At 38.3% G+C, this 71021-nt stretch overlaps 6 protein-coding genes across 12 annotated transcripts; 4 read left to right on the plus strand and 2 right to left on the minus strand.

Annotated features, from left to right (window-relative positions):
- Nucleotides 1–2271: 2271 nt before the first annotated feature.
- LOC108127132 (uncharacterized) lies at nt 2272–5328 on the minus strand. 2 transcript variants are annotated; one of them, XM_017243989.3, is made up of 4 exons: nt 5022–5328; nt 4860–4962; nt 3133–4093; nt 2272–2745 (listed from the first exon to the last, which is right to left on the minus strand). In XM_017243989.3, the coding sequence occupies exons 1-4, from the start codon at nt 5201–5203 to the stop codon at nt 2390–2392; spliced, it is 1602 nt and encodes a 533-aa protein (XP_017099478.2). In that variant the 5' UTR covers nt 5204–5328; the 3' UTR covers nt 2272–2389. The 2 variants fall into 2 exon arrangements, with proteins under 2 accessions (XP_017099478.2, XP_017099477.2); XM_017243988.3 differs by having other exon boundaries at nt 2272–2765.
- Nucleotides 5329–9728: 4400 nt separating this feature from the next.
- Nucleotides 9729–16267, minus strand: LOC108127094 (seminal metalloprotease 1). 2 transcript variants are annotated; one of them, XM_070277232.1, is made up of 3 exons: nt 16157–16267; nt 10382–10563; nt 9729–10312 (listed from the first exon to the last, which is right to left on the minus strand). In XM_070277232.1, exons 1-3 carry the CDS (start codon nt 16261–16263, stop codon nt 9765–9767), a joined length of 837 nt encoding a protein of 278 aa, XP_070133333.1. In that variant the 5' UTR covers nt 16264–16267; the 3' UTR covers nt 9729–9764. The 2 variants fall into 2 exon arrangements, with proteins under 2 accessions (XP_070133333.1, XP_017099421.2); XM_017243932.3 differs by lacking the exon at nt 16157–16267 and having other exon boundaries at nt 10382–10601.
- A 359-nt stretch (nt 16268–16626) lies between these two features.
- Nucleotides 16627–23880, plus strand: Or35a (Odorant receptor 35a). Of its 5 annotated transcripts, XM_070277227.1 has the most exons (5): nt 16627–17508; nt 17618–17717; nt 17771–17949; nt 22886–23123; nt 23192–23880. In XM_070277227.1, the coding sequence occupies exons 1-5, from the start codon at nt 16627–16629 to the stop codon at nt 23746–23748; spliced, it is 1956 nt and encodes a 651-aa protein (XP_070133328.1). In that variant the 3' UTR covers nt 23749–23880. The 5 variants fall into 5 exon arrangements, with proteins under 5 accessions (XP_070133328.1, XP_070133332.1, XP_070133330.1 ...); XM_070277231.1 differs by lacking the exon at nt 23192–23880 and having other exon boundaries at nt 22947–23085; XM_070277229.1 differs by lacking the exons at nt 22886–23123; nt 23192–23880 and adding an exon at nt 21670–21871.
- A 451-nt stretch (nt 23881–24331) lies between these two features.
- LOC108127090 (seminal metalloprotease 1) lies at nt 24332–25322 on the plus strand. Its single transcript, XM_017243928.3, has 2 exons — nt 24332–24557; nt 24619–25322. The coding sequence occupies exons 1-2, from the start codon at nt 24341–24343 to the stop codon at nt 25164–25166; spliced, it is 765 nt and encodes a 254-aa protein (XP_017099417.1). The 5' UTR covers nt 24332–24340; the 3' UTR covers nt 25167–25322.
- A 2772-nt stretch (nt 25323–28094) lies between these two features.
- On the plus strand, nt 28095–33118 carry Semp1 (Seminal metalloprotease-1). Its single transcript, XM_017243938.3, has 2 exons — nt 28095–28319; nt 28377–33118. Exons 1-2 carry the CDS (start codon nt 28118–28120, stop codon nt 28928–28930), a joined length of 756 nt encoding a protein of 251 aa, XP_017099427.2. The 5' UTR covers nt 28095–28117; the 3' UTR covers nt 28931–33118.
- Nucleotides 33119–45902: 12784 nt separating this feature from the next.
- LOC108127091 (seminal metalloprotease 1) lies at nt 45903–46920 on the plus strand. The gene has a single exon (XM_017243929.3). It carries the CDS (start codon nt 45959–45961, stop codon nt 46739–46741), a length of 783 nt encoding a protein of 260 aa, XP_017099418.2. The 5' UTR covers nt 45903–45958; the 3' UTR covers nt 46742–46920.
- The last annotated feature ends 24101 nt before the right edge of the window (nt 46921–71021 follow it).

Consider the following 71021-nt stretch of genomic DNA (forward strand, 5'->3'; position numbering starts at 1 on the left):
GTTTTCAAAGAAAACATGTTCGTTTGATCAAGACCATGTGGCCATTTTCCAATCAGTTTTCTTTGTAGCGGCTTGCTCCGAAATTATACCTCATTTTTCCCAATGCCATAGATTAAGTGCGTCCCCAACCAAGCCCCAAAGTCCGGGCTATCACCCTTCGCCGAGGGCAGGTAACCTTCGGCACCTTTTAAGCCGCCCGGCTAGTCCTTCAATGCCTCAAAAATCCCATTTCCCACCCCATCCCAGGGGAATCTGTTGCTTTGTTATCTTGCTCCTCTTTCATTGCATTTTATTCACTCGATGGGGAGTTGCTTCTTTCCGCAAAGGATTTTGCCAGCTGCATTTTTGGTCCTAACCCGGATGAGGAGATGGTTTGATTTCGGTTTGCTGCTCTTGCCACCACCAGCTTCGTCGTGGATTATGCAGAAAGTTTTTCATTAATGTTGGATTTAGATATTTTTTCACGTTCTGTAACGGTTGCTTTCTTCCTTCGTTCTCCCCCTGGTAAGCTGGTGAGCATTTTTTCGCACAGTTTCCCCGGGTTTTCCCCGCTTTTGCTCAGCTTGAATTCCCCCGGAGCAGAGCTCTGCTTTTTTCCTGTGTTTGGTTGTTGACAACGCAAGTTTGGTCCCAGGATACGTTAACTTTTGTGCACCGCAGCGTCGAGCATCGGGATCGCAGAGCAGTGCAATGAAACTTGACACCGCAAAGCACAGATAGGTTGGAATAGATAGATATATGGACAACCAGAAAACACTTAACAACAGGTCTTGTTGGCCGCAGGACGAATCTGCCTTACGAAAAGAGGCAAATTAAGGAGAGGAAATTAGGGAAGCGCCTCCAAACAGCTTTAAATCTTTCAAATGTGTTGCAATAACACATCACTTGATGTGTTTTTCGTATGCATGACTGTGTCTGTATGAGACAACGGAGATTAATTAGGACGGTTGCTTTGTTTTTCCAGAAATTTTTATGAGAAAGAAAGTTTTTCACATTTTATTATAGTTGACATTTATGACATTTTGTGGCAAATTCAAACATTAGTGTTAATGAAGTCTCCATAGATTTTGCCCAGTGCATGACTGCGTTTATATTTTTTGTAACAGCATGCGTTTTTTTGTCATTGCAATATAACTCGAACTTTTCTTCTTTCTTTGTATATACAAACATACATACGAACATTTATGTATATTTATCCTATTCTCGTATCTGGTTGGTTGCGGCGCACTATGGGGCTAACTACTTTTTGTGGCCTTAAATAATGCCAGTAAATTGAAATATATATTACACTGAGTTTATATCTAACTAAAGGGACCTAAAACGGTAGTATAGAAAAATAGGCGTGTCAGCGCCCGCGCCGCCCACAAAACCTGAATGTTTTGCACGTTTTTGAAGCTAGACCTTTCAAAGAATACACCCAATAACAGAAACAAACCGATCAATTCCTTCAATAGACATAAAAAAAAACGTACTACACGTACCACTAATTCGACTGTATATAAAATATTTCAAATTTAAATCCTTTTAGTTCACAATTAAATTTGTTAAAAAACGCCATAAATTTGCTTGTCATCCATGCGTTATTTTTTCGTAATAACAGTGGCATGATAACTTTTTTAATATGAACCATTGAAGCTGAATGCCGTGATTAGACCCTTATTTTAAGGACTTTGAAAAAATGACTTTTGGCCACAAAAAGTGGTCCAAGGTTTCTATGGGCCACGAACCCATAGTGCGGCAGTTGTTTCTTTGGAGACAGTTTTGCTGCGTTGCAGTGCAAATTGTTGGGTTTTGCTTTGCTTTTTTTCTTTTATATTCTTACTGGATTTTTTCTGCGGTTATATTTTCGTTTGTGTTTTTCGATTTGTCGGAAGACATCCTGGGGCGTGGGGCGTTTGCCTGGGTCCTTAGCCAGAAGACCCCACTCTTTTTCCGCGTTTCAGCATTTATTTGAGTGTGTAAACTTTTGCTACTTGAATTTTTTGGTGATTTTCCTGTGGCAGTTTCACAGTTGGTCCTGCGCAACTTTGATAGTTTTGTCAAAAGTTTTTATTGCGATTTGTTGCAGCTCCAAGTCCAAGTCTTGTAAAAATAATGCTCATCCAAAAAGCAAAAAGGCTGGAATTCCCCAATATATATTTTTGTGTGAGAAGTTTCGTAGAACATGGGGCCTTGAGCTTGCCACAATGTCCTTCTACTATTTAAAGCATTTTAAGTGGTGATATGTAAAATGGAGAAAACTACTTCAACCAGTATTCATGATTGAAGAAATTATTTCTAATACAGAGTTTATTAAAAAAGAGGTATATACGGGAAGAGCAATATCTAAGATTATTTATTAAATAGTGGGAATAGTATTATCCCGTGAGGCATCTCCCATCACTTGTTATCACAATTCTCGATGACCACAACGTCGCCGTAATTCGGAGGGGGAGTCTCTGGCCTGGGCGCTCTGGCCGTTGTATTCGGGGCCGTGGGGTGACGACTTGGCTCCCGATCGCGACTGCTGAACAGGTTGCTCCGGCTCAGGCGCCGGATGAGGGTGGCTGTATTTTGATTGATGGTCCGGACGTACTGGCTCCGAGCCGGGCGGCCAAAAAGCCGGGACACAAAGTTGTCCTGTGGTCCGTAGGGTTGCCGAACCAGCGTGCGCGAAGGAATTTGGCTTCGTGTTCGCTGGGGGTTGGAACGTCTCGGATGGCGTGTTCTTTGTGGTGTCCAGGTGTGAATAGTTGGTAGGCTTTCCTGTGAGATGTCCAATGGAGCTTTAACAAAACAGCAATAAAATTAACGAAAATAGCTAAACAGCGAAAAAAACGAAAATCTAAGATAACGTTTTGAAGGTGACATTTTAAAAAATATGAATTTAAAATTTAAAGCCAAATTTAGTTTTTAACTTATGTATGTTTAACTGTCTAGAAGGATTTCGAGTTTAAGAAAGCCGACAGATAAATTAGTTCCTGCATATATCTATATTTGAAAAATATAACCATAAGAACCATTAAATATTAAGGTACACCCAATGTTTATGAAATGTGATAAGCCAAAGGATTATGAAAAAGTCAAATCTATTTTGCTTTTGGATGTGTAATTGGCTAGAAACGTTTTTAAATATATTCAAAACAAACTCACCAGAATCTTCGCCGACCACTTCCTGGCGAGTTTTTTTCTTTCGCATCTCACAGCAGCTTTTGAGGCAGAGGGCAAAGGTAATAATGAATATGATCATGCAAGCCCCTGTGGCTCCTCCCACCACAAAGGCCAACTTGAGGTCGTCCTCGTCGTAGGTGTGGGAAGGGATAATTTCGTCGTTGAACTGTGAACCTCCTCCGGCAAGGAGCTCGTGACTAACTCGCTCCAGGCAGGTTTTGTACCTCATGCAGAGCTTTTCTCGGCTTCCTTCGCAGACGTCGTTCAAAGACGCCGCTTCGCCGTCGACCTGTTCACTGCTGTCCTCCTCGCTGGAGTCCAGCTCCCGCCAGATGGCCACCACGGATTGAGGTTCTGGGGAGGAGGAGTCCGAGTGCTGTTGCAGGCGCTCCGATTTTCGGACCGGGGAGAACAGGGTTCCCACATCCTCCGACTGACTGGAAACCACCTCTTCCTTCTGTTCACAAGAACTCAAAAATATCTCCACCCCACGCTGCCGTAGACTGGCGGCCACCTTAATGAGTGCCCGGTCGCAGTTTAAGGGGTTCTCTTCCACATTCAGCGAAGCCAAATACCGCGGGGCGTGGAAATCCGTTGCACTCAAGGTCAGCAGCATGTTTTGAGCCAAATCCAGCTGCCGCAGTTGTGGCAATGCACTGAGGAGCTCATTGCCCAGCTGGCTGACCTGCGAGTTTCGCAGATTCAGAGAGCGCAGGGAGGGGCTCCTTAGCAGAGGTCCACTCCCCAGGCTAGCCAGCTTGTTTCCCTCCAGGTTTAGTTGGACTAGCTGGGTATTGGACTCCAGAAGGTGCTCGTCCACCTGCTCCAAGCGGTTGTAGGACAAGTCCAAGTGACGGAGCCGACGGAGCTCGGAAAAAGCGTCCGCATACAAGGTGTGAATGGAATTGTGGGCCAACGTTAAATTGAGCAGGTGGATGTTCGACTGTACAGAAGAAGAAAATGGTTTATATAAATGTGTCTATTAGATTGGGAAATATCTGAATTTAGTTGATTAAAATATTTGTTGTTTGTAGCCATTAATGCAAATAATACCTGGAGTACGATTTTCCTTTTTATAGTCACACACAATTTTATTTATCCATGATCAGTGGCTTCCTTAACCAGATAAACTAACTATACATTTACTTATTCCGATTTAACTTCTATATTTCCAAAATGTTTTCTGAATATTTGTCTTTTCTTTTCGTAATCGTAGTCTTTTGGTTTAATTGCAAATTAAAAATTAATATTATTAAAATAAAACTAAAAAGGTCATAATTGATGTTTCCGACTATATCAATCACGGTAATCTTTTTTGGCAGATAACGGCCACCCTAATGGTTGATTGAACTAACCTTACAAAAAATTGATATTTGTGTTACTTTACTACATATTTTCGTACATACATACTTTTTCGTTTGAAACAAGACATTATATTTTTAAATTTTGTTTTTGTTGAATACTTTGTTTCTTTAATTATTTTCCATCTAAACTTTTGCAGAAATTTTTTTTTTTAAACACGATTTTATAATTATTTAATTTTATTGATGCGGATCTTACTAATTAACAATATTTCACAAGAATAAGGTATAAAAATATACCCAAAAAAATATTTATATTAAAAGGCTTTAAAAACGCACCAATGATGTACTTTCGAGTGTAGGTTACAAACATTGTCTTGGCAACCACTCACCCACTTATCGACTTACTTGGAACGAGTCATCCTCTATGCTGGTTATATCATTATAGCTCAAGTCCAAAAGCTCCACAGACTTGGGCATTTCTATATTGGGGCTTATCAGTCGCTTCGCACTGCACAAATAATTCACAAAACTATTAAACTTTCTAGTCAAATGTTTGTCAATACTAGCCTGCAAATTGCTCTATTTCGCTGGAGATGAAAGTCACAGTGGCAAACTTTGGGGCAGAGGGTAAGGGACTGCGTCTTGCTCCTGCAAACTTGAAGGACGACGCACAGGATGAGGCCCACGTAGAGCAAGATCTGTTTGATGCCCAGCCACATCTTGGGTTTTATAACGCATTGCAGTGCCATAGGAAAAATCACTTTCTTTAGCTGGAAAGGGTTCAACTAAAGTGTTTTTCCATATTTGTAGATTTTGTGTGTCTCTTTGTGTTGTTTTTGAAATTCCTGCTTATTGTGGACTGGTCTAGCGCCTGGAAAACGACCCTCAACATTCCCGCCATGACTAACGATGCACTACCTTCCCCTGGTAGGGAATATTGGTCTAGTAAAGAAATTGCTTTTATATACTAGTAACTGAACTATTCTCACGTCTTAAATGCCCGATTTGGTTACCTGTTTTCCAGTATGATAAGATAGCTGATTTCCCTCTTATCTAATCAGCCGAACTGGCTTTAATCGTTTTTAATGGAAGGGAGTCGGTGTCAGGTTTGAGTGTTCACTTGTTTGAAAAACGATATTGAGAACTGATCTTGCCATAAATATAAATAGGTCATTCCATCTTAGTTTCGGTAATTTTAGAGCAAGTATGATTTTTTAAGCGAATTAATAATAAAACAGTAAATCTTTTAAGCCGATAGCTGAACAAAGACGGAAAAAGCATTTAAAACGCATGTAAAGCATTTAAAACGGGGCAATAATTCTAACCCTCTAAGCTGCATTATAAAAAAAAAATGTTGTGTAAATTTTGTTAAATCCTAAGTCGTAAAAAACCTAGAGACGTAGAGCACAAGTATATAAGGTTATAAGGTTATATTGTAGGTTACAAGGTTATATTGTAATGTAAGTAACATAGAAAGGAATCATCTCCAACTCCATAAAGTTCATTTTTCTAGCAGAGATATGTCGCGGTTGAAACGATCCGCGTGCGGATATAGCGTCCGCGTGCACCATACACAGCAGGATAAGTACAAATTTTCAGTGTGCGTTTGATCTGAAGGAGTGATATTCTAAATCCTGAGTGATATTATTGTTTTCCTTATTCCATTATTCCTTATTACTTATACATTGCAAAAGTTTATCAGTGTGTGAGATATTTGCTTAAAACCAAATGGATTTTCATTTACTAAATTGGTTTCAGGGGTACATTGAAGTCTTCTGACAAGATATTTTACTTTATTATCTTCTCAATCCGACAATCCATTCAAAAGTTATTCAACAAGAATATTGTGAATAACTTTTGAAGGGGTTTGTGCGTTTTAGAGCCCAATTTGATAAGAGACCAAAAGCCAAATTATTTTTTTTTTAAATTTTGATAATACTACAACGATTTGTTGTACCTTGGAGATATTCCTTGAGATGTCGCCACTTTAATCCGCTAACTCCGCTAGCTTCTAACTTCCTGCAGCCAACTGTGTACAGCAGTGATACGTTGCGCTACATATATGTATGTAAATTAAAAAAATTGTATATAGTATGTATACAAAAATAATATAAAAGAATATTTGACATGTGCAAGAAACATTAAAAAAAAATACAAACACGTTCCGTGTAAAAAAAATATTCACTGTTTAGTTGTATATACCTGTACTTTTTGTTAGCCTCAAACCATGAATCGTTGGTACAAATCTATGCAAGACAAATAAAATGCAACGTCGTGCATAGAAGTTGAAATTGAGTAATATTTTCACTTAGGGACTTAATAATTTAGGAAAATAAATTTTCCGATTCTAATTTGCCGATTTGAAATGAAAAATTTATTTTTATCCATTCGCGTTGCTTGGTTTGTTTAAATTTTTTGAAAGGCTGACCAGACTAAAATACCTAATTTTACACGGCTCTCTACTAAAATCAAATTACAAAACATATGTATGTGTCGTATAACTCTTTCGGGACGGAGTTTTATTTAAAACCCAAGATAGTTGTGGCAAAGAATTTTCTTATTATCAAAAAACTGCATACTTAAAAATCCTTAAATCGTCCGTTTATCCTGGGATATATAATCCCCATACGTATTTTTGGTGGGGCATATTATCCCAATATGTATTTTCGGTGGGACACATTATCCCAATATGTATTTTTGATGGGACATATGTATTTGTATAGTGTTGTATTACCCCAATAAAATTTAGTTTTCTTTTCGACACCTGAAATGTTGATTGAGATTGATGTTGAGCCCAAAAAATTCTGTATAACTTACAATTTATTAGTGACTAACGCTTACTAAATATATTTTATATTATTTTTACTATTTTTCTCACAGAGTAGCCGCAAATAGTTTGCACTTTAATGCTTACACATGCGTTTTTCCAAATTTTGGGTGCAAATTGGCAAAATTTAACAGTTACATTGTAAACAAGAAAGGAAAGCTAACTTCGGGCGGAGCCGAAGTTTATATACCCTTGCAGTTAAAACCGGATATATATCGCAAACATCGGATATAGTTGGTCGATCCTTATGATTACATTATAATAAAACCAATTTACTAAAATACAAAATCTAAAAAAAGTCGCAAACTTCTATCTTCAAAAATACGAAAGTTGATATTTCTACCAAGTACCATTTCCGATCGTTCAGTTATATGGCAGCTATAGGATATAGTCGGCCGATCCTTATGAAATTTGGCATGTCGTGATAATTTGCCAAAAATAGCTCTCGTGTCAAATTTGAACTCTCTAACTCTAAAAACACCAAAGTTATACCATTTCCGATCAATCAGTTATATGGCAGCTATAGGATATAGTTGGCCGATCCGGGCCGTTCCGACTTATATACTGCGTGCAAAGGAAAGAAGGGTGTGTGCAAAGTTTCAAGACGATAGCTTCAAAACTGAGAGACTAGTTCGCGTAGAAACGGACAGACAGACGGACAGACGGACAGACGGACATGCTCAAATCAACTCAGGAGGTGATCCTGATCAAGAATATATATACTTTATAGGGTCGGAGATGTCTCCTTCACTGCGTTGCACACTTTTGGACAAAATTATAATACCCTCTGCAAGGGTATAAAAAGACACTTAAAGCTGCATTTGGGCAGACAACCCATAAATATAGACAACCCATTTCATACAACGAAAATGGACCCAAAAATTTCTTGTGACAGGCCCCAGCAGGCCCCAGAGCGAAATCTTACTATCTTTCTTACGCTCACCGTTCGTTCATCTTACCCTCATATTCTCATTGAATGATTTCGGTTTCTCAGGTCGTGAAAGGAGCGCGATGAAGAAGGTTGGCCTGCGCTTGCAAGCGCTTGGATTGATCTTTGTATGTATGCGTGTCACCGATTCACATACACGGATGTATGCGTGCGTGCGATTTCGTTTCGAAGCCAGCGCACAAAATTTTGATTTTTCTAACTTTTCAGGCTTGCTACCCTAACGAAATTCGCGTATTCGTTATTGGGTGAAATGACGAAAGAAATTATATTAAATTTGTAATATTTCACATACATTTTAAATTTATTTAGGAATAAGATTAGGTAGAAATGTTTTGTATATACATACAAATTTTTACGAATCATTAAAAGTCAATACACTGAGAAAGGAACAGGGTATATTTCAGTCGACATCACTTAAAACACCGATTGCTTTTAGGTTTTTGTTGTTTTGCATGTGAATTGTGCTTGCACCCTATTCACCCTACGGATGAATGCTTTTTAGGGGACCGGACAGCAAAAAAATATATTAAAAAATGTTGGTAAAAATCATGGTATACATAAACCATTTTCCATATAGACGGGTTAAAATCTTGAACCTGTGGATTACGAAGACTATAAGAGATATAATTATCCGATTTGGCTCTTTGACTCGTAAGGTATTTGCGCAGATCATGTTTGTGTCGCCGCTCCCAAAACGGAAATCATGTTATAGGGCCAGTTAATTTTTTGGAAATGTATTTTTAGAGGAGTTATAGACTTTTAAGTCTGCTTTTCTTCTGAATTGGTTGAAGGAACGTTGGGGTTATAGGAGGGCTTCGGTTGTTTATTTACCAAGCGCAAAAGTACGGAATACAAATTTTTTTCTGAGAATGCATACCTTTAAAGTTTAAAATTTAAAGGTTAGTTTAAGTTTGACTGAAAAAGATGAGTACCGGGTATAATATTGTCGACTATAGCGGTCCTTTCTTGTTATACCCTTGCAAAGGGCATTATAATTTTGGTAAAAAGTGTGCAACGCAGTGAAGGAGACATCTCCGATTTGACAAAATAATATTTTTGACAAAATAATAAGTACGACATCCCAAATTTCTTAAGGATCTGCCGACTATATCCTATAGCTGCCATATACTGAACAATCGAAAATGACCCAACTTTCGTGACCCAAGTTGGAACTTCGTACAGATTCTTTTTTTGGTCAGTCGATACAACTACCAAATTTCATAACAATCAGCCGACTACATCTTACAGCTGCCATATAACTGAACGATCGGAAATGGTATTTGGTAAAAATACCAGCTGTGATATTTTTTAAGATAGAAGCTTGGAACTTTTTTTAGATTTTGTATTGTAATAAACGTGTTATATTATGATATTCTCATAAGGATCGGCCAACTATATCCAATGTTTGGGATATATATCCGGTTTTAACTGCAAGGGTATATTAACTTCGGCCCGAAGTTAGCTTATCTTTCTTGTTTATTTTGGATAAAGTTTCAAATAATGTGACACAAAATCAAATTTTTATTGCATTAATTTATATTTGAACGGGACACTTGTACATGGTATTAAGCCTGTTAACGTCGGTCTCGGTCATAATCAGGCGCTGACCCATCAGGGGTTGTCCCTCTGGCTTAAGGGCCACAATGGTGGGCTCCCCGTTAATCGAAAAGGCCATGGAGCTGTAGTGCAGAATACTGCCATAGTCGTAGACCTGATCAAAGTCTTCCACCTCGGAGGCCTCATACTTGACAAAGTTTTTTTCATGCCCTTCCGAAATATTCTCCTCTACGATCTTTACGTATTCGTCTCGATTTGGGGAGCACTGTTGGTGATGGAAGCCCAGAGTGTGGAGCAGTTCGTGTTGAATAGTGCCCAACTTAAAACACCCCAAGTCCAGTTTATTGGGCTTCAGCTTAACCGTTCTTATGCCTGGCTGATAGCCCACTTTGGAACTACATCCTGTGAAGGAAGGTATCACAGTAACGTAGTTTTCGTCCTCTTCGGTGGCAGGTTGGAAACGAATGCATGATGTTCGCTGAATTATTTCCATGGCGAGCTCAATGTAAGCTACTTGCGGAGCATCTGTTATTTAAAAATTATTAAAAATTACAAAAAAATTAGAAATGGTACGATAAAGATGATGAAACACACCAAATTCTTCTGAAATAGTATAAGGAACTGTAGCGTTTGGCCAGCGTCGCGTCTCAGAAATCTCTCCGTTCCGGGTGAAGTCCACCTCCATATCGCCCTGGAAGTATCCTGCCGTCAATTCGGGATCAGTTTCCTCATAACTACCTTTAAAGGGAGCCGCAAGAACTGGAAAAAGACAGAGACTGCCCAGCAGAACCACGTTAATCCACGCTGCTATCATGTTCAACTAAATTAAAAATAAAGTCCGTCTAATATATAGGCTATTATCGCCAAACGCGGCTCCTTAATCCTCTACTTGTGATTGATTGCTATTAATCATAAATTGGCGATAAGCATTGGCGGACCTGTTTTATGACATTAGTACCAAATAAGCTAATCTATGTAAATTTAATGACAGGTAATAACCACTAAAAAGACTCACAAGACATTTGCCAAGAAAAATTTATATTTTACAAGTGTCTAAAGATTGAAAAGACTTATGCTTGTAGTAGTGGGACTCGGTCTCGGTGATAATCAGGCTGACTTTTAGAGTTTAGACTCCTATAACACCCACGCAGTTCAAATTTGTTTCAAATTCTTTCACGCCTCCTTCCGCCCCCACAAATCGCATATTTCTGTAGCGTAAGTACAGGAAGGTTTTATACATGGTTTGGGATTTTCGAAAAGTTTAGGGGTATATTGTAGTCGTGTGAATGTGTTTAACATAGAGAAAAAATCATTTCCGATCACATAAAGTGTATATATTCTTGGTCAGCATCAGCCGAGTCGATATAGCCATGTCTGTCCGTCTGTACGTCCGTCCATTTGTCTATCTGTGGATATCAGTGGATCTCAACGAGTGATGAACGCGTGGATCTTAGAGACTATACCATAAGAAATAGAGCTGTAGAATTTAGCATGGAGACTCCTACAATGCCTACGCAGATCAAGCTTGTTTAAAATGTTTGCCACGCCCTTGCCCGCTCCCACAAATTGCGAATTGCTGTAGCGCCAGTACAGGATGGCTCTTTGAAAAATGTTTGACGTCAAACTATTTCTTTAGATAATATACATATACATATATGAAAAACTAATTTTATCCAAATCGGCCGATATTTAGAGAAGATGTACCTACATACATATATACATATACCCCTTTTCCCATACAAACAGGATCAAATTTTGAACGCGTCTCTAAGACTATAAAAGATGAAACTACCAGATTTATAACTTGGAGTCGTATGGTATCCGCGCAGATCAAGTTTGTGTCAAAATTTTTCCACGCCCACTCCCGACCCCAAAACAGAAATCTATCTCATTGTAGCGCCAGTTAGTTATTGTGTTTTGAAAATGTTCCGATGCCAAGCTGTTTCAATGGCTAATCAGCACTTACCAATCAAAATTCAGTCAAATCGGATTTTTAGAGGAGTTATAGACTTTTAAGTCAGCTTCCCTATTGAATGGGTAGTATGGCCGTATGTTGGTAGTATGGCCGTGCCCTCAAGTTTGTTAAAAGTTTGTTAAAGTTAAAGTTTGCTAAGAATCCATACCTTTAAAGTTTAAAGGTTAAAGTGTGGGTGAAAGAGATGAGCACCGGGTCGAATATAGTCGGGAAACTCGAATTGGTGGCCGAACTAAATGCGATATTAACAATATATACCCGATCTTAACTGCAAGGGTATATAAATACGGACCGTGCATAGCACAGCGTTTCTTTCTTGTTAATCTTTATCTTATTCTATATGTTTTGAATTTTAATCTATACGTTTACTATGTCTTTGTCTTATTAGACCTTTATCCATTGAAAAGTCTCTCATTGAAAAGTCACCATAGAATATTTTTCTTCTGACAACTTTCGTTTTTTGACTTTATTGGGATCTGTAACTTTCAATTTCAACATGTTTCAAAATATATTCATCAAGCACTTGTTCAACTCAAATTCATTTATTGAGGCTTAAGCACAAACGTATCCTTAAATAATGAAGCTCGAGACTACTTAGCTCTACAGCTTGCACTTCCGTGTGGTTACAGTTTCAGGACCCAGTTTCGATGTACAGGCTGGATGCCCAGTTGTCCACTTGCCTGGAAACTACATCATGGGCCCCTACTTTCCGTCTTGACCAGCTTACCACTTCGCTTCCGCATTTGGTTTGTTGGCTTTAATTTATGGCACTGGCCCAGACGACTCAGAGCTTCAGACTGAGACTCTTAATGGAGCTGCGAAATTTGCGGAGGCTTCTGTCAGTCACACGGGGCGTGGCTGGTGGTCATCTCATCAGCTTTTTTCCCGGATTGAAACTTTCCACATTTTCACCCTTCCATCGAACGATCGCCATAATGTTAAGCAGAAAGGAAAACTTTCCTGCACACACACTTGCACAGATCTTTTCGCCGGGATTTTTCACTTTTCAGCCAGATAGCTGCTGGACCGTCGGAAATAGTTAACTTGTATATGCATTTCAAATCGGAAAGTTTCGCATTCAAACTTTATTAAAATTACGATGGCCGATGGCCGTCTAATTGTGCCAGTTAGATTTTTCCTAACTCGAAACGAATTTTGCTCGTTCACTCTTTTCTGTTTTGCAATTCAACGATTGAGTCAAAAATCCCGCTTAAGGGTTTGTCCTTTTGGTTAAACGTAATTTGAAAATTTTTGATTGGCCCTGCAGGCCGAAAATTTCTTAAAGTTATTATTACAAAAATAATATGTACTTTGACGGGACATGTCATAAAAGAAGCTGAGCCCTTTGTAAATTATCTTACATTTCACATAATAAAAATTCCATAAATAAATTTGCAAGTGCATATCATTTTCCCCCCACGCAGAAGCGAATGTGGTGCAAGTCCACCCACACTCCTACTTTGGCACATTTGCATTGTTGTTCCGAGTGCCGGCGCCTTTCTGTGGCATCCATTCCCAGTCCCCGCACTAATGACCGACATTGCTTCCTAATTACAAAAGTTTTGCATGCACTTGCTCCCATAGGGTAGAGGGTCGAATTTCTGGCTGAAAATGCAAAAAATTAAACAAAAACTTTTAAGTTTATTTTATTTCCTTTATTTAATGTTTGGGCGCTTAAAGTTGGACTTTTCATTTGGTTTTTAGTGGCTCTAACTAACGACTCCATTAACCCAAGGCAGCCGCAATACACATGTTTGGTCAGCAAAGCAAAAAATGGAACAGAGATGCCCGGGAGGAATGCCGAAAAAAGAATATTGCGCAAAGCCCGTTGAGGAGGAGCTCTCAGGACATTCCAGTTGCACATATGTCATGTGACACATGTGCTGACCCGGAACTGAAACTGGCCGAAGCCCACTCCCGTCCCATTTACATTCCGGAACCCGATCCAGTGTCGGGGACGAGTGTCTCCCACATCTCGGGCCAGGGCCGAACTTAATGATAAACAATGCTTGCGGTCAGTTTAACATGCCGCGCTATTACCCTGCCACTCAGCCGCTCCTCCGCCCTCTTCACTATCCACTTGTGGCACTTGCCACCGCTCCCCGCATGGATAACGAGTGGACAATTTACACGCTGAAACTGAACTGCAGTGGGCGCCCATCTGGCGGGTGGACTAATTGATACCTCAGTTCTTTGGGGAAACGCGCTAATGTGAAGCCATCGGCGCCTTGTCCAGGCTCAGAAAGTAAATTCAAAACTAGGAGTTTAATATAACCTGTTTTTTTTTCAAATTAGTATAGTGATTTTAACAATATATCAAAGAACTATTAAAAAAATGATGAACAGACTTTTGAACTTTTTTTTATTGGCCTTTCTTTCCAAAGGTAAATCCAATCTAGAAATAAGATAAGTCTAAAATATACTATTATAACCTGGAAATATTTAATAGAAAAACACAATCTTAGCATTTTTAAGCTTAATCAATGTTTTATTGATTATTTATTGTTTATTTTGTTTATTTATTTGTCATTTTTTTAATTTTCCCTAAAAGTTAAAAGTTTTAAACCATAGGTCCGAGATTCCCAAGAAAATCTTTGTTTGCAGTTCCTAGCAAAGGAAGAATAAGAACAAACGAAAAAAACAACATGCTTAAAAGAGCAGTAAATGCGAATTTATCCACTTGCTGACCAACGCAGCCCTCAGTCTCTCTTCCAAAATCCCTTCTGTTAGATTCCCAAAGGGGCGGGTGAGGAAGGGAGAAGGGCAGGTCCACAGAATGGCACTGAACTGGCGGACACACGCACATCGTAAAGTTTTAATCGGATGTTGTCCAGCTTTACATGACGCCATCTACTGGCTTAGAGTGCAATATCCTGTGGCACGCGATAACATCGAGCAAAAGAGTTGGGCGGCAGAAACAACTGACAAAGGACTACGGAAAACGGACAGAGGACAGGGGACATCGGAGAGGGAGGTGTAGGGGAGAATACGGGAATCCCACCCGTGTTTATGCGAAACGCCTGGGCACAGCGCTTCTGCCCCTTTTTGCTTTTTGACACAACCACGCGTAGGCAAGGATTCCGGACTGGGGTTCCTGCAGACGGAGTCCAACAACTCCATCCCAGGAACACAACGCCGGCACAGTTACAGATACAGCGGATTCAAAAGCGTTCGGCTCGAAAAAAATGGTGAGTTGTCTATTGCAATGCTAGGTGACTTCTATGGAAGGAGTACTATGAGGTAAAAGGTAACTATGAAGTATCTATGTAGACAAAAAAAAATATCAGTCAATATTTAAATAATCTTAAGTCTTTACACATAACATAACCAATATTGAGGCTGCATGTTGTGATTGCTGATACAAGGTCGATTAACCATGTTGACTAATTTTGATTTATAGTGTTACTTCCTGTTTGATAAATATTCGAATGGTCGGGAAAATCGCTTGACAGCTTATAATGTCGCCTGTCCGCAGCTAACTTCCTTGACTTGGTACTGAGGGTCGGTAAACTGCATAAACAATGCATGGTATCCTTTCAGGAAAGGGGATGCGAAGTGCCAGTGAAATGTGTGAGGTTCTGGTTGTTTCCTGGACTCGGTCAGTTGCTTTGGTGGACGCAGACTTTGCTGTTCGGAGTGGATCCATTCCGGTAAGTTGTATAGCACAAGCACCAAGCCGACAACCCACCAAACGATGCAACGAAGCTCGTTGTCATTGTCGTGACAGGAAATTAAGATGAATGTGGCAAGCAAACTACAGTTTCTTCGCCGGAGTTGCAACTACCCCGCTCCCACTGTGCTGTTGCCGTTTTTCTATTCGGTTAGACGCGGCAGAGACGGACGGCTGCCTCTTAAAATATTCATAACACAAACTGTTACCACTATCTCCAGTCCAGTTAGTTTACATGGGACGGGTATAAATTGGATCCCTGGGCATCGCAATCTCCAGAGTCGAGAGTCGCGCATTTGAATTAATTGATTTGTGTGAATTTGTTAACTGAGTTTTTCATAGTGGGAGAGTTCATAACTGAGTAAGCTTTGTGTGGCCGAATTCGACAAAGTATGCTGCTTCCGAGGATTGTTAGTCGTTCTTTAGCACTTTAATGGAAAAATACTCATAAAAATGCTATGTAATAAAGTTGAAAAAAATGACAGAATTCAAAACTTAAATAAAATAAACGTTTATGCATACAAAATGAATGGGTTCAGCAATTGGATCGATTTGGTTGTTTAGACTTTAACGTCCGCAGGCTCAAAAATATAAATTCACAGTATTAATAACTAATACAAAATGTGTTTAAAATACAATAACAAGAAATAAAATAATTATAAAATAGCATTCAGGCTTAAATAAAAAAATATTTTTTAATGGAAGGTAAGTAGATGTAAATTACCTCAAACGTTTCATATTCTTTTTAGTATTCTTTAAATACTGTAGAAACCTTTTAAATCTAAAAGGAAAACGATTCCAACTAGTAACAAAAGCAGTTAAATAAACCATATCTTAACATTTTTGGGGCCATTGTCAACTTTGTTATATCCATGTTTACATCATTAACCGCCTCCAACGATGTCTACAAATACAATCCATTTTTCATGGCGCTGCGATGTGAAAGTTGCGCCTCAAATATTTAAGGTCGAGCCATTACATCGCAAATGAGGCAATATTAATGTGAAACTTTCAAATGTTTCCGTTTGAAATGGTTCGGGGGATAATAACTTAATTGAGCCATCGCACGCATGGGAGAGTTCATTTAAAAGTTGAGAAACTGTCATCGTCTGAGCAACTCTAATCCTTGGGGCGCATATATAGAAGTCAGCCGGAGTCGGACGGCAGACACTATTCCACAGAGTGAGTTCCATTATGGTTCGTTACGTGCCCCGCTTGCCTGATGGCCAGAAGGTAAAACTTGCCTGGCCCCTGGCTGTTTTTCGGTTGAACCACATATTCTGGCCCTTGGATCCGAGCACCGGAAAGTGGGGACGCTATTTGGACAAAGTAATGGCTCTCCTCGGCTGCCTAATATTTCTCCAGCACAACGATGCGGAGCTGAGGTATCTACGGTTCGAGGCCTCTAATCGGAATATGGATGCTTTCCTCACCGGAATGCCCACATATTTGATCCTGGTTGAGGCTCAATTCCGGAGCCTCCACATTCTCCTCCATTTTGAGTCTCTTCGAGTGTTTCTGCAACGCTTCTATGCCGATATTTACATAGATCCGCGAAAGGAGCCGTTAATGTTTCGCTTGGTAGATGGCCAGATGTTACTCAACCGTTTGGTTTCAGCCATGTACGGAGCGGTGATAACTGGCTACCTAATTTCTCCAGTATTTTCCATAATCAACCAGAGCAAGGACTTTCTGTATTCCATGATATTTCCCTTCGACACTGAGCCCTTGCATGTGTTCGTACCTCTGCTCTTGAGTAATGTCTGGGTGGGCATTATAATAGATTCCATGATGTTCGGCGAGACCAGTTTGCTCTGCGAGTTGATTGTTCATCTCAACGGCAGCTATCTACTGTTGAAAAGAGACTTGGAGTCTGAGGCTCAGAGGATTCTGTCCAAGAGACACCGCCCCCACATGGCCAGAGAGCTCAAGGTTCTAATTATACAAACTTTACGGAAGAATGTGGCACTGAATCAGTTTGGCGAAAAACTAGAGCAACAGTACACAGTGCGGGTCTTCATTATGTTTGCCTTTGCGGCAGGACTTTTGTGCGCCTTGTCCTTTAAAGCCTATACGGTGGGTAATTAAAAAGCAAATAAATATGAAAATAATTTTGTAGAAAAAATTTTTGTGGAAATTACATTTATTTAAGTTTTCCTCTATATATTTTCTTTTTCTACTTCAGAATCCGATGGCCAACTATATCTATGCGATTTGGTTTGGAGCAAAAACTGTGGAATTGCTGTCACTGGGACAAATTGGCTCGAACCTGGCCTATACGGCAAGTAAAGCAAAAACATTATTTCGTACACTTATTAAAGATCCTCAATACAGACAGACTCCCTGAGTTCAATGTACTACCTGACCCATTGGGAGGAAATCCTTGAGCACTCCACCGATCCCCAGGAGAACCTGAGACTCCTGAAAATAATCAACCTGGCCATCGAAATGAACAGCAAGCCCTACTTTGTGACTGGATTGAAATATTTCCGTGTCAGTTTGCAGGCTGGCTTGAAGGTGAGTCTACGTCTGCAGGCTGAAACAAAACTATGCATGAGTTCTTTCTGACTCCCGTCTTCAGATTTTGCAGGCATCCTTCTCGTATTTCACGTTTCTCACCTCGATGCAGCGGCGTCAAATGAGCAATTAAATTATTCCGATTTTTAATGGCACATCATACACCATTCGCATTGCAATTGGCTTCTGACGCCCATCCCCAAAGCCTAGTCCACTGATACAAATGATTGCATATTAAAAGACAATTATTGCGAAATTAATTTTAATTAAATGAAATTGATAAAAGGTGCCGGCTCACACGCATCATTGACTTTTTCCTTCTTGGTCTTTTTGTGCATTTCTTTTTGCCAGTTGAGTCTGGGCGTGGGTATGTGGGTGTTCGGGTGCGGGTAGTGTATGTGTGCTTTCCCGCAAATATGCAATAAAATATTCATGATTTCTGTGCAACTCGAAACTTGCAAAAAGTTAATAAAACTTTTGCTTGCCTTTGCTTGTGCGTAATGAAATTAGAATATCACAAGCGACCGCAGATGAGAAAAAAATGAATAAAATAAAATTTTCAGTTTCCATGTTTTTCCTTCTCCGAAAATGATCAGCGACCATGAAGTCAGGCCAAATATATGTATGGATGCGCCCCAAAGGATCCTAGGCGCTTCGGTCGTGAGCCATAAATCTTCAGCGCATGGAGAAGATTCCTCCCACTATGTTTCAATTTCCTCTGGCACGAACATTTCGGTAAATTAATCCATTAAAGTTTTGCCATGAAAATGCAGAAAACTTTTCACATAAAGAGCTCTTCTCTCTCGTTCGCACTCATTTCCATCCCCTAGGACCCGGGTTCCGCCTCCGACTTCCGCCCATAGTTTCCTTGCGCAAAGCCGAACTTCGGCAGGTTCATTGATAATTAGACCCGTCTAAGCTCCGTCTCCCCTCAAATATATTGACCCGTTCCATTAGCCAATTTGTACTTCATTAGAGCCATGTTGTTGGTAGTCACAACAACGTCCGTTGGAGTTCCATTCCTGACAGTTCGCTGGAGGGTGGGTGGCTAATGACTTATTTTTGCACTGCCTATTGGAGCGAAAGGGTTACCGAATTCTGCTATTTGATCGGGCAACTCTAACGCTCACAAAAATATCCGGCCATTAAACCAAAAGACTTCTACAGTCAAAATCCAATAGATCTATCTTTCTATAATCTCCAAGATAAATGCACTAAAAAAACCGACAGAAGGGAAGGGAAATATTATACTCGGAAATGAGATCGAAAATCATTCCATCCCCATAAAATGATTTCCCAGAACACTGTGGACGGCAGTCCACGGGTGACGAACCGCAATGCCTTAGCGTGCCTTAAAGATACTATATAAGTCAAAGAACTAAAAATTTTATGCATTTGATTTGTAAGAATGATATACCAAGTAAAATAAAACCAGATAGCTTGTGTTCTAATGGCTTTTGATTTCTTCGAGAAATTGCGAGATCTTTAGCACCATGCGCACATAAATAGTTGAAAGCTGCTGCTAAAACTGGATGCTTGTAATCGTAATTAACATTTTATATAACTAGCAATAGTGGCGCCAAATTCGAAATGTTTTGGGAGGGGCGTTGACTTCACAAGCCCTTATCTTTCAGTCTGCCTGGGATCAACTTTGCACAAACCACTGAAAATTTTATATTTATGATTGTGTTGCCAACTCAAGCTAATCGCAAGACCAAAATGAACGCAGAGGGGATGTTGCACCCAGAGAGCTGGCTGGCAATGTATAGTGGAAAAAGTTTTGGCTTGTAATTATCATTAGCGATATTGTGTCTAAACTTTTTAAGCAGCGCGTGAAGCAACAGCATGCGAACTCCAAAAGAAAGAGGACCTTTCCCCTTAAACACCCGGAAAACTTCTAGTGAGCTGATTTGAAGGCCCTAAATCAATTAGACCGACAAGAAGAAACTTGTTAATTGCCAGATAAAGAACCCAATAAATTCTAGCCCGTGAAACGCGTCATTTAATACCACGTTTTTAACTACAACCGCCGCAAGCCTAATTAATTATAAATGCACTTTAAAAGTTTATTCGCCATTCTCACCAGAAAGTCGTCTGAAAAAATAATACAAGAAAAATATTCAACAACCTTTAAGCCAACTTTCGCCTTGCCAGAAAAAAAGCAAAGAACAGAAACGTGGAGAAAACCTGAAACGTGAAAGAAAGCCCATTCATGTGTGACTGCATTTGTCAGTCTCCGGCCCAGCGTCCTGGCACTCGCGTTCCTTGGCCCAGGTCCTGTGAGTTGTGTGCGTAATTATGCCTGAGATTATACCCACAGTCATGATGGTGGTTCTACAGTTGTCTGTCTCTAATATGGCATGGCAGCCTTCATTTCGTTCCATTTCGTCTTATTTCCTTGCAGCGTTGCTCAAACAAAAAACAATTCCACAAACTCAGTCTAAAAAATATTTAAAATTTTCAGTTCATTTTCAATTATTTTCATTACATCTACCACTAGACCCGAAAAAAAAAAATTTTGTTCGACGTATTTTATTAAATAGCTATACGGCTATCGCTAACTAACCGATAGTTTGGCTTCTTTTAAATGTTTAAAATGTCAGTCTTTTAATATTTTTAACTTTAAACGGCCATTTTGGTATATCTGGCGTGTGGATGTCGTCGCCGTCAAAAGTTTCTGTGGCTTTGGCCCCGCATCTTGGCTCAGAGCCGCTGATGTGTTAGCATTTGCTTTTCCTTTTAGTCGCTGCTGGCTTTAAGTAGAGGTTTAGAGATATTTTTTAGGGCTTGCCTTCGCCGTGTTGTTCATATACAGTTCTTGAGAAGCACTGGGAAAAAAGTTTCATATTTTATAAAATTATCTAAGAAGCTATAATATGTATATTTAAATGAAGGAAACCATCATAAAAGTGGTTATCAATATTGAGTATTGACTTTTGTGACAAATATGCAATGAATTAGGTATGTTTACAGAAATTATTTGCAATTGCTCTGATTGATGATTTAGGAAATAATGTCCATATATTAGAAGCTTTTACATTCGATTCTCAAACTTAGTTTTTGCGGTTATTTAAATGATGGACCTGTAAAACTAACATTGCAGTGCATGCCTGCTTAAGTATTTTCATTTCCCTTTAGCTCGTGCTGAAGCTGGTGGGTTTTGGCTTTTGCCTTGCCTCGTAAAGTCGCAGGAAGTTATTATCCTAAAAACTTTACCCCTGAGGGCAATACAAACAAAGACGTAGCAGGGCAACAAAGCGGAGCATTCATGTCTGACTATGAAACGGCGATGTCTGCACTCGCCCCAAGTCCATCCACCCACTTCCGCCCATCCGCCCGCCTCCGCCCCATACACACACATGCGTCTAGTTTGCTATGCATGAAAATAGAATGTCATAAAATTAGAACGATCATAAGAAGGGCGGGGAGCGAACGGAGAACAGAGAAGAGAAACACAAAGGAAGCCGGGAAAAGAAAGCGAAACGTGGCTCTCCAGCCAGCCAGCTGACTTTTTTACTGCTCTTGGCGAAAAGTTGATGGCGAGGCGTCCTAGTGGCCGCCTGAACCCATTAAATTCTCTTTATTATACCAGTAATATTTTCTCAAAATAAAAAACGGTAAAAATTCCCAAGACATTATCCGTTTATTTTGAAAATTTTATGAAAAATCCATTTTATGAATATTTAACAAATTTATTTTTTCTCTTGAACGTAATTATAGTTTTTTTTATTCAAGAAGACGCTTTAGGTAAACAAACATTTTATATGCGACCACCCCTTTTGGGAAGCTGGTAAAAGCTTCGATTCGGATGCCGACACCGACACCCAGGCCCATTTCCATACCGTCCTGTCCTGGATGGACGCTAGCCTGTCTTTGGTTGCAGCTAAAAAGGGAAGTGCACTGCTTGAATAAATTAAATGCTTACGACTTCCGTTTTGTGGGCAGGTAGCTATGGAGCAGCTTTGGCTCCAGCACAATTTGTACCATTAAAATCCCAAATATATGTATATACGAGTCCTTGTGTATCAGGCATGGATGGGGCGCAGAAGACGGGTCGCTTTACGCAGATAGTTGGTCCTGGGGCTGGGAAGGACTAGGGTTTGGGTTTTGGGTATGTTTTTTTGCAGCTTGGTTAGTTGCCCGGCGCGCTAATTTTTAATTACAACCACTAAATATTCAATTTTTAGCTGCCGGCTATGGCGAACACTTCCTCTACTGGACGGGCTTTTTATTTTGCAGATTAACGCGACCAGGAGGGCGTTCTTCTTGTTTCCTGTCAAGTGCAACAACTAGTTAGAATTGCAAATGCTGCGATTACTTTGTGGGAGGATACAGTCAGAATAGGTATATAAAATTATTCCTTAAAAAATTCCTTTTAATCCTGACGGAAAACCAAGTAGAACTACGCAAATTAAGCTCGGCTAGAAAAATAATGGGTCTAGGTTCTTACCAGTGTTAAATATATGTATATAATTTTTGCATAATTCTCAAATATAATCGACATATCATTAAATCATAGCTTTATTTAAAAAATGTTGATCTAAAACTATTTGAATAATCATTTTAGATAAAGATAAGATAAACGATAAGATAAAAGTATTCGTGTTGAAAAGAAACGGAAATTCATCTAATTAGCCACATTATGTGTTCGTTGTTAAAGTGTCGCCTAAAGAACAAATTAATTTTGGTTTTATATTCAAAATACTTGATGAAACTATGAAAGATATAACATTATTGAATGAGTGGATGCTTTCGTCCGAAAAGTATGCCACAAAGAATTTTGTTCTATGTGTTATACAACACATAGATTAAAACAATTTGCTAGCTCCCACTTAGTAGTGCCGAGGGTAAATCTAATCTTATTTAAGAATCATAAATAATATTGATTAGGCGTAATAATGCCCTTCTTAAAATGTATTTTAAATTCTCTAAACAGTTTTCATTAAAACGCCTTACACCCGACATGTACTATTACCATACACTATCTCTGATCTTAGTGCTAGTCACCGGGTGCAAAGCGGCACCGTTTGAGCGGGTGGAAACGGATCCAGAACTGACAGCTGGATATATAGAAGGGGACATGGTGCCCAGTGGATCGGGAAGGAACATTTGGCGCAATGAGACTTTCAGATGGCCCAATCGGATCGTCTACTATCACATTAATAGTTACATAGGTAAGGGTCAATATATAACTAGAGCCAAGTTACTAGATTTACCATTGTTTGTATTTTTTACCTAATAGACAAAGAGCATCGAAACCAAATTGTGAAGGGTATTCAAAAAATTGAGTCCGTTTCGTGTCTGACTTTCAAAGAGGCGACAACCGATCAGGAGTACTTTATAAACGTGACCTCAGAGGACGGAGGCTGTTTCTCCTATATTGGTTACCTGAATCGAGTTCAACAACTGAATCTCCAGAGCTACGAAATAGGAATTGGCTGCTTCCGTCTCTACACAATAGTCCACGAATTCCTACATGCCCTGGGGTTCTTTCACCAACAGAGTGCCGCCGATCGAGACGATTACGTCCAGATTGTCGAGGAGAACATCACCGAGGGGATGGAGTTTAACTTCGATAAGTACAGCGAGGCGACGGTTAATGATTTCGGAGAAAAGTACGACTACGACAGCGTCATGCACTACGGTCCCTATGCGTTTTCCAAAAACGGCGAGCGCACCATCAAGACCTTGGACGAAGACAAAGAAGACGCCATAGGTCAGAGGTTGCAGCTGAGTGAAACGGATATCAGAAAACTGAATGCCATGTACAGGTGTCCCCATGTGCAGGACTCGTTTTGAACGCTCCTTCGGTCTGCAAATTGGTCCTGTTGAGTATATAGTAGCTTAATGATGATAAATTTCGCACATTGTCATTTTCACCACATTGTTGTCTGTTCTTTGGATGAAAAATATAATCAGTATTTCGGTTTGCGATTTATTTGGGGATGAAATTTACCATAAATTGAAACTGCTTTTTGATACGAGCTGTGGGTTGTATATAAATGAAGATAAATTGGTTTGAGAAAATGGTATGTACGAGAACGTATGTGAACTCCTGATTTTTTAAAAATGGTTTTAATTTTATCCCAAAAGAGCCAAAATATGAAGATTTGACTTTCTCTTGAAATAAAACAATAAAGTAGGAATTTCCTGAGTTCCACTGGATTTCCTAAAGTCTGATTACTCGGCGTGAAAACTACCTCGCTTTAAGATTACGTATTCGGTTATAAACGCTTAGATAAGATCTTAGTGGTCATTCTTGGCCAATAAGCTGGCTATAGATAAGAGGTTCGGCAAATACCATAAATTATCCAATGTCAAAGAAAAGCGCCGGCTAATTTGACCACGGCGCTTCGAAAAACAGTTTTTTTCCGAACTTGGACCGGTTAACATGCAGACTTGGGCTTTCACGGTGGCTATTATTTTTCTGGCCAGCAGTTGCTTTGCCGCTCCTGCTAAGCAGGAGAGGATCGAGACCGATCCGGAACTGACAGCTGGCTACATTCAGGGGGATATGGTGCCCAGTCCCCAGGCTAGAAATGGGTTGCGCAATGAGACGTACAGGTGGCCAAATAGGATTGTCTACTATTATATCAACAGGAATATTGGTGGGTAAAAAGTATTAAATAACGATTTAAATTTTTAATGAATGCTGTGGAAAATTTACAGATACCGATCATCGCAACCATATTCTTCGAGGCATCCGAATCATTGAGCAGAACTCCTGCCTGAGTTTCAAGGAAGCCACCACGGACCAGGATTACTACATAAACGTCACATCGGAGGCCGGCGGATGCTACTCCTACGTGGGTCACCTGAACAGAGTGCAGCAATTGAACCTGCAAAACTACGATCTGGATGCTGGCTGCTTCCGCCTGGGAACCATTGTCCACGAATTCCTGCATGCCCTGGGATTCTATCACCAGCAAAGCACTTGGAACCGGGATGAATATGTCAGAATAGCAGAAGAAAATATAACCGAAGGCACTGAGGGAAACTTCAATAAGTACGACAACGAGACCGTTGATGATTACAACGAGCCCTACGACTACGGCAGTGTCCTGCACTACACGGCGTATGCATTCTCTAAGAACGGAGAGATGACCATCGTCCCGCTGCAGGAAGGAGCCGTCGAGCTCATGGGTCAGCGAGTGCAAATGTCCCAGTCCGACATTAATAAGCTGAACACCATGTACAAGTGTCCCCGAAAGATTTAAGATTTACGAAAGGACGTTGAGTGCCCAAAGGATAGTTAACCAGCTTAAATTATAAATACGATTTAGACTTGACACAAAGTTTGACCATATTAGCATGTTTCTTAATTTAAACAAATTTCAATGGAGTAAAAATAAATAAATGTTATGGAAGTGTTATTGATAATGCTAAATGGTAACCCCATTCTGAAACTATCTAATAAATAATATTGCGATTTAATTTAATGACTAAAAAGTCAACCCACAAAGTATGCTTGACTTTCATGACAAAGCCTGGCAAAAAAATATGTTTACAGGAATTGCCAAAAAATGTATATAAAATGTAAAAGTACTTATTCTTTTTATAAAATTTGAAAACAAAATAAGATTATTATTTAACAACATTTGAAGGCAAATATTATAAACCTTTTTGGATTATCCTAATAATTTATTGTTGGTTTCCGCAATTTGATCCCATGGTGACGCTAATGTTTTTATCTCTGGTTGTTTTTAAGAAATCGGCGTTTAAACATAGTTTTAGTTACTAAATACCCATGGCATGGATGAATAAATCCAATTCTCTTTTTCCTTGGAATGAAATTCAAATGATCCAAAAAACTAACTTGTTAAAATGTGTAAAGCTTTTCCGTATAAATAAACCCAAAACAAGAACTCGATTATGGAAGTCACAATTGTCGAAAAAATTCTGGAAAATAATTACGCTATTTTTATTGCAAGTCCCAGTACGAATGCTGATGAAATCGCAGTTGCTTCTTATAATGGCTACAATAAAACGAAAGCTGAAGCGAATTGTTGACCAACTAGAGATGAAAATTCTTCTACTATTGAATATGATAGTTACTTTTTTAGTTAACCTTCTAATTAAAAAAAAAAACTAAAACAAAAGAAAATAAATAGTTCAAACGAAAATTTTTTTAAATTTGTGAGTAAATATGTAGTCTTTTAATAATCATAGAGATAATTCAATTTATATGCTAATTATACCTAGTACTCGCTGAGTAAAAAAGTAGATTTTAATGTATGTAACATAGGGAAGAAAACATTTCCGACCACATAAATTATATATATTTTTGATCAGGATCAACAGCCGAGTGAAATACCCAGGTCCGTCTGTCCTCTGTCCGTCTGTCCGTCTGTCCGTGTGTCTGTCCGTATGAACGCGTAGATCTTAGAGACTATAAGATATAGAGATTTCTAGTCTGCTTCCTTACTGAATCAATAGTATGGAGGTAGGTTGGGTAGTAGGGGCTCTTGTTGTGGTTTTGCCCAAGCGCAAAAGTATGCAAGAAAAATTTGTTGCTGAGACTCTATACCGTTAATAATTACGCTATTTTTATTGCAAGTCCCAGTACGAATGCTGATGAAATCGCAGTTGCTTCTTATAATGGCTACAATAAAACGAAAGCTGAAGCGAATTGTTGACCAACTAGAGATGAAAATTCTTCTACTATTGAATATGATAGTTACTTTTTTAGTTAACCTTCTAATTAAAAAAAAAAACTAAAACAAAAGAAAATAAATAGTTCAAACGAAAATTTTTTTAAATTTGTGAGTAAATATGTAGTCTTTTAATAATCATAGAGATAATTCAATTTATATGCTAATTATACCTAGTACTCGCTGAGTAAAAAAGTAGATTTTAATGTATGTAACATAGGGAAGAAAACATTTCCGACCACATAAATTATATATATTTTTGATCAGGATCAACAGCCGAGTGAAATACCCAGGTCCGTCTGTCCTCTGTCCGTCTGTCCGTCTGTCCGTGTGTCTGTCCGTATGAACGCGTAGATCTTAGAGACTATAAGATATAGAGATTTCTAGTCTGCTTCCTTACTGAATCAATAGTATGGAGGTAGGTTGGGTAGTAGGGGCTCTTGTTGTGGTTTTGCCCAAGCGCAAAAGTATGCAAGAAAAATTTGTTGCTGAGACTCTATACCGTTAATGTTTAAACTTTAAAGGTTAGTTCAATTGTGGGTGGATGAGATGAATACCGAGTATAATATGGTCGGAAGATAGTTGTACGCTGAAATAAATTAAATTTTAAGTATCCAGGACTTATGTACGTCTTGAAATAAAGGAATATTCTCGGCCATGCCGTTGAAGCCATTTTTTAGCCCCAGTTGGGAATTTGTGTCTTTGGCATTGAAAAATAGAATTTTAAATTTAAATTATTTAAATGTTATTTTAAATAATTTTTTACCATATATTAAGAATATATTGAACTACAAATGCAAATTTTTGAGAGAAAAAAAAATATATAAATAAAGCTATATTAATACCCTTGCGTAGTGTATTATAATTTTGGTCAAAAGTGTGCAACGCAGTAAAGGAGACATCCCCGACCCTATAAAGTAAAATATATTCATATATTCTTGATCCGACCGAACAAATTGCATAACGGTTAGCCGACTATGTCTTAAAGCTGCCATATAACTGAACTGTCGGAAATGGTATTTGGTAAAAATACCAACTTTAGTATTTTTAAAGATAGGAGCTTGGGACTTTTTTTAGAATTTGTATTCCAAAAAAAAGTTGTTTCGATCATTATGATATTCTTATAAGGATCGGCCATATATATCAGATGTTTGCGATATATGCATATACGGTTTTAAGTTAGCTTCCCTTTCTTGCTCGTTATAAAATTTTATTTTAATTCTTTTAGTTACGGCAATATGAGAAAAACACGCTAGAAATTTGAAGAACGCGTTGTCGGTCGTTGAAACGCGTACCCTTTACTTTTTTTATACAAGGACATTTAAATATTTTTGTACCCACATATTCTACAAAAATTAAAGATAGGATTTATAGGAAAACACTTTTCTCACACACAGAAAATTTTTTTCAACTCAGCATGACTTTTGTAATTTAAAATTAAATGGGACGAATGAGTTAAATAGGTTATTTAAACTTATTTAAAATCCCTTAGCTTTAGTTTTAGATCGAGCCTTGAAATGAATAGATTGATGGTGGCTGTGCTTTGGATAACCGTAAAAGGCGGTCTTAACTATCCTTTTGAGGACCCTGAGCTTTCCCCGGACATGTTTCAGGGGGATATCGGAATTCCTCCTCTCAAGCAAAGAAATGGAATGAATACAGCCTTACATCTGTGGCCAAATCGCACGGTTTTCTTTGAGATCGAACCAAATAAATTTCGTAAGTACGTTGAAGACTAAAAACTAATAGCGTAATGCCAAAATACGGTCTCCAAAGGAGATGAGCACATGGCACTAATCCGCCAAGCCATGAACACGATCCAGGAAAAGTCATGTGTAATTTTTCGAAATGCAACTGAAGCAGAACGTAGCTCTTCACTTCTCATAACTTCACAAAACAAAGGATGCAGCACGCTGGTCTTGGGTTTCCGGAACTTCACGAATAAAATGAACCTTCAGCTCTTCGATCCTGGCAGAGGATGCTTCCGCATAGGCTCAATCATCCACGAGTTCCTTCATGTTTTAGGGTTTGAACACCAGCATGTGGCCCAGGACAGGGACCAATTTGTTCGCATCGCGTGGGAAAACATTAATCCAGAGTTCAAGATTAATTTCATAAATAACGACAAGATATCAAACTTTAGCAGCTTCGGGGAAACCTACGATTACGATAGTGTAATGCACTACATTCCCACCGCCTTCTCAAAAAACGGAATGCCAACCATTATTCCTTTGAAGGAAGTGGGACAACGAATGGGACAGAGACTTGGAATGAGTGAGATTGATGTTAGGAAGCTCAACAAAATGTACAAATGTCCTGGCTATGTTTAACGTTTATTACAGATCCTAAGTCTGTTTCAACATGTCTATGGTAGTTAACCATTCAATCCATACTTAAATCTTTTATTTTTCCCAATGAATATTGCTAATAATTTTTATACCCTTGGAGAGGTTATTATTATTTTGGTCAAAAGTGTGCAACTCAGTGAAGGAGACATATCCGAACCCTATAAAGTATATATATTCTTAATCGGGATCACCTCCTGAGTTAATATGAGGATGCCCGTCTGTCTGTTTCTACGCACACTAGCCTCTTAGTTTTTACCAAGCTTGGGCCTTTTTTTTTAACTTTGGTATTTTAATAAATTGGTTTAATTCGGAAATTCTAATAAAGATCGGATTACTATAGTCTTTAATTTCAATATATATGAGGTCTTAACTGCAATGATATATCAACTTCGGGCGAACCCGTTCTTTCCGTTCTTGTACGAGGTTTCTACAAAAAGTTTTTTCCCACTTGTGATAACTTTTTTTCCAATCCTCAAAGCATTTTAAAAAATAATTTTTGTGATCTTCTGCAGCTCCTCCTTCGATGCCATCTTTATCTCCTTAATCGTGGCGTAGCGGCTTCTTTTCATGGGCCTCTTTAGTTTCGGGAAAAAAAGTCTCAGTGGGCCAGGTCTGGGAATACGGTGGCTGCGGCATTATTGGAGTGTTTTTTCTGGCAAAAAATTCGCGCACAAGTAAAGATGTGTGAGCAGGGGCATTATCATGGTTCCAAAGCTTTCGCAAACGTGTTGTTCTTCGCAAACGTGTTGTTCTTCATGGTGTTGTTCTTTCGCAAACCCGGGCGTTTGTGGCGGATTGATTCTCGCAAATTACGCATTACTTGAATGAAAATATTTCTTATTGACCGAACTCGTAAGCCACCACGCCTCTGCAAACAAAGAACACGGTCAGCGAAACCTTCACATTCGACCGAACTAAGCTCACATCTTCTCGGCCCTCTCATAACATTTTAAACCACCGATAAACGTTTGCTTTTGTCTAAAGTATTTTTTTTGTCCGCATTCTTTAAGTAGTTTTTCACACAAAATGTGATAAAAATTCTTTGATCCATTTTTTGAAAAACGAAAATCGAAGAAAAGCTTAAACACGCCCACGCACAGCAGCTGTCAAAACTGTCTGGACATTCAAAATGCCCGAAATTGCCAACATAAGTGAGGGTCCAACATAACGTCACCAAAAGATCATAAATCGAACATACATAGCTCGTAAATTCAATATTCGCGATACTTTTTAAACCTCGTATACAATTTGATTTTAGGTTTATATATAAGAGAACCCACAAAACTTTTAATTTCGTTTTAAGCATTTAATGTGAGACACTAATTCATTATCAGTTCCCAAGTTCAGGCTTCATTCCTGGGAAAATTACTGGGACTCAAAAAATAAATTATGTCTAGTTAGGGTTTTTGCAGAAGCTAAGGTCATTATTTGACATTTGAAGTAGTAAAGTATTGCATAACGCGCCAAGATTAAACTATTAGCCAAGGTTCAAAGAAGAAGCATTGGTGTATTGCTGGTAAATAACAGTTTATTTTAAAATCTATTGTATTGTATTTTTGCAAATATGCATTTCCAGAAACAAATCAACCATAACCGAAAAATTGCATGTGAAAAATCATCGATTTATTTGAGTGTAATTATAAATAACTTCCAAAATGTTCATAATACAATAGTTTTTAGTTGTAGCTAATAGTTGGTTCGAATTTCTAATTGTTGTTTTATAGTTGGTTTATACCCTTGCAGAGGTGATAGGTATAGTATAGGTATTGGTGAAAAGTGTGCAACGCAGTGAAGGATTCATCTCCGACCCTAAAATGTATATGTATTCTTGATCAGGATCACCTCCTGAGTTGATAGAAGCATGTCCGCCTGTCCGTCTGTGCGTTTTCTGACGCGTCGGTCCGTCTGTGTGATTCTACGAAAACTAGTGTCTCACTTTTAATGCTATGGAATTGAAACTCTGCACAGATTGTTTGGTGATTGAGATTTTTCATTGAGATGACCTTAGTCGGCACCAAAATACAAAGACGAATTAATTTATTTGAACATTATAAGAATGTTTATTCTGCATGCAGATGTAGTTGGATGATTGGATGATATACCAGCTTATGGTGCATGCAGGGATTTAATGTAATGTACAAAGAGTGCGGCCCGACTAGACTTTGCCAAGCTAAAGCTATCGATAAGTCCATAAAATAAAGTCCAATAAAGTATACACATATATTCTTAATCAGGATGATCTCCTGGGTAAGGGTATAAAGATAGAGGGTTCTACTTTGTTCAGATCCTTTTTTTTTTTGCCAATTGATCCAACCTACCAAATTTCATCAGAATCGGTCGACTATATCCTATAGCTGCTTCCCTACAAAACGCTATAAGGATTATTTGTCCTCTCCGAAAATATCCAACTGTCTGCAATTGGGGAAAGCTGTTTTAGGTCTCCAAAAGAATATAAATGATTTTCCACAAAAACTTAAGTCTGGGCTTCGGAATATTTTAAAAAGCCGTTGGTCCTGAAAGAGAAATCACTGAATGTAGAGTCAGTCCTCCAATTCCAAAAGCATCTTTTCCAGTTGGATCCCATAAAAAACCTTTGCTGAAACCGTATCACCAGGAAGCTTATTTGCTTGCCAAGTCACAGACTGATAGATGATAGGTAGAAATCAGTGTGTTTTTTCTTACCAAGGCACAAACATATTCGTAAAAAATATTTTTACATACAACATTTTGCCACACATGTGCAAAGTTGTCTTTGTTTGTAGTTGATAGACCGAGTAAGCGAGCAGAGGTTATAATTGGAAACTAACGGGGGAAGTCTAATAAATTAAAGTTCGCCGTTTTCTTCAAGGTTGTTTATCGCATTGTCATCCTGCAGAATATTTTGGTTCCTTTCCATATTTGTTACTGCTAAACCTCGTCTAAAAATTAGTAGGCAAGTTCTTTCGCATTAGGAGCATTATCTCCCCTCGGATGTAGAAGTTGCCGCAGTTGCTGAAGGAAACCATCTTAGAATCAGGAAATGGCTACGTTTCTTAACGCAACCAGCAACTTTGATCAGCAACTTCATCCTCGTCATCTACCTTAACATTATTTGCTTCATCGTAGTCTTCATGATTAGAGGCATATCGCGGTTTCCGCTTGACAAATCTGTACCAAGCTGCGAAATCTACTAAACAAATTCTTTCCAACTGCTCACGCCTTTGCACATATCGGTCAAGAATATTACGCTCAAAAACATCGACTGAATTGTTTGAAAGTCGCTCTAATTCTTCATTTGAGCGAGCCAATCTAACTCGTTTGTCTGGATGACAAGTGTTTAAAAAAATAGTCAGATCCAAGCAGACTCAAAATATTGTAAGCTGCTTCTTGCGCCGATATTTATGTAGCGTTAATAAACTTATCCCTTAGGTGCTGTAATTTCCTTTTAATAGAAATATTCCCATGGCTTATTTCTACCATGGCTTCATGGAGCAATTCATGCGATACACCTCTTGATGATTTGTTTATGTAGTTAATAACATAACTACAACAGGCGTAAACATCTAGGACAAATTGAATATCCATATGCGTATGCCTAGAATATCTCTATTATAGTCGGTCGGAGAATTGTCTGCGAAGAAAAATTTGTTGCTTGTTAAAGCTGGAACGTAAGGGTTGTTTATAGGCTAAAAGGGGTTTAAATTATAAGGGTTAAGGTGGGACAGAAAATTATCAAAATTGTTAAATAATGTAAAATTGTTAAGTTAAAATATCCTTATTTTCTTATGTTTGGAGAAGCACTTTTTTTTTAAGAAGCACTGTGCTTATCGCGCTGATACTAAATGACTTATTGTACTTGTTTAGTATCATCCCCATTTGCAGTAATAAACCTATCAATAAAGTTTATTACTTGCTCGGTGTTTTCAGAGTCTTCGGGCTTAATAGCACCAGCAAGCCAATACATGCTGTGAGAATGCGAAGATCCTCTGGAATTCGGTTCTCCAATAAAAATGAGAAGGATTGAATTCCCCAAAAACATCGGTTTTGAACAATTTAATTATTTATTAATTGTCGCACTACAACTTAAACTAAGCTTAAAAAAAAAAAAAAATTAATTGTCGCAAGCTATAATCAAAGTATATCCGAGCCTTTTCGAAGCTGGAAAGAGTTGCCGTTTCGTCCTCGCTTATAGCCCTTATTTTCAATAGATGAGAGGTGATAACTAAAACTTTATTTCACTTACTGTCAGCAGCGGAATGAGTTATGATTAACGTTGGCAACAAAAATTGTCGACTCATAGCTATAACATATTTTCAATGAGCTGGTGCAGGCCGTAAGCCTTTTAGGATGTGGGAGCTACCAGGTGGACTGGTTGCACAAGTCAGTCGACTAATGACTCAGCCGGCAGATTACCAGCGGTAAGAAAGGCAGAGTGATGGGAGTTTTCCAAGAGAGACGGCACGATGTCAAGTCTGGCTAAACATTTGCGGAAGGACTGGAAAATTTTCTTGAAAATAAAAGGCGTTGCCAACGTATAGGAGAAGAAATTTAGCGGAGATAGCCAGGATGTATAATCCACTTACCTGCGAACGGAACTATGCTCCTCCACAGCAAATACAAATAGCCGTTGGGCCATTCTTTATGTTCCTGTGATACAGATCCCTCGCTGTTGTAGTGTTTCTCGGCGTTGTGATGTGTTTATCCGTTGCTCCTGTGATCTTGCGATGGGATTTCTCCTGGTTGCTCTCCTGTTATCGGCGTTCTTTTCCGTTCTCGCCGCCTGTCTTCCGTATTCCTTCGTCGCTCTCGGTGCTCTCCAATGTTCCTTTCCTGTTTCCTTGCACGTTCCTCTGGGTCCTCTTGACGAATAGCACGCGCTGCGACGTCCCGAACCCGTTTAGGATTTCGGTACTCCGGAATAGTCCTTCGAATAGAGTTCGCAGAAGTAGTTCGAAACTGCTCTCGTCGTCCCTCCTCGGGGTCCTCTCGACGGATCGCGGGCAGTGCTGCCTGCAATTTCGTTGCTATTTCTGGCAACTTTTTTAAAAGTTTTCAATTTTTTTTTTAATTTTCTATTAGCTACAAATCAAGCAATTTTTATTTGTTTTCTTAGAAACATTAGAAATTAGATTATTTTCTTTAAAATATTCATTATTTTGCATCAACAGAGCAATTTTAGATTAATAAAATTGACAAAGATATCGAATTTGGTACTTAACTTAGTGAAGTATGGTATAAATTTGAGAACGTTTGGTCATCCTTACATTTTTTTCGGGTATAAAACTATCTTTAATAAAGATGCCAAATGTTTATAAAAGAAATTCCCTTGATGATCGACTGCAGGGCACTACATTTAAAGAGTGCATTCGCATGGATTCCTCAGATCCACAGAGTGCCTATTGTAAATGCAGAGTAGGCGCCAAGTTTTTTGATACGCCACCACGCTCAAAAAAACATGTGGGTGCGATTGTCGCAAACATTAGACGCCATTTTGTATATATTATATATTGTATATATTATATATTGTATATAGTAACATATCAACAAAATTTCTTTAAGTGTATATCAGTAAATTTTGTAAACCGAAGCTGAAGCCTTTTGTATTGAAATTCGTAACACAGCTGCAAATAGCCTCATTCCAATTTTTGTAAAAACATAAATATTTAATTATTTCAATTCGGCTGAAAACAGCCTCATTTCAGATTTCCAATTTCTAAGAGTCACTTCAGATTGAAAACCAAAACAATATTTGGGTAAACCGAAATCCCGACTCAAATCTTTCTCACTCCTTTTAAGTGAATTAAAACTAAACAGATCAAAACATTCTAAAATGGGAACCCACTTCACATTTTCTTGTCACCTCGATTAATTGAGACCCAAAGCCTTCCATGTCAACTGACACCTCAAGTAAAAGGTTCCGACTCAATCTATTCTCTCAGAGAGCCTCTCTTTCGAGCTTTGATCTACAAAAAGCTTCAGCAAGGGTAGCTATAAAAAGGACCTAGAGCCCTAAAGATAAGTTAGTTCTAAAATTCTAACATCCTAAGCAGTTGTTCTGAAATTTTAAGCAATTTGAAAGAATCACACTGTATTAAAACCGGAACTCAAATAAAAATATATTTTTTGTAATCTAATTTGGAAAAAGAAATATATATTATATATATATACTATATAAGGTAAGTTTTATATAAAATAAATTTAATAGAAAGGCCAATTGCACAAAATGAACTGCATTATTTTTCACAGGTATGGAAAACGCAGACACGAAAAATGCTGTCGTAATTACATTCTTCCTTAGAAATATTTGATTAGAAATTCCTGGGAATGAAAAGTATTTGGAAACCGATGAAGCTGATTACCTTGACAGCATTTAAAGTATTTTTTAATGTTAATATAATCTATATATATAAAAGAACAACGTGTTTTATGTTACAACACTTATAAATCAAGAACGGAAGAACAGATTTGAGTGAAAATTGGTAGGGAGGTAGCTTAGAGCCAGGAGAAGGACATAGGATACTTTTTGTCCCGTTCGACAGCGTTCCTCCCTGGCCCATACTTTTTTATTTAGGCAGACAGCTAAGAAGAAAATGTCAAATGTCAAAATGTCAGTTACAAACGAAGTCAAATTCATAGTCAGGCTCTCAAATTTAACAACGAACCAAAAAGATTGTGTTGCGCTTCCGGGAAAGTGAAATTGCCTCAACTTGAAGCACCACTAGAGCCTCTGCACTCTCTATTGATATTTGTAAGAAATCAATATTAAAACTATTTCTATTAAATAAATAATTAACAAGTGGATTGAAGTGAAGTGAAGTTTAATTAATAATGCCGCGACCAAGACGATCGAATCTTTCCCGACAAAGCCGTAATGCAAGAAGAATACAAAATACTGCATATGAAAGGACTGAAGAAGAACGAGAAATTGCACGTGAACAGAGCCGCAATAGTAAGGCTCGACTTCGTGCTTCTCAAATAGATTTTAATTTGCGACGAAAAATTTTAGCTGATTTGAATCGAGCTGCGTTTATACGATTGCAGCAATGATTACAGCTTGCATCCTAGCGTTTGCATTGGGCAAATGGACGTTGTTTGCGAGTATTGTGGTGCATTAAAGTTTTCCGGAGAAACGCCTGGATTATGCTGCGTTAATGATAAAGTGAAGTTGCCAGTAATTCCAAGATCTGCGGCTGCCGACGAAATAAACGCTTGCCTCAAATCGTCAAATCTATGGCGCTATGTGAAGAAACTGCAGCTGATAACAAACATGAGAGTTACATTGCTTAATGATACATCTGCTGAAGATTTCTCGGAGCAATTGCTGACTATCGGTAATGGTCAAGTACCTGTCGATGAATCGAGCGGATTATTATCATTTCCAAATAATTTTTGTAATTTTGTCTCATCAAAAGACGAACTTATCAACAATGTATTTCCAAATATTATTTCTAACTACAAAAATAATGAATGGTTGAGTGAGCGAGCAATTTTAGCGGCTAAGAATAAATATGTAGATGACCTGAACTACATAATTCAAAATAAGATCATTGGAACAATGCATTCATTCAAATCTATTGACTGCGTCACAAATGAAGATGAAGCCACCAACTATCCAATTGAATTTTTAAACTCTTTGGACGTGCCTGGCTTACCACCGCACAATTTACGCCTAAAGGTTGGCTCCGTAGTAATCATGCTTCGAAACATAAACCAACCAAAACTGTGCAACGGTACGCGTTTGGTGGTTAGTAAATTGATGAACAATGTAATTTACGCTACGATAATGATAGGAAAATTCAAAGGTGAGGAAGTTCTAATTCCGAGGATCCCGATGATCCCAACCGATATGCCGTTTGAATTTAAAAGACTTCAATTTCCGATACGTCTTGCATTTGCCATGACAATCAACAAATCACAAGCCCAATCCTTAAAAGTTTGTGGTTTAAATCTAGAACATTCATGTTTTTCCCATGGTCAATTATACGTGGCATGTTCACGGGTCGGAAGACCATCTGCGTTGTTTGTTTTTGCGCCTGATAATAAACAAAAAAATGTCGTGTATCACAAGGTGCTTGAGTGAAGAGCAACCTATATACTAAAATACAGAAATAATAATGAATGATTAAGGAGGAGAAACAAAGAATATTGTATACCCACAAGTATTACAGAATTTAATTAATTTGAAAATTATTCTTTTTTGTTTGACTTATTTTTTATGCGTGCAACAACAATATGCCACAGCGAAACGTGGCAGGGTTCTGCTAGTAGTATAATATAGTATTTAAGTAAGGTTATGTTAATTGAAATGTTCATTTCCTTTCATATTGAAATACAGAATTATAGAAATTATAGAATATAGAATTTTTTTTGGGAATTTTTGCTCTAGAGATTCTGGATTCTGGCAGCACTGATCGCGGGGGCATACATGACGCGAATCCGTTCAGGAATTCGAAACTCCGGAATAGCCCTCCGAGTAGAGTTTTCAACAGTGTTTCGCAACCGCTCTTGTCTTCGCTCCTTTAGAGTCCTGTCGACGGGTTGGGCGTGCCTCCATATCCCGAGTTCGCTCTGAGACACGATAGTCCAGGTCCTGTCCGCGATTCGAATGTCTTGCAGCATCCTGAATACGCTCTTCAGAACGGATTTCTGGGTAAGTCCTCCGAGACGCATGCTCAGCAGTGTTTCGCAACTGCTCTTGTTTATTTTCAAATATTCCTTGAAAACATTTTTTAGCTTGCTATTAACGTGTTTTTTATTTTTATCACGTGTAAAAAATACTTTTGCACACTTTAAATTTTACCAAACCTTAAAGTTTGAACTTTAAAAAATACTTCTGCTCCATTTAAATTTTTTCACTTGTAAAAATACTTTTCACAAACTGATATTCTCTCAAATTATTTTTTTTATTGACTGGTCTACATTTTATAGGATTTCTGAATATATATGTATTATGTTATATCCCATATAAAAAAGAATGATCCCTATTTTTTCAGATACGACCATTCAAAAGAAGGTATTACTTCATATTGTACAGTTACAAAACCACTCTATAAATTTCACTCATACCTGGTCCTTTAAGGGCAATTCAGGTCCTTTGCACAATTCTTGCCTTGCACGTGTTAATTGAAGAAATCAACGTTTTGCCAAATTTTTATACCCTTGCAGAGGGTATTATAATTTTGGTCAAAAGTGTGCAACGCAGTGAAGGAGACATCTCCGACCCTATAAAGTATATAAATTCTTGATCAGGATCACCTCCTGAGTTGATATGAGCATGTCCGTTTGTCCGTCTGTCTGTCTGTTTCTACGCAAACTAGTCTCTCAGTTTTAAAGCTATCGTCTTGAAACTTTGCACACACCCTTCTTTCCTTTGCACGCAGTATATAAGTCGGAACGCCCCGGATCGGCCGACTATATCCTATAGCTGCCATATAACTGATTGATCGGAAATGGTATAACTTTGGTGTTTTTAAAGTTAGAGAGTTCAAATTTTAGGTGAGAGCTATTTTTGGCAAAATAATATGACATGCTAAATTTCGTAAGGATCGGCCGGCTATATCCTATAGCTGCCATATAACTGAATGATCGGAAATGACCCAACTTTGACCCAACTCGTGTCTTTGAAGATAGAAAGCTGGAACTTGGTACAGATTATAAATTTGGTCAGTTGATCCGACCTACCAAATTTCATTAGGATCGGCCTATAGCTGCCATATAACTGAACGATCGGAATTGGTACTTGGTAGAAATATAACTGCATATACCCTTGCAGTTAAAACCGGATATATATCGCAAACATCGGATATAGTTGGCCGATCCTTATGGGAATAGGAATATATAATCCAATTTATTACAATACAAAATCTAAAAAAAGTCCCCAACTTCTATCTTCAAAAATACGAAAGTTGATATTTCTACCAAATACCATTTCCGATCGTTCAGTTATATGGCAGCTATGGGATATAGTCGGCCGATCCTAATGAAATTTGATAGGTTGGATCAATTGACCAAAAATAGAATCTGTATTAAATTCCAGCTTTCTATCTTCAAAAACACGAAAGTTGGGTCATTTCCGATCGTTCAGTTATATGGCAGCTACAGGATATAGTCGGCCGATCCTTAGGAAATTTGCCATGACGTAATGTTTTGCCAAAAATAGCTCTCATGTCAAATTTGAACTCTCTAACTCTAAAAACACCAAAGTTATACCATTTCCGATCAATCAGTTATATGGCAGCTATAGGATATAGTCGGCCGATCCAGGCCGTTCCGACTTATATACTGCGTGCAAAGGAAAGAAGGGTGTGTGCAAAGTTTCAAGAAGATAGCTTTAAAACTGAGAGACTAGTTCGCGTAGAAACAGACAGACGGACAGACAGACGGACAGACGGACATGCTTATATCAACTCAGGAGGTGATCCTGATCAAGAATATATATACTTTATAGGGTCGGAGATGTCTCCTTCACTGCGTTGCACACTTTTGGACAAAATTATAATACCCTCTGCAAGGTTATAACAAGAAAGCAAAGCTAACTTCGGGCGGAGCCGAAGTTGATATACCCTTGCAGCTAAAACCGGATATATATCGCAAACATCGGATATAGTTGGCCGATCCTTATGATTACATCATAATAAAACCAATTAATTACAATAAAAACAAGAAAGGAAAGCTAACTTCGGGCGGAGCCGAAGTTGATATACCCTTGCAGTTAAAACCGGAATATAGAATAGAATCTGTACCAAGTTCCAGCTTTCTATCTTCAAAAACACGAAAGTTGGGTCATTTCCGATCGTTCAGTTATTTTTTTTTTTTTTTTTTTCGCGGTCTTTCAGAATTTGGAAATGGCTTGTGCATCAAAAAGAGCATCAGCTAGCATTCCTGTATTCATCATAAAGCTTAGAGGCCCAGACGACCGAGGGGCGCTCAAGAAACGATTTGTTAGAGTATATTAAGTACCTCAGTAAAATTGATATTTGTGCATCATATTTTTTTGGTTTATTCTTTAACTTTTACTTGGCGCATTTTTTATCAATATTTTTTTTCAATAGGCAGTTGGTATTGAATTTTGATAAACATGATTTTTATTAAATTATAAAATGTTTAATACATAAAAAATTTAATTGAAAAAATTGTTCAAAGAAAGTTGATATTTGTGCAAAATTGAAAAAAACGCAAATTATTAAGGAACTAGGTAACAAAATGACTTAAAATTATTATTTTAATATGGTATTGAATCTCCGTTTTCTTGGTTGACCAATTCTAAACGTCGGGGCATCGAGTTGACCAAGTTTTGGAGCGTGTTTGTGTCGATGGTATCCCATTCTTTCACAATGGCTTCCTTCAAGCTCTTCAACGACTCAAACTGTCTTCCACCCTTGTAAACTTTCGCTGATAGGATGCCCCAAAGGTTCTCAATTGGGTTTAAATCCGGACTTATTGCTGGCCACTGCAATAAGGGTATATTTTTCGATTCCAGGAACGACATCGTATACCTCGCAACGTGTATAGGAGCGTTATCCTGTTGAAATATCCAGTCCTCGCCATGCAACTCATCTGCAAATGGTATAAGTTCACTTTCTAGGAGATCCGTATACATTTGCGCATTTATCCGTCCAGGTACAAAGCATATAGGAGACTTTCGGCCCAAACCATAAGTGAGCCACCACCGTGGTTTCGTTTATGGCAAGTCTGTCTTGGATGCCTAGGATCCCTCCAATACTTTTGGTTACCGTCTGGGCCGTCCAAATTAAACTTTTTCTCATCGCTAAAAATCACTTTTTCAAATTCATTTTCCCAAAATTTGTACTTTTCGTAAAATGCAAGCCTGGCCATCTTATGTCTTCGTAAGAGCTTTGGTTTGTGCACCTTTGCATCATACTGCAAGTTCAAATATTTTTTGCAAATCTGTTGCACTCTTTGTCTGCTTATTGGCAATTGCAATTCCGCTTTTATTTGTGCACAACTCATTGTCTTAGCTGTTGCCAAGGCTCGAATGTGCCGTTTAGTGCGCGCGTCTATTTTCGAAACGGCTCCCTTGCGGTTCGTTTGCGCATATTTCTCTGGGTTTTTCAAATAATTTCCAATTGTATTGCGATGCCTATTAATTCTTTTGGCAATTTCGCCAAGTTTAACGCCACACTCAGCCATTGTTTTAATTTGAGTCTTCTCTTTTTCACTTAATTCGAGTGCACGCGGCATTTTTAATTAATTATGTTAGAAATCTCGCGAAAAAGATCAAAAATGGCAACAATATAAACTTTTTACATTAAGAAATTAACAATTTCTTAAATTAAACCACTTTTTGCTGGACGTCAGTTGACGTGTCGAGCTCAAAATCTAAATGCGCAACTTTGCACAAATATCAACTTTCTACTAAACGCATGACTTTGTCTTCTTCTAAATCCTATCGGGACCATAGATTCAAAGCAGATAAGAAATAAATGCATAGAAACGCATGTCAAAGCATACGAGAAAAACTTTGTATACTCGAAATATTAACACAGTTATTTGAATAGCCGTTACATCAAAAATAAGTTTTGCACAAATATCAATTTTACTGAGGTATATTAAGTTATTTGTTAATTATTAAGCTAAGAGGAGTTAGTAAGGAAATTTAAAATTCTATATTTTAAATTAGAGGGACAGGAAAGAGATGTAATAGAGTAGAGACCATTGTAGTTCGAACATAGTACCCTAAAAGGGTCATGCAGTGCATATGTCGAACTACAACGGCTAAGGAACAGAGGACTAAAGTTTCGAGTCCTTCTATTAGGAATGTTGAAATTTAAGCGTGTTAGTAAATGCTGGCTATCTACATCCCCGTTGATAAGGTTATGCAGAAAAACTACACCGAGCATTGTCCTACGATTTGTTAAGCTAGGTAAGTTAATAAGTAAAAGTCTGCTACTGTAGGATGGAAGCTGAAGATTTGCATCCCAGTATAGACCTCTAAGTGCAAATATTAAAAAGTTCTTTTGTACGGATTCTATGCGGTCCTTATGTACTCCATATTGGGGACTCCAGACACATGAACCGTACTCTAGTATCGGACGGACCAAAGAAATGAATAAAGTTTTGGTTATATAGGGGTCATTAAATTCTTTTGACCACCTTTTAATAAAACCAAGGACTCCTTTAGCCTTATTAACCATTAAGGAAATATGGTCGGCAAATTTAAGTTTTATGTCTAATAGGATGCCGAGATCATTAACCTGGGTTAATTTTTCTAAGGCAATCCCATTAATGGAATACGTAGCTTGCAGAGGGCAAGAACGATAAAAAGACATATGCTTGCATTTTGATCCATTAAGTATTAGATCATTAGCCAAACACCATTTTTGAAAGTTATCAAGGTCAGACTGAAGACTGCATTGGGCAGAGATGAATTTATACTGAAGACAAAGCTTTACATCATCTGCTTACATAAGAACTAGAGAGTTCGTTAAAGCAGGGGGCAAGTCGTTTATAAAAAGCGTAAATAATAACGGGCCAAGATGACTTCCTTGAGGGACGCCGGATGTAGCACGGACCAGACGGGACTGTATGTTTTTAAATAAGACTCTTTGTGTCCTTCCATCTAGGTAGCTGGAGATCCACGTTAAGAGGTCTTTAGGAAAACCCAGCATATTCAGTTTACTCAACAAAAGTGAGTGATTAACTGAATCAAATGCTTTGCTGAAGTCTGTGTAAATTACATCGGTTTGATATCCCTTACAAAAGCCGTCTATGACAAAGGATGTCAACTCCAATAAGTTTGTGGTGGTGGAGCGACGCTTAATAAAGCCATGCTGACAAGGAGTGATGATCGAAGAGCAAAGGTGTTGCAAATGAGGGGTAATTAATTTTTCAAATAACTTTGGAATTGCCGACAACTTAGAGATGCCTCTGTAGTTGGCAGCCTCGGACTTTATCCCCTTTTTATGTAGGGGAATTATAAATGATTCCTTCCACTTAAGGGGAAAAATCGAGGCTTCCAAAGATAAGTTGGAAAGTCTTAGAAGAGGTTTGCACAGAGCCCTGGCGCAGTATTTTAGCACACAGCCTGGTACTCCGTCGGGGCCTGGCGAATAAATGGGTTTTACCCTTAAAAGACCAGATAATAAGTTGTTCTCAGAAAAAGACGGACAGAAAATAAGATTTGCTGCTTGAATGTTATATGCATAAGGCTGATCAGTTAATTTAGGAGGAGAATAAGTTGTTTGAAAAAATTCTGCGAATAGATCGGCAATGGCCTGATCCGAAGTCGCAGAGGAATTTTCAAACATAAGCAGAGGTGAAAAAGATACGTGTTTACGCTTAGTGTTTACAAAATTATAAAACTGCTTTGGATCCTGAATAAATTGAATCCGGCAGCGGTCAATATAATTCCTATAACATTCAGCGTTATGCACGGTAAAATTCGACCGAGCTAGTAGGTATCTTGAGAAATCAACACTACTGCAGGTTTTTTTATATTTAAGTAAAAGCTTATTTTTTTTATTTTTTAGGTTAGTGAGGGACCTTGTATACCAAGGAGGATTTGTTGAAGCGGACGGATGTTTCCAAGGCACACATGAGTCAAATAATGTATTTAAAGTAAAATAAAATTTTTCTAAAGTGAGATTAAGATCAGTGCATGCCAGAATATCAGACCAGTCAAATGTATCGATAAGGCTATTAAGTTTTTGAAAATCAGCTTTACGGAAACAGCGAATCTTATTTACCACGCTCGGAGACATCTGATCGATACCAGGAGTGGTTTCGATTGAGACCTCCAGCGTGGGGTGATATGGATCCTCTGGGGCTGAAAGTATAATTTTGTCCAAAAGTGTGCAACGCAGTGAAGGAGACATCTCCGACCCTATATAGTATATATATTCTTGATCAGGATCACCTCCTGAGTTGATATGAGCATGTCCGTCTGTCCGTCTGTCCGTCTGTCCGTCTGTCTGTTTCTACGCGAACTAGTCTCTCAGTTTTAAAGCTATCGTCTTAAAACTTTGCACACACTCTTCTTTCCTTTGCACGCAGTATATAAGTCGGAACGGCCGGGATCGGCCGACTATATCCTATAGCTGCCATATAACTGAACGATCGGAAATGACCCAACTTTCGTGTTTTTGAAGATAGAACCTGGAACTTGGTACAGATTCTATTTTTGGTCAGTTAATCCGACCTACAAAATTTCATTAGGATCGGCCGACTATATCCTATAGCTGCCATATAACTGAACGATCGGAAATGACCCAACTTTCGTGTTTTTGATGATAGACAGCTGGCACTTGGTACACATTCTATTTTTGGTCAGTTAATCCGATCTACCAAATTTCATAAAGATCGGTTGACTATATCTTATAGCTGACATAAACCTGAACGATCGGAAATGGTATTTGGTAGAAATATCAACTTTCGTATTTTTGAAGATAGAAGCTTGCGACTTTTTTTTAGATTTTGTATTGTAATTAATTGGTTTTATTATGATGTTTGCGATATATATCCGGTTTTAGCTGCAAGGGTATATCAACTTCGGCTCCGCCCGAAGTTAGCTTTGCTTTCTTGTTACTTATTAAATTTGTAGGAATTGTGTTTATTTAAATGTTTTTTTATGGCGAATAGATTGATATAATAGAACAGTAGAATGATCTTAAGTTTTGCTTCTTGCGTCTTGCTTTTTTATTCTTTTACGGCCAAGTGACGCTTTTTGCTTGTTGCCACTTGTAGTTTGCCGCAGTTTTTGCTGCCCAACGGATTTAATACATATATGTACATATGTCCCACATATAAATATGTCCTAATGTAAGTTAGCAACCAAACACATCAATTTATTTGGTCCTTGGTTCGCATAGTATGCAAAGGCATGATTAAAATTAACTGTGGAAAAGTCATTCGTTAGTGACCTGTCCGATCGCAACTCAAAAATATTCAAATATATACAAACAAAACAAGAAATAACGAGTTTCCCGACTTTATTAGACCCGGTATTCATCTCTTCCACCCCCACTTTAACTAACGTTTAAAGTTTAAATTTTGATAGTATGGATTGTAAGAAACAAATTTTTGTTGCAACATTTTGACACAAACTTGATCTTTGGATACCATACGAGTCCAAGTTTCAAATCGGAAAATTCTGTCTTTTATTTTCTGTACTGGCGCTACAGAATTTCGCGATTTGTGGGGGCATTAGGAGGCGTGGCACTTTTGACCAAAGTTATAATACCCTCATGTGGTTCGTTAATGACTACTTGTCATAGGAGAGTCATTCTTTTAGTAGGGAACAGTCCGTTAGCTTTAGCTCATACCGCATACCGGTAATAAAGCATACCGAGTCGGAAATGAGCCTAATCAAGTATGTGTGTATTTTAGCTTTTTATGTTATGCAGAAACACCCGGCTGTACTTCTTGACATGTTCAATCTTATTTTTTCTAGAATTCTATAAAGGCTGCTTTTCAAGCCTAAGAGACTGTTGTTCAATGCCTCAGGGTAAAAGTCTTTCTATTTTCACACTATACTCTTTTTTCGGCTAAGCTAAGAGGTGATAAGAAGACGATCAAACACCTGAAAGACCGCAGAATAGAACTTGTGTTCGGGAAAGCTATTACGCTTGTTGAGGCTGTCGGGCCAAGCCATCGGGAATTACTCATGGCCCACATTTTAATTATATATAATTTTTTTTTCGTATTTTGGTAACCACTTGAGAATTCAATCACTGTGCCACTTGAGTTTCAGTTCTCTTCACAATACGCTATCATTCACAATGAATTTCGGCAATCCCAAAATACCTCTAATTTATGACGTATGCCCGACACATGTATTGGCAAATTACATGACTAATGAACGATTTTTGAAGAACATTGGACAGGTGACTGTAAACCTTGATTTGATTAGGTGTTTCGTCTGTCATTACCTATATGCGAAATAAATTTGCCGAGCTTGTATCTAATCTAAGCGGCACGCCACCTCCCGCCCTCTTATTTTTAGATTTTATATATTTAAGTGCCAGTGCTTCTTGCCTGGCCTATTAGTTTTGTGTGGACAATACAACTGGCAAGATGTCAAAAGTGGAAATAGTGATTCTTCTACTGTTGCACGCCCTAATTAGCGAGGGTAAGCCCTTGCCCGCAGGTGTCTACGACCCAGAAGAGGCTGGTGGATTTGTAGAAGGCGACATGATGTTGACGACGGAGCAGAAAAATACTCTTTCTTTTGGCCCCAAGGCTAGGAATGGGCTTATAAATACAGAGAAGCGGTGGCCTCAGAATGTAGTGGTCTATAGAATATCCAACGACTTTGATAACTTGCACAAAAAGGCCATCGAAACTGCCATTGAAACGTTGGAGCGAAACACCTGTATAATATTCCGAGAGGCCACGGACGACGACGCCGCGTATCTCACGGTAACTGCAAATACTGGAGGTTGTTACACTGCAGTTGGTTATCGTGGAGAGCCGCAGGAAATGAACCTGGAAATATATCCTGTGGGAGAAGGATGCTTCAGGCCCGGAACCATCCTGCACGAATTCATGCACGCCCTGGGATTCTACCATCAGCAAAGCTCCGCCATACGGGACGGATTCGTCAACGTGGTCTACGAAAACATAGTGCCAGGCAAGGAGTTCAACTTTGAAAAGTATTCAGACTCAGTAGTGACAGACTTCGATCTGGGGTACGACTACGACAGCTGCCTACACTACAGGCCGGGCGCATTCTCTATAAACGGCGAGGACACCATAGTTCCTTTGGACTCAAGCGCGCAAATTGGACAACGTTTGGGTCTCAGTTCCAAGGACATAGACAAGATCAACATCATGTACAAGTGCCCGATTTTGGTGTGATTTGAGAAATATGGGTTTTCTGTACCTGTGATATGTTTAAACTAATTACATGTATAAATTATTTACCGACTGGAGCGATTAGATCAGTTTTTTAGATCCAAGCTGTCACTGTCGGAGGTGCATGTTCTATATATTTATAAAAGCGTAAATTAAAGCAACTTACTTCTTTATGACTCTTATGGTGTCGCGTCTCTGATAACTCTTATCTGCAGGGGAAAAAACCGTGGGGTAACATTAAGAACTTTCGATGAGGTCTCCCTGAAAATTCAGACCCAACAGCATTTTGTGCGTCTTGTAATTGCGGCCTGCTAATGCGATTTATGGCGAGACGCAGCTGCTTGGAGAGGAGGCATCTGGCTTGGAAATGCCCTGGCAAACTGGCACAAGCCCTATAGGCACCTAGACAATTCAGGACCCACAACCAGGCACTCAATTCTCGCATTTTGACACCGCTTGTTAGACCATAAATTCGATTTTCATTTCGTTCGTTTCTCCGACACGGTTCCTTTCCGTTACATCAACCGACATTTCGAACATTTTGCAATGTCTTCCTTGCACGTTGTTTCATTCGAAATTAAGAAAGGACCTGCATGTTGGCAAAAATTAGCATACTGCAAGGAGCCGAGCATCAAATTTTAAAAGCCATAATAGAATTCAAGAAGAAATATTGGGCGATTTGCCGAATAGGCAGTTGGGACCCAGAGCCTGGCTAGAGTAATAGATTCAGATGGATTTTTACAAATAGAAAAAAAGAAAAGTATCTATATATTAGATTCTCCTATACGAAATGTATTTTGGACCAATTATTATCTTCAGTTGCGTTGAACCAATCGGCCGATTGGGCCAAAATGAAGCGTGAGCTAATCCACTTATCAAGAACAATACTAATTAATGACATAATCGCAAAGGGTTTCTTTCAACTTTTGCGATTAAAAGTCATTGAGATTTCCTTAATGGAAGCCATTATTTTGAATTTTGTGTATTCACTTTTGTATGTAGGTACATACAAATAATAATTGCGCTCAAAAATACTTGTAAATAAGATAAAGGTGCAAATAAATACCCAACTACCCAATAATTAAAAAACAATCAGATTCTTAAGAAAGTCAAGTCTGGTGTAGATTTGATAAAGGGACAGGTAACTCCAGTTTGCGGTGATCCCTAACCGAAACATTTTTACTTCTAGTGTGTCTTATAGGACTTGTAAAGATACAACGTAATGCGGAAATGAATCAATTATGGAATTCTGCCAACAACACACTGAACAGCTGCTTTCTTAGATTGTCTAGTAAAGCTGACTCATAACTTAACAAATTTCACAACCTCCTTAAATTGATTTGACTTGGCCCTGAAAAGTATGTTTTAATTTCGCAGCTATTTGAAACAGATTAATTAAAAACCGCCAAAAAGCTTGCCATAAATAAGACCACATATTCTATTGCGTTCAGTATGCAAATCAGCAGCAAACAATGCCAATTTCGTTGGATCTTCGGTTTGCACGCTTGCCAATAATAACTCATCCGGAAAAGAACACACAAATACGCAAATGGCAGCGGAAGCCAAACCCCAGAAACCGAAGCCACATGAAATATGAAACGAATTGGAACGATTTCCCCAAAGGCGCCCGAAAGCGCATATGCGGCCAAACTGAAAACCAAAACTGAGGAAATGCAGAACTCCTTCTGCCTCCCAACAATTTATTGCTGACGAATGCTTATTCAATTTTTAAAGGCTCACCAGAAATGATTTATACATTTAATTTTTCTCACCAAGCCGCTTAGCGGAAATGGAAAATCACCCGCAAGGACCCCAGCACGGCCACTTCCTGTCCCTCATCTTCCCTTTTTCGAATTTTTACGATTCATGTTTTTGGGCACAATTTCTCATCGTTCATATTTATGACTTTGATGTCGTAAAAAATTATGCTTTAATTTGATTATGCTGCTTCAAAGTTCGTATGTGTGGTTGTTGAAAACAGTGCGTATACGCAATCTTCCTGCTTAAAAATTCGTTAAAGGTTATTGGGTCAACGCTTAGGCGTCTCGCATATGTGATTGTCTCTCCGGCTGCTTGAGCACTGAGCCTTTAAGACCAGTGAAAGGGATCACATTACTATTAAAATATTTATGACATAGTTATTCATATTATCATATCATTTAAAATTCCCTAAAACTTTTTGCAACTTTAAGCGAAACTATAAAACTAGTTGAAGTCTCTCATTTTATGTGAATCGTCTCTTCCATTCCACTCTTTACCTTATATTAATGTAGGTGCTATTTTGTTGGCGACTTATTTAATTTTTTTTATTTTATGTATTACATACATACATACATATATGGGGCTCTAACCAAATGTCTAAAATTACACAACCATGATGATTTTGGTCCATGATGACGAAAATCAACCAAAATGATTTTTTCAGTATTGAATTTTGGAATTTAAAATAATATAAAATAATATAGGATCAATTGATAAATTGATATAGCATAAATTTAAAATAATATAGACTGCTATAGACGAGATCCAGAACTATTTTATACCCGGTACTCCACCCCCAATTTTCAAAATTTTGTTGTTTTTAAAATTTGACCACGCCTATGCCCGCCGCCCACATCAACATTGGGCCATATTTCAAAACTTTTACTAAATATGGTTTCATTTCTGAATATGGTGTTAAGTTGGCCTAAAACTATTCAAATATTTATAATTTGCGCAAGTATGAGCAAAACGTGCTAACTTTATTTCAATATATATAGAATAACTCGTACAACCTTATTCGCAGTTTACGTAATACGAAGTAATATCATAAGTTTTAATCCACGAAACACAAGAATTTTATGTCCTATATATTATTATGTTCGATATATGATAAAACAAGATTAAAAAAAAAAATTTTTTTCCGACTACATTTATTTCTTTTTTTGTTTTTGACAGGGGCTAAATTTTATTTAAACTGTCCCTGTTGGACATCCATTAAATTTCGCAACAAACTTGGCTTATAATTAACATAAAATTAGGGATAGAAACAAAAAGTGTTCTAGATGTTATATATTAAAGGGCCCATCACGCTGCCTTGGGAGACTCCGGCGCGGACCTCCCTGAAGCCGGAAGGCCGCAAACATGCGGTCTTTTAGACGTCCATGAGTTGTTTGACGTCCAGCATTACAGCCAGGCAGTACTTCTGGTACTGGCAGTACTGGTTTCGAAGGCGTCCAGGATATACTGCACCAATTTGTGGCACTGCTCTGGAGTTCCGTGGGACCGCCTGAATCCAAACTGGTGATCAGGGATCAGACTAGCCTCGTCCAGTACCGGCAATACTCTGTTCAAAAATAGTCGTTGTAGTATTTAAGATGGTATCGACAGCAGACTTATCGGATGGTAAGAGGCTAGAATGGCTTCCGGTTTTCCAGGTTTGGGTAATATGGTTCAAATTTTCCAGGTGGTTTCAAAGTACCCAATTTCCAAGCATCTGTTGTAGATCTTTGTAAATAGCTCGATGCTTTGAGGTAGTTGCAGTATCAATGCAATTCCAATGATACCATCATACCATCAAATTCAAGAAAATAATTTTGAACTTTGAGCCAAAGAAAGAGATTTTCCGCCCAATGAGCTATGTGGCAGATTAATCAGGTTATAAATAAGGATTAACAATTTTTGGCAAACTTACTGCGAGAATTACTAAAATAGCAATAGAAGAAATAAAGTAGAATAAAAAGTCATGGCTGAATTTTTTCAGGGATAGTCTCAGAAATTCACGGACATGGTTATATTGACTTGGCTGTTGATTCTAATCAAGAATAGAAGGCGTCGGAAATGAATCCTTTTCTATGTTATATACATTCAATCAAATACACTATACTCTTGCACTCTACCGGGTATACAAATCATAGCCATTGAGCTGAAAATTCGAATCAAATTGTAAATGGCTTACACTAATAAAAAGTTTACGCTCTTTTCCATTACACTATGATATGTAGATAGACTCAATAAGTTGCAAAAAGATTACGAATTAAACAAAGACCTCAAATCTTCCGAATTGTACTAAAAAATTAAAAACATAATCAAAATCAAAAACATAGTCATAAGAGAAATAAAATTTATACATAAAAAATTCAAAATTGATGAAGCCAAACCTAAAGATCTTTTTCTTAGAAACCTAAGAAAATGTATTTTTTCTTTCATTTGAAGACAAAATTGATAGAAAAAAACATATTGGCTTAAAAAATTTCGCAAAAAGTAAGGTATGGAAAATAACTATAATATTTTTTGGTCATATAATCCAATAATTTAAAGACGTCTGGAAAACGCCCCTCATTAGGGCGAAGCTTTTCCATTTCCCGCCTTTGTTGCTTGTTTAACACATTAACAGGCCCATAATCTATAAAATTTTATCGGGACAAACGGTTTCGCTAAGCTACTTAAATGCAACTCAATCAAACGACGAACTAATTAATTTGCTTTTGCATTTCTTTGGTATCCTTTAAAGCCTTGTTCTTTTGCCCCAAACCCACTCACGCCCATACTCGCACAGAATTGATTTTCAGGACCCCCACAGATCCACACGTCCGCAGATAAAATGGTTATTTGGGCATGGCCGCCTTTTGTGTGAACATTAAAATCTTAATTTGAATATGTTACCGCTTGTCTATGCCACTTTTAATCCCCATTTGCCGTACTCCCCATCGGGGTGTTCTGTGTGCATATCCTGGGGTGTAAGTATGAGTGAGTGAGGGGTTTTGGGTGCAGAATGTTGCACAAACAGCTGAAACTAGATTGTAGCATCATGTTCATTTAAAAAGGTAATTTTGGCGCTGAGCTTATTATGCTCATTAAGTCATCAGGGTAGCCCGTTGCAAAATGGGCCAACAGGACCAGGTCTGGGAGCTGCTCTGGCTCTGGACTCTTCTCCTGAAAACGGATCCGGGCAACATTACGGTGCACAATCTGGCGGCCGCAAATCCGCAGCATTCATATGTTGTTGTGTGGCTTGCTTTATAAACACTGGAAAAAATACTAGGCCTTGGGTTTAAAAATACGGTCAATACGGCCTAGGGGTTATTTTACCTTAAGGATATGCAAGCAACATTGTCGGTTGCGGTCAAACAATTTTAACTCACTTATGATCTTTTTATAAACTATGTACATTGAATAAAATTTCTATTAAACATAATGGCACTTTGTTAAATAAACTTATATATTATATTTTCTGTTTGTTCATTGAGATTTTTCAATGACAATCCGCTCCAAAATACAAAAACGAATTAATTTTTTAAACGTTATAAGAATGTTTAGTTTGCATGCAGATGAAACTGAATGATCAACATTGATAGACCAGTTTATGGTGCATGCAAGGACATAGTGTAATGTACAGGGAGTGTGGCTTTTCTGGTAGCCCTCCAGGAATACATGGTAAGGTTTCTCCTGTATTTTTACAGTTTGGGTCAAAAATTGAAAAAATTTTTTCTTTAGTATAGTATTATTTTTGTCAAATAATGGCATCATTTGAAAAAAAAGAAAGGAAATCGAATTTCGGGCGAAGCCGAAGTTAATATATCCTTGTGGCTAAAACCCGATATATAATATATCGCAAAAATCGGATGTAGTGGGCCGATCATAATGAGATTATCATAAAATAACCAATTTATTACAATAAAAAATCTAAAAAAAGCCCCAAGCTTCTATTGTATCTTCAAAAATACCACAGCTGGTATTTTTAGCAAATACCATTTCCGATCGTTCAGTTATATGGCAGCTATAAGATATACTCGGCTGGTCGATATGCAATTTGTTAGGTCAAATGAACTGACGAAAAATATAATCTTTACGAAGTTTCAACTTTCTGTCTTCAAAAACACGAAAGTTGGGTCATTTCCGATTGTTCAGTTATATGGCAGCTATAGATATATATATTCGGCCGATCTCTATGAAATTTGGTACATCGTATTATTTTGTCAATAATTTGCATTCATGCAAAACTCTAAAAGAAACTCTAAAAACAACAAAGTAATAAGGTTTCCGATCAATCAGTTTTATGGCAGCTATAGGATTTAGTCGACTGATCCCGCCCGTTTCGAGTTATATACTGCAAAGAAAAGAAGGGTGTGAGTAAAAATGAGATACTAGTTTGCGTAGAAACAGACAGGGAGTGTTCCTGGTCAAGAATATATATACTTTACAGGGTCAGAGATGTCTTCTTCACTGCGTTTCACACTTTTGACCAAAATTATAACACCATCTGCAAAGGTATAAAAATTCAACAAAAAACAAGAAAGGAAAGCTAACTTCGGGCGGAGCCGAAGTTTATATACCCTTGCAGTTAAAACCGGATATATATCGCAAACATCGGATATAGTTGGCCGATCCTTATGGGAATAGGAATATATACTCCAATTTATTACAATGCAAAATCTAAAAAAAGTCCCAAACTTCTATCTTCAAAAATACGAAAGTTGATATTTCTACCAAATACCATTTCCGATCGTTCAGTTATATGGCAGCTATAGGATATAGTCGGCCGATCCTAATGAAATTTGGTAGGTTGGATCAACTGACCAAAAATAGAGTCTGTACTAAATTCCAGCTTTCTATCTTCAAAAACACGAAAGTTGGGTCATTTCCGATCGTTCAGTTATATGACAGCTATAGGATATAGTCGGCCGATCCTTATGAAATTTGGCATGTCGTATTATTTTGCCAAAAATAGCTCTCACCTAAAATTTGAACTCTCTAACTTTAAAAATACCAAAGTTATACCATTTCCGATCAATCAGTTATATGGCAGCTATAGGATATAGTCGGCCGATCCGGGCCGTTCCGACTTATATACTGCGTGCAAAGGAAAGAAGGGTGTGTGCAAAGTTTCAAGACGATAGCTTTAAAACTGAGAGACTAGTTTGCGTAGAAACAGACAGACGGACAGACAGACAGACGGACAGACGGACAGACGGACATGCTCATATCAACTCAGGAGGTGATCCTGATCAAGAATATATATACTTTATAGGGTCGGAGATGTCTCCTTCACTGCGTTGCACACTTTTGGACCAAATTATAATACCCTCTGCAAGGGTATAAAAAAACGATAAAAAAACAGCTTCAAAATTGTTGGCATTAAACGGAAAAAAATGTTGTCTCATGATGTTTCAGAAGAGAAGTACTCGGCCCAAAAGGCACAGAGACTCTTGAGTTGGATCGCAGCATCGACAGGGATGTAAGTCACGCAATTCTCGCAAAGAATGAGATTTCCGGAAGGGAAAGGGAAGGAGTTCCGCATCAACTGATTTGGACAATCGAATATATATGACTTGGTCTAAACTGTGGGCTTAATAAACAGGGAGCTCTCCTGTGCACCACTGATATACAACAGTACTACTGATGCTATCATATGTGTATCATATGTGCTTCTGATTTTGATCAAGCCCTAAGCGAACTTCTCCAATTATCAATAAATAATTTTGAGCTAAAAAAATAATCGAAAGTAAAACAATATTTTTCCCCAGTGTCCCAACTGGTCGTAATCCAGTTCTCATTATTCGACTTCTTTCACTTTTTTCTTTCACTGAGCCAGGACATCGAGCGTGAATTAATTTTTAATGACGTTGTTTGCGGTGCAGCGAAACAACTCCTATTTTGTTGTTGTCTGCCTGTGTGTGTATGAGAGTGCCACTAGTGAATGCGTTTGCTGATGTGTCCTACGTCCTGCGTCCTATGTCCTATGTCCTGCCCCGGATGTAGGTCATTTAAAAAAAATTGTTTGCTTTAAATTGCATTTGTGACGACATGATACACCACCCAGGTCCCAGCACCCGCCCGTCAGCTACAAGTGTCTTTACAAGCATCTGCCCAGTCTGGGAAAGAAGGGTTGGACGGAGTGAGCGGACGGGTTAAAAGGCCAGGGGTCAGGTAATGCGGCAACAGCGGTGATAGTGGTGGAAGCTCAACCACCGAGCGTGTGCAACACGCAGCCACGCAAAACCATGTCACCGATGAGGGGGCAGATGGCGCTTGTTAAGGCATTAGTGGATGGAACGGTCTGCACTGTAGAACGAGGGGATAATGTACATTTTTTGTATTAAAAAAAAATTATAAAAAAAAAATAAAAAATTAATTTCTTGAAACCCCATTTATTTTTCAAATTTCTATATAAATTACGAAATATAGTTACCAGACCCACTGTAACAGAGGGCACAATAAATGCAAGTTCTTGTGGGTCAAATGCCTAATTAAAAATATGATTTGCGAAATTCATTAGGATACTTCATGCGCACACATGTGTCCCAGTGTTTTATGTAGTATATATGAATATACGCAGCTTTATCCCCTTTTTATACCCTTACAGAGGGTATTATAATTTTGTCCAAAAGTGTGCAACGCAGTGAAGGAGATATCTTCGACCCTATAAAGTATATACGTTCTTGATCAGGATCACCTCCTGAGTTGATATGAGCCTGTCCGTCTGTCTGTTTCTGCGCAAACTAGTCTCTCAGTTTTAAAGTTACCGACTTGAAATTTTGCACACCCTTCTTTGAACGCAGTTTATAAGTTGGAACGGCCGGGATCGGCCGACTATATTATGTAGCTGCCATATAACTTAACAATGGGAAATGACATAACTTTCGTGGTATTGAAGATAGAAATTCAGATTCAGTCAGAATTTTTCACAGGGCGAGCTCGAGGAGCCATGGCCTTGCCCATCTATGATTTAAAGTATATACATATATATATATAAAATGCGCTGAAGTAATTCAACCTTTCAAAAAATATTTTGATTCATTTTTATTGATTTTCATCAACTTCCTCGGCCTGGTGTTTCTTCTGCCTTAGATGCTGATCTATTGATTAGTTTTGAAAAGAAATAGGCATCGCTTGAGGTATTTATAGACTGATCCAAATATTCACTATTGAAACTGTAGGTACTACAGGTTTGGCTATCAAACGAAAATATTGATGTTTCTCTTGAAGTTGAGGGTGTTGACGTTCTATATTTTATTGGTTTATCACAATTTGGTCAAGTTCATTTTTAAGCTCCGATAGAATGTTCCACAAAGAACTGCGACCTTTACGTTGCTCAGAAAGGCTATATTCACCGCGATTAAGTTTTTCCAACACAATTTTATTGTTTTCCTCCATTTTTCTCGAACGAAAGCCGTGCTACTCGACAGAAAACAGTAAAACTTTTTAGAAGTACTTATGTGTCAAAATGTGACACTAACACAATGTGACCGACATCGGTTAGAATTTAAATCAAACATTTTTGACTATGATTATAGAAAAAATCATATATGGGCCCATTACTCGTGTTTGGAACTTGTTCGTTGACATTGACTGGAAACGAAAAGTTCAATACTTATACCCGAAGCAAACGGAATAAATCAAACAGAGTACTGAATCAGTACTCGAGTATGAACAAAAATTTTATACTCGTTGCATATACTCGTATACGTATACGAGTACGTATACGTAACGTATACTCGTTTTCTGGTACACACCTTAATTTATTTGAGCACAGTTTTATATTTAATTAGGTTTTGACATTTCTTTTGTCGAAAAAGGAAGGAAATTAATTTTCACTCGATCTGCATTCTTACATTAGCATATATGTACGAATGCTACTCTGAATATAAATCAAAAAAGGGATTTTCATTGTGGTAGCCAAGGGCTAGCGTCATTTTATTTTGTTGTCACATTTTGTCTTCGCGCTGGGTGTTGATTCAATTGCTGGAGCCCACGTACACACGGTTCATATAATCGCCATAAATAATATTTTATTACGAAATTTAAATGCAGGGAGGCCATAGGGGACAATGACAAAGGGTAGTAAAAATCCAATTAATTGTTATTTTATATGTTTATTGTTTTCTGATTACGGTTCGGGCGAATCTTTGGGGGTCAGTGCAATCGTTTGATTTATTGTGGAAATGCTTTAATTTAATTAAAGACCGTATATCGGGGGCATTATAAAGTGTTAATTCATAAATTGAGTGAAATTTTTCTTGCTGCTTGGACGCATATTTTCGAAGTTCTATTCTGACATCGAAGCAATCCATTTCCATTACCCTACGAGTCTCTCTTCAGAGCTAATTGCTCGCTACATTTGAGAAGAGAAATAAATGACGCGGTTACTTTTCCTACCTCGATGGCATTTTCACTTAACAACTCACTTCAAAACAGGTAGCACCTTTTTTGTATCTGCCTGCATTTGACTTGTCAGTTTCAACTCATTTATCACCGCCAAGTGCTTCGCTTTTGTTTGAATTTACACTCGTACCTTTCCGTGGGGACAGCTTAGGGATAGACCGTGTGGTATCCTGTTGCCGCCTCGACATCGCTCCGCCTGACCTGCCAGCGGAGCAAGATAAATTATTATTTTAATTGCATTTAAATTACACGTTACGTTATTGGGCGTATGCGAAATAGTCCGCAGAAAACTCAAGGCTGCAAAGCCTCAAATCGCTTGAGAATGGGCGGCATGCTGAGGAGGGACACTTCATGAGATGAGAGGCTTAATGGAGAAAGAAGGGGATTCAGTGGGATCGAGGTCCACCCGCTGTTAGATTAACAGCTTCCCGGCGAGGCGAGGCGGCGAGGCGAATTGACCATGCGATTTGGCTTTCCAGAGCTTTGAGAATTGATTTTTTTTAAATCAGCTCCAAAAGATTGTTGCAAAATAAGAATGTTTTTTGTTCATGCATCCCAACATTAATAATATTATTAATATTAATTTAATATATTTATTATTTTTGTCAAAAACTGTCAAATACTCAGAAAAATAATGCGATTGTCGCGTGAAGACTAGAAAATAGATATAATTTTAGACTAAGACTAGACTAGAATTATAATTTTATTTACCATTTTTAAAACCGCGACAATATTGATAAAAGTAATTTTTAAAAATATAATAGAATAGTGGCCTAAATCAGAGCATTTCATTTTCAACCACCGCAATTTCACAGGATATTTGATAAGCCAAGAGCCGCTGGGACGATGCCGCAGACTCCAGCACCGTTTATAAATGCCGGCAATGCTCGGGTCCAGAAATCTCGACTCACCTGCTCCGTCTGCTGCCCTACATTGTTTTTTACATACTTGCACATATATATATATATATATATATATAATTTTCTTTGCATTTAATTGCCAAACACCCGCGGCGACTTCAACTTTTGTCAGCCGTCTCTCGAAAGTTGCGGTGGCTCCTTTTCGGCCAGAAAGTGAGGGACCAATTTATATTCATGAGTTGTTGTAATTCATGTACAAGATGTTGCTTTTGCGTCTTGTTTTTGTTGAAGTTTTCCCCAAGAGCATGCTGATTGTTATCCTCGAATTAACTTCTCTTATCGCGACGCCTGGGTTGGCGTGCTGGTGGTTTGGATTCGCGTGGTCTAACTTGCAGCTCAGACCATATTAGTCTAATGTTGCGGTGCTCAAAGAGGCTTCAATTATGCCTGGGCTCACTAACTAAAGGCTTTTATTGCCTTTTACTCCTATACAAGCGCTCCTATACATGCGCACGCAGGAAATAATTGTCAAAGTAAACACTACTATATAGTTTTAAATTATTAGCCCCAATCCTGGCATGCTCGTTTAAGGCTCTAAATGACAACGGCTTTAGCAAGGACTACAACTTCATATCCTGGACGAACGGCAAAGACAAGCTCGAGATGTAAAGGATAAGCACGGACACTAGCACATGAAAAGACACAAAGCTGTTGACTGCCATATATTTTATAATCCAGTGCGGTTGAGAATTTAAGCAAAACGCCATTGCAGAGGCTCCGGGAGAGAGACTTTGGAGGAACGCAAGCCGACTGGCATTAGTTATTTATAAGTAGGGAAGTCGACAGGATGTGAAGGAACGAAGCTTCAATACACTTCCTTAAAGATGTCATTATACGAAAGTTATTGGGGATTTAGATTAGAATATTAGAAGGAACCAGTTAACTAGGTAAGTAAAATGTTTTAACTTCAATGCTGCCTTGTCTTTAGTAGATTCCTGATTCAAGAAAAATTTGTAATATAAATATGTGTGTGCGGGATACAGTGCACTATAGGAAATTTGACCACTTTTTCTGGCCAAAAACCATTTTTTGAAAGTTAAAGAATATAAATAATTTTAACTGCATATCATTCACAATAGATTAATTTTTAATGTTGCGTACCAGAAATTTCCATAGATGGCGCCACTGCGAAAAAATCATCTGTTAAAAACAGCTGTTGATGTTAACATTTGCATGAGCTTAGAATTTACGATTTTTTGGTGCGATTTTAAAAACCCGAATACTGAAAATTTTATGGACAAAATCAAAAGTTTTGAAATGAATACTTTTCAATGTGGTTTGTATTATATGTTTGTGTATGTGAAGTGTGCAAAAAACTTGTGTTGTCTTTTTAATAAAGTGAAAATGTAAGCAGTCTAGCAAAAGAAATTTTTAGAAATAAATCTTATTTTTAAAAAGAGATTTAAACCAATTCTGGCTGAGTCGGACAATGTAATTTAGTCCATGTTGTAGATTGTTTAATTTTCTTTAAGTTTTCTTCTTTCTTTAAAAAAGTGGTCATATTTCCTATAGTGCAGTGGTTAGGTTCTCATTTTTGTGTTTATCACATTTTTATTGAAGCAGCAAATATTATTCATCGTTCTTAATGTTTTTGTTTTTTTTTTTTAATAATTTAAATAATATTAAATGAATTAAATTTATTAAATCCAAAGGTGCAGCGTAAACAAAAAAAGAAACCTAACTTCGGGCGGAGCCGAAGTTGATATACCCTTGCAGTTAAAACCGGATGTATCGCATAAAAACATTGGATATTGGATTGGATAAAACCAATTTATTACAATAAAAAATATAAAAAAAGCCCCAAGCTTATATCTTTAAAAATATCAAAGTTGGCTTTTCTACTAAATACCATTTTCGATAGTTATGAAATTTTGTATGCAGTGTTGTCTTGCCAAAAATTGAATTCATGCACAACTCTGTAACTCTTAAAACACCAAATTATAGCATTTTTGATCAATCAGTTGATATAGGAGCTATAGGATATAGTCGGGATCGGCCGTTTCTACTTATATACTGCGTATATATATAAGTAGATATATAAAGGACGAAGAGTATATGCAAAGTTTGAAGTAAAGTTTGAAACTGAGAGACTATCTTGCGTAGAAATAGATAGACAAACATCTATATATAAACTTATATATAGCTTAGCTTGTATAAACTCAGGAGGTGATCCTGATCAAGAACATATAAAAGTTATAAGCTTAGAGATGTCTCCTTCACTGCGTTGCACACTTTTGACCAAAACTATAATCCCTCTGGGTTTAAAAAGAGGAAGTTCAAAAATAAGTATTTAAGAAAAGAAAATATCTATTAAGGTTCCAGATTAGTATATAAAATTCGACAGAATAGTTAGAGCTGCAAGACTGACTCAGCTCACATCGAAAACAAGCTCGGCGTAGAATACCCTGGAAAAAAATGTTTTGGAATTCGCCAAAACAAAGAAGCGTATCCGGCCCTCGCCAGCAAGGCAACTAAGGCTCCTAGTGCTGTGCGAATATGAGTGCGGGCACAAGGATATGTCGGTTTGAGCATGTAAGTCTGTGGGTCTGTAAGTAGATAAAGTCATTTGCTTTGATATCTTTTACTAATTATTGCCAGAGTGTAGTTTAAGCCAGCCTTGCACAGGAGAAGCAAAGCAACAACAGGAATAATAAATGACAACAATTTCATCTAACAGCGGCATCTCAAATCCTTTTTTGCTCCCGTACTGCCAAGCCGACCACAACATCCTGCCCTTGAGCAAAGGGATGTAGAATGTAAGAGATAAACAGAGTCAGTGAGCGGCAGGGCCGAGAGGGGGGAAAACATTAACAGCATATTATGCTTCTATGGATCCTTATACAAAACAAAAGCCAACGGAGTATAGACCCTGCAAGGATACGAATTCCTACAGCTGGCGATTGAGTTCTTCCGCCCACCCTTCCAGCCTAGCTGGTGATACTGTTACCCTCGTCTCAAGCTTGTTATTTTAAGAAAAGTGAAAAATATGATGAAATTAATTTTTGTGTGTTTGGATTTAAGAACTTCCGGCTGAAAGGTTGAAACTGAAATACCGTCAGATTAAATTAGAGCCTGCTAAAATGTTGTCATTTATAATTTTGGCACAATTGCCGCTAATCAAATTGGTCGCTACCGGAGAAAAGGGTAAGCCGATTCAGGCATTCTAAAACGCCCTGCCAAGGAATTCAATGGTGTCGACTCTTTGCACACTTTTGCTTTTTAATATGCCATAAAATTCAATGGCTGGCAGCGGAGGATGGGAGAGAACGCATCCCCAATGCGGCAGCGTCTTCTGTAAGTCTTTGATAAAAAAAAACGATGTAGTAGACAACCCCGAGAACAGCATGCCGTTTCAAGTACGCCCCTTCCACCCCTGGCTAACCATTTATTGTAACGAATCTATTAAGTGGAAATTTATTTAAGCAAAGCAAACATTTTAAGCCGTAAAATGTAGCTTGTTTGGGCCTATTGCGGCCTCTGGAGTAAATAAAAATATTGAAAAATAGGAAAAATGGAAAAGGCGGTCAATAATTGGGAGGCGTTGCCATTTTGGGCCTATCTTTTCTTGTTGGCTGCCGTTGATATTTTTATTGTGATAAAAGCTTAGGCCGTATTTTCCTTTATGAGATTCATGGAAATTCGCCTGCTTACAGCTTATAGATTTTGTTAGGCTCCATAAATTTCGTGTCGTATACTTAATGTTTGGGAGTTGCTTATTCGTAAAAATAATTTGGTGATGAATATTCGTAGCTTGGGCACGCTGAAGTTGAAGTCCTTATAGATACTGTGCATACTTATTGATTTATTTTGAAGACAAACTGGTCGCCGTGTTATTGTAAGCAAAAACCATGATTATCCCATTATAGAAACGTTTTCCTGCATTATGCAGACCCATTTTTAGGCCTCCTCATTACCGGAAAATACGCATTATAAATTTCACTTTCCATTGCCTTAAAGCAGGGCCATGGGAAAACGGGATTTTCCTTTCCCGCTATTCCTTTGTTTTTCGGTGCGCCACCGTTGAGGTAATTTGCCTCAGACCCAAAGGGATAAAAACAAAAAGGACCCTTATGCTGAAGCCTGTAAGTGAGAAAGAGACAATTAAAAATCCATTAATTTGAGTAGCGGCAACCATGTAAAGCTACTTATATCGCACGCCACCCTGCCACCGGCATCACCCTTTCCAAATGGAAATTTGCATTACATTATACTTGCATTTAAATAATTTTCGCAAAATTAAAATGTAACGCAGAGAGTGGTCCAAGGCGAAACTTTTCGTCGGAGGAGTTCGTACAGGGTAGAGTGTGCCAGTGTATAAACGAGGGTGTGAGTGAGTATTTTCCGTGCATTGTTGATGCGTGACCAACCCCCCAAGCCCCCCTGGCCCGTGGCAGTGAAATTATTTATGTGTCGCACATTTAACTTGCACATCGCAAAATATATGTATATGTATTTTGCATTTACCAAGTGCACTTTCATCATTATCCACCCAGGGGAGGACAAAATCCAGAAGCCTGGATCATGGATGAGGCCTGACCGGATGCAGACACAAGAGCCCTTCGGTCTTTTTCCTCTCCGTCCCCACTTCCTGCCAGCCAAGCTTGTATTGTTTTTCGGCAAGCCTGCGGATTAAAATGCATGAGTTTATGAAGTGGTCATCTGTCATCTTTGCGGTAGGAAGAACTTCGCATGTTGACATTGTCGTAACAGTTTATGTACATGGGTATGTGAAGTATGTATATGCATTGGCATATACGGCTCACGGAGCGGGACTCGAACAGGGTCCAGATTTTCAGGACCAACTAGAACGACCGCTGGCCCAGCTTGCTATAATTTTTCTTAAGCGGTATTTTGCAGGCTACACGGCGCATTCAAAATATTTTAGTACTTATTTAGAAGCTCAACTATTCGACAATTCATGTTCCACAACAATTAGTAGAAGTTTAGTTACTAAGCTTAAGCAAGTTAAAAATTATTATTCGAAAATTACTTCCTACTCCCATGAATTTCATTCAAAGTTTCAAATTTATAAATGCCAATAACTATATGCCAAAACTATGAAAAATTCTAGGTACTCTCTTGTCTGTATAGTACAAAATGCCCTCCAACTATTAAATCTTTCCCATCCTTTTCTTACTTATTTATTTTTTTTTTGCAGTTTTGCTTCGCCAGGGTAACTGGTGCGCAGTTCCCTTACAAGCCGGATTTAATATGGCTTAAAAGTAAGTTGACATGAGGCCATTTCTCGCCGACTGCCGTTATCCCATCCTGCGGAGTCGCTCTCCTTATCCAGAGTCCCCAGGCTCCCAGTTGTTTGGCGGTGTGAGATAATAAAAAATTTATGCAGATATCCGAGTCCCTGAGTGAAGCAACAATCATTGACATTAAGGAAAAACTGACGAAGACGGGTGGGCAAAGTGTCCTTTAAATGCCATTTGAATTAATTGCGGTGAAGAGATTATTTAAAAGTGCAAACTGATTTGATGCCGACGGCCTAAGAAACATCACATTACGGCATCCGAAAATTTTTAAAATGCACGTCCTAGTGAGCCCATATTTTCTCCGTCCATTACATCCAATCTTATTTTCAATAACGAACAACTGCATAGGACCGTCAACTCTTATCTGGCCAATTATGAGTGTCCATTAGGCAGTATATATTTTGTGATATTTTTCACCTTTTCAAATTTAAATCTATAATTGCTTGTCTTTTTATTGATTTTTGACGGAGTAGAACAGGAGAAGAAATATTTCATTGAAAAATGTATCTTGGCCGCTCCAAAGGAAATTTCTATATTTCACATTTTCCTTATGTGGCCAAAAATAAAAACCCCCAGGGAACTGACTTTTGGGTATCAAGTGACAAGTCCTTGAGATGTGTGAACGGAAATTATTTCGATTAGGTAAAAACGGGAAGTCAGGTGGCACTTTACATCCTCACACATATGTGTATTTATGAACAGTTTCCCTGCAAATATTAATGTTTATTAAATGGTAGCTATCGATTTTCTAAAATTAAAATTCTCTAGTATTCTCTAGTAAAATTCTCTAATAATTATTAAGAATAATTATAATTGGAATATTTTTGAATATGAATTATTTTTTTTAATGAAAAAACTATAGTGTTTTTCAATCTGAAAACGGAGGTGTTTATTATAAATGTGTTCTCTTTCCTACTCCAAGTGGTAGTTTATTCCTAAATAAATTTTCACTTTTCGTTATCGAAATTTTGCTCAATTATTTCCGTCTCGAGCAAAAGCATAATTACCCCTTCACGTCGAAACAAGCTAAAATCGAAATGAAAACCAAAAATCCAGTCGGTGACCAGATGTCGGTTGCTGGTGTCTGGTCAGTTCTGGCAAAAGGCTCCGGATCCGGCTCCTGGGTCCTTGTTCATCCTGTATGTCGCACAAATGTTGTATTACGTCCTGACATGCAACATGAATATTCACTTTGCGGACGCCGTGGCTGGGCCAAAGGATTTGGGATACAGGTGTTTTCCCAGACTGCCCTGGGGCGGCAGAACTATGGGATGTGATGTTGATGTTGTCCTGCTACCGAATTTGCATCTTAATCTCTGCCGTCAGCGCCGTTGTTGACATGAGGCAGGAGAAGAGGAAGCAGAAACAGGAGCAGTTGCAGAAACAGGACCAGGACCAAATCGCACGCTTACGCACTAGAGACTCCTGTTTGAAGTCCCTTGCTGATTGCTGTTTAGTTTTGCAATTTAAATCAGTATTTCAGGTGCAATGCTCGGACATGTGCAATGTCCTGCGGTCGTTTCTTTCCCGTCCTTTCCTTTGCCGGTTAAATTGACAGTTCGTCTTGGGACAGTTAGGCCCTTGAAAATGGCATACTTATCACTCCGCCCGAAAACCCTCAAAGACGATTCTCGTAAAAGGGGGCTCGTTTGGCATGGGTTGGACTCGCAAAATCTCTTCTGGGGCTTATATTATATTTGGGCTTATATTTTAGGGTTGGTTCGCTGCGAAATGGGAAATGAAATCAAACCAAATGTAGAAGGAAATATAGATGCATTTCTTTTTTTCTTTAAATTGTATAAATGTGCGCATAAATTTTCGAAAGCCAAATTTGAAATTCCGATTTTTTACCAGATTGGTAAACAATATATATAAGCAACCAAAGTGAGCCAAAACACATAGAAAATCTGGCCATAAGTGTTCTCTAGCTTTGTTGTCCTCCTCGTATCCTTTTCACCCCACTTATTCGCATACATACTAGAGTAATGTTGGAAATCATGTTATTGCGTAACCCTTTCGATAATAGGACCCTTGGGTAGTTGTACCCTTGGTGTTTTTGGGGTTCTTGCTTATGGTTATGACCACACAAACAGGACAGATATACAAAATTGTTCCAGGCCGGCCCCATCACTCTTGCTTATCTTAAGTATTTTACTTATGTCCTGTTGGAATGTCTCTCTGTCCTGTCCCATCACATCTGCGATGTCGGGCTTGCTTTTTCCCCAACAATTTCAATGTTTGCATTTGGACATTTTCCATTTTCCAGACCATTTTCGGTCTGGGATTTTTGTGAAATTTTTTCTCCCCCAGATTAGGAATTTCTATAGATAGTGGGGGAATGGGCGTATCAAATTAGCAAACGATTGATTTATGATAGTTTTGATATGGCTTATTCACTTATGTTGAGTCTATCTCATGTATCTCAGACTTCTTGATTATAGAATTTGTGCCATTAAATAAATACCATTAAAGGGTCGAGACATTTTATTTAGACGAAATTCTTTCATTCTTTCTGCCTGAAAAAACAGATATACGGTTCCGACAATTTCTCATTAATTGAAAACAGATTTGTCGCCAAGATTGCATTGTCGACAGGCATCTGATTTCCGCACAAATTAATTTCAGCTGCCATTGACATGGTCCAGACATGGACGACCGGCGAATCCTGGACGATGCTGGAAAGTTGCGATTGCAGCGATAAGGCGACAGTTGAGTTCAATTTAACTTTATTGAGATTTATTCAACTAGAAGAGGCAAAGAAAGGAATCCCGTACACCGGAATCCTGCTTCCCGAAATCCTGCTTATATGGCGCGTTAAATTACGTGTACATATGGCTTAGTTGCTGCTAAAACTGAAATGGTTGAGGTAGGTTGCATACGTCAACGGATGCGAATATTTTTTAGGACATAATAGCTGAGTGAAAGTGTCGCATACATATGTTTCAATAAATATCCATATGCTACCAATTTAACTAATTGGCGTATTTTATAGCCGCTGTCCAGATTAAGAACAGCCCACATGTAAAAAAAACATAAATTATATTTCGCAAATTTATAAGGTTTTAAATGGTTATTGCTTAATTTTTCATATCTGAGGCATTTTAGACGGTAGTGATGAACAATAATTTAACTTATAGTTCAAAAACATATTTTTTAGTTATTTATATGCAACGATTTCTAAATACAATTATAAAAATAGGTTACATTTAGATTGATAACAAACTTTAATTGAAATTAATTGCCAGTTGACCTTTCAACTGACAAAACTTTGCAAAATCTCTCTGTGACCTGAAATTGAAATCCAAATCCATAAATTTATACAGATGTTTGGTGAGACATTTTGTATTTGCAATTCGAAGCATTTAAATAAAGACAACAAATTAGTTTTATGTTTAGTGTTATGCAAATAAAATTATCGTTTAGCCTGACACTTTGATTAAAACGGCTTAAATGGTTGAATAGACAGTTGGATAGATTGATGGCTCTATATATTGATTTTCTTGCCGGCAGATCCTGGCATATCCTCCTACTCGTTTCACATAGATAAGTGCATATATACATGATACAAATACATATGTTTTTCCCATAGGCATTGCCATTGCCGTTTTAATTATTTTGTTTTGGCAAAGCAGTTGCAGATAGTCATGTGAGTAAGGGGAATATCTGTGTGTGATTTTAATTAAAAATTGGTTTAGCGAAATTTGCATAAATTATGCATAACTGGACGGTAAGCCTGCTAAACATTTGAAGCTGGCATTTGTGCCTGTGTCAATAATTTATAAAAGATTAATTGGAAAATATATAAGTATTTTCAAAGAGTCGTAACATAAAAAGTATAGTTTTCCTCTCTATTTCTGTCGCATTACGGTTTAGTTGGTTATTTTCATTTATACACAAATATTGATACTTCATTTACATTAGATTATGATGTAAGTACACTGAATTTTTCTGCTTCAAGCATACATTTTATACCCTTGCAGAGGTTATTATAATTTTGATTAAAAGTGTGAAACGCAGTGAAGGAGACATCCCCGACCCTTTAAAGTATATATAAGTTAACAATGCAACGGTGATCTGAGATAAGGACACGAAGACGGACGACGCATATGGTCTTACGACGGGCGTTGGCCGACGGCTGTGACCTGTGCGAGTTAGGGTTACGACTAAGCTCTCCTTATCTTATGTTAGTTAGTTCTGAGCTGACAGCCGAAGAATAAAGGCACCTCTTCCAAGTCTTATGTTTTATTCCTAATCACCGTTGGAGGAATAACTGTAGCCACGACCCGGCTACCAGTTTACAAGAAGAGGATCAGCAGCATCATTGTCACTGATCGTGGCCACCACCTGGTCTTGATCGATGCCCTGCATCATTACAGAAGTGCAGAGACATCTGCCACAACCAAACTAAATCTTATCTTATCTTATCTTCTTGATCTTATTCTTGACCAGGAACACCTCCTAAGTTGATATGAGCATGTCCGACCGTCTGTCTGTCTGATTCTACGCAAACTAGTATCTCAGTTTTAAAGCTATAGACTTTAAACTTTGCACTAAGAAACTTGAAACTAAGTCGGAACGGCCGGGATCGGCTTTTAATGTTCGCTTTAATTGACTCACTAGCTGCAAGTTGTCAACATTTCATTCCAGTGTTTCCCATAGGAGGTTAAAACGATCGATTAGGGTGTTTCGTGGCCTTACAAATATTACAAGTATTGAGAAAGGTTTTAAATTGTTAACCATGTTAGGCCAGAAATTATATCGTCTAAGCCTTTCTATACCCCGTGGGCATGTAATGGGTCGCTATAAGCAGTCTTTATGGCATGTGGTAGGAGAGGGCGTGGAACCCAAAGTTTACAGCATTGGTCATCGGTAAATGTTCGGAGCGTCGGTGTATGTCTACCTTGGAGGTCCGGTTATTAAGTCGGATTTTACTCCTAAGCGTATCGTATTCGGTTGAATCGAATTCTGAGGAACTGACGTCACCTATAAGTCTATCACAAGGCTTGACAAGTCTTCGGTAAAAGTTCGAGAGAGAGCGTCTGGGACTACATTGTGAGTACCTTTTCGATCATGTATCTGGAATTGGAATCCTTGAAGCTTACGAGACCAACGAGCGAGACGCGAACCTAGATCTGCCTGGGTCATGAGCCATTTTAAGGAGTCATGATCTGTGACTATTACGAAATCTTGTCCTTCGACATAAGCTCTAAAATTGTTTATGGCCAACACAGCAGCTCAACACTCCTTATCGGTGACGGTGTATTGACGTTGACAACAATTTAGCTTCTGACATGAAAGCGATCGTCACGTCTGCACATCTTTAGTCACTTGCATTAAGACTGCGCCTAAGGGAGAGAAAAATTGGGACTGTGCAGTCTGGGGCTGCACACATGCCTGTTGGAAAGGCGACTGCATCAGACAAATATATTTTCCAAATCAGTAAAAACTCTTAGCCGCAACTGGGAATAGGTAAGAGAGAGTAATCTGCTGAAAAGGTGTCTACATCAGACAAAGATATTTTCCAAATATATTTATAGGAAGGACATGACTTATGTATGTACATATATAAGAATGTATATACCTTATAGGATCAGAGATGGATCAAAATTATAATATCCTCTGCAAGGGTATAAAAATAAAATGTGTTGAATGCAGTCCAAAATTTATTTTTAACTCTTTATCATAAATTTAATTTTTTTTTATCATCTTCTCCTTTAATTTGCTAAAAATTAAAGCAAGAAAAAAATAAATTTTTGATTTGTAATCTGAAGCTTTTACAACTTTTACAACCTATAAGCTTACCCGCAACGCAAGCAATTCGTCTTCAGCTTTGTCTTCGTCTCAGCGCGCACTATGTTTGCAGCCTTAGATTTTTATGGAAATAACACTCTGGACATGCCCTTGCACAGGCCACTGCAAGTATAAAATTATTTTTTTTTTGTATTTCTATAGAATGTATTTTTATATTTTACCTGCTCCAAACAAACTTCCAACCTTCATCGATTGCAAATCCAATTTAAAATCAAATTTAAGCCGGCAACCGGCTACGAAGAGCTGAAGGAATAGGAAAAAGCTCTCGAATAGCTTCAAGTGCAAATTAAATAAAATCGAAAAGTGGCAAGAAAAATGTAGTCGGATGCCATGGTCGTCGATGGGCCCCTTTGGCATCCTCTATGCTACTTCACGACTTTAGTTGCCTGGCGCTGATTGTCTGTGATTGATTTTAATCGCCTCAAGTGATTTCACTAAACTATTCAACTTGGAAATTGGTTACCTTGCATTGGGTCTGTATCCCAAATATACATATTGCACATACACAGGTGAGGTTGTTTTTTGTAGTATTGAGTGTTGAGCTTCCGGCAGTTGGGGCTTGTTCTACAAAAAACATTTACAAGCGGACACACGTTTTCCTACCTTAAGACCCATATAATGTATTTCACGTTGACTACTGTAGGTTACATGATTTATTATTACATGATTGCGGTGTCGAATTTAAGTGATTTTCCACAAAATAAAGCATCTACAGCTTGGTATTCTGAGCACAATGTCTTGGATCATTGTCCTGTTGAAACAAAAAATCATTTCCAGTCCTAATTTTGAGCGCTTTGAAATAAATTTGGTTTTAAAATGTTGATATACTTCTTGTGATCCTTTCTGGATTCAAAAAATTCCGGATTCCCGACTCTACTAGCCGCTATACATACCCGAACCATTGTACCACCGCCACCGTGTTTTACGGTTGGGCCAATATTTTGGATATCTAGGGTTTTAACCTTTTTTCAACATACCAGGAGACGCGATTTTATCCCAAATATACAACATTTGCTTTTAGCACTGAAAATGTTTTATATTTGGGACAAAAGGGCGTAAAATTCAAGAAATACCCAAACCTTGCAACCTTGTTCTTGGTACTTGAAGAAAATTGGTAATGTTGCCATAGGTGCTGCTTATTTCTAGTGTGTACACATTGCTTGGATCTTAAGTTTAAAATATAAAGATGACAATATGTCAAAGCCAAATCCAATACCTAAGCGATAGTTTCCAAACATCCCGGCCCACCCTGAAACACGGTTTCTGAATGAGGTAATTCCGCAATTTGTGTTATTGGCCGGGTCAATTCTCCTGATGCCATCTTGAGCCGTACTGCTCGCACGACGTTGTCCTTTCCTGGGAAGGTTTCGATCACCCTCGCTAGGTGCCATGATGCTGGTGGTGTGTTGGACTCCTTGACGAGCACAACGCTACCGATCTTGATGTTGGATGTTCCCTTGGTCCACTTTGGTGGCTGCTAAAGACTAGTCAGGTACTCCTGGTGCCATTGTTTCCAGAAGCCTTGGTACATCGATTGGATACTCTGCCAGTATCCCAAACGGCCCACAGGAATGTGGCCAAGATCCGCCTCCGGGATCGTCGAAAATGGTCGCCCGATCAGGAAATGGGCTGGTGACAGATAGTTGCTTTCTGTATCCGACGTGTAGCACAAGGGTCGTGAGTTGACAACCGCATTGATCTGCGCCAGCTCATGTGTTAGTGTGCTGCTGCCAATGACTCGTCGAAGATGCAGTTTGACACATCGAACTGCTGATTCCCACTTTTCTTCCCAATGTGGAGCACGAGGTGGGATGAAGGTCCATTGGATACCTTCGTCTGCTAGTGAGTTCGCTACCTGATCCTTGTGTTGTGTTGAGCTCAGTAGCTGCTGTATTTCACCCAGGGATCGCCTGGCTCCGATGAAAGCACGACAAACAGTTGTGTGTGATTTTTCGTATCATTCCGTGCGCCGAAAATCCAATATCGTTGCCGGACAATGACGAAGAGAGATGAGACTCCAGGATGCAGGTTGACTCGGTGCTCATGTTCTATTATCAGAAAGGTGATCTGATGAGCCTTTGGAAGCAAAATGGGATGTTTTGCCTCTGCCGACAACTGTGAGTGTTGGATTCGTCCTCCTACTCTGAG

Source organism: Drosophila bipectinata, chromosome 2L (genome assembly GCF_030179905.1).
Source record: "Drosophila bipectinata strain 14024-0381.07 chromosome 2L, DbipHiC1v2, whole genome shotgun sequence".
Taxonomy (NCBI): Eukaryota; Metazoa; Arthropoda; class Insecta; order Diptera; family Drosophilidae; genus Drosophila; species Drosophila bipectinata.

What these genes read in the sequence shown, in the direction of transcription:
- LOC108127094 (XM_070277232.1), bottom strand. Translation starts at nt 16,263, where the DNA reads ATGGTTTATTTAACTGCTTTTGTTACTAGTTGGAATCGTTTTCCTTTT. An exon ending in AAGAATATGAAACGTTTGAG is followed by an intron (nt 10,564 to 16,156) that starts GTAATTTACATC and finishes TCTGCTGGGCAG; the next exon opens with TCTCTGTCTTTTTCCAGTTC. An exon ending in TACTATTTCAGAAGAATTTG is followed by an intron (nt 10,313 to 10,381) that starts GTGTGTTTCATC and finishes TTTAAATAACAG; the next exon opens with ATGCTCCGCAAGTAGCTTAC.
- Semp1 (XM_017243938.3), top strand. Translation starts at nt 28,118, where the DNA reads ATGAATAGATTGATGGTGGCTGTGCTTTGGATAACCGTAAAAGGCGGT. An exon ending in GATCGAACCAAATAAATTTC is followed by an intron (nt 28,320 to 28,376) that starts GTAAGTACGTTG and finishes CGGTCTCCAAAG; the next exon opens with GAGATGAGCACATGGCACTA.
- Or35a (XM_070277227.1), top strand. Translation starts at nt 16,627, where the DNA reads ATGGTTCGTTACGTGCCCCGCTTGCCTGATGGCCAGAAGGTAAAACTT. An exon ending in GAACCTGGCCTATACGGCAA is followed by an intron (nt 17,718 to 17,770) that starts GTAAAGCAAAAA and finishes CAATACAGACAG; the next exon opens with ACTCCCTGAGTTCAATGTAC. An exon ending in TCACATTAATAGTTACATAG is followed by an intron (nt 23,124 to 23,191) that starts GTAAGGGTCAAT and finishes TTTACCTAATAG; the next exon opens with ACAAAGAGCATCGAAACCAA.
- LOC108127132 (XM_017243988.3), bottom strand. Translation starts at nt 5,203, where the DNA reads ATGGCACTGCAATGCGTTATAAAACCCAAGATGTGGCTGGGCATCAAA. An exon ending in CGAAATAGAGCAATTTGCAG is followed by an intron (nt 4,963 to 5,021) that starts GCTAGTATTGAC and finishes TTATTTGTGCAG; the next exon opens with TGCGAAGCGACTGATAAGCC. An exon ending in TAGAGGATGACTCGTTCCAA is followed by an intron (nt 4,094 to 4,859) that starts GTAAGTCGATAA and finishes TCTTCTGTACAG; the next exon opens with TCGAACATCCACCTGCTCAA.
- LOC108127090 (XM_017243928.3), top strand. Translation starts at nt 24,341, where the DNA reads ATGCAGACTTGGGCTTTCACGGTGGCTATTATTTTTCTGGCCAGCAGT. An exon ending in TTATATCAACAGGAATATTG is followed by an intron (nt 24,558 to 24,618) that starts GTGGGTAAAAAG and finishes GAAAATTTACAG; the next exon opens with ATACCGATCATCGCAACCAT.
- LOC108127091 (XM_017243929.3), top strand. Translation starts at nt 45,959, where the DNA reads ATGTCAAAAGTGGAAATAGTGATTCTTCTACTGTTGCACGCCCTAATT.